General features: G+C 43.7%; 2 protein-coding genes and 1 long non-coding RNA gene across 4 annotated transcripts; all 3 read left to right on the top strand.

The window, feature by feature from the left end:
- Positions 1-12,852: 12,852 nt before the first annotated feature.
- LOC132080680 (uncharacterized) lies at positions 12,853-15,852 on the top strand. Of its 2 annotated transcripts, none has more exons than XR_009419591.1 (3): positions 12,853-12,919; positions 13,005-13,224; positions 15,222-15,852. It is a non-coding gene; the product is annotated as an uncharacterized LOC132080680 (long non-coding RNA). The 2 variants fall into 2 exon arrangements; XR_009419590.1 differs by lacking the exon at positions 15,222-15,852 and adding an exon at positions 14,401-14,873.
- A 20,715-nt stretch (positions 15,853-36,567) lies between these two features.
- Positions 36,568-51,692, top strand: VDAC1 (voltage dependent anion channel 1). The gene is made up of 9 exons (XM_059483535.1): positions 36,568-36,683; positions 42,747-42,816; positions 43,375-43,424; positions 43,626-43,778; positions 43,869-43,921; positions 46,072-46,299; positions 49,244-49,394; positions 49,866-49,923; positions 50,754-51,692. The coding sequence occupies exons 2-9, from the start codon at positions 42,750-42,752 to the stop codon at positions 50,843-50,845; spliced, it is 852 nt and encodes a 283-aa protein (XP_059339518.1). The 5' UTR covers positions 36,568-36,683; positions 42,747-42,749; the 3' UTR covers positions 50,846-51,692.
- Positions 51,693-53,219: 1,527 nt separating this feature from the next.
- C16H5orf15 (chromosome 16 C5orf15 homolog) lies at positions 53,220-59,349 on the top strand. The gene is made up of 3 exons (XM_059483515.1): positions 53,220-53,348; positions 56,190-56,761; positions 57,790-59,349. Exons 1-3 carry the CDS (start codon positions 53,246-53,248, stop codon positions 57,919-57,921), a joined length of 807 nt encoding a protein of 268 aa, XP_059339498.1. The 5' UTR covers positions 53,220-53,245; the 3' UTR covers positions 57,922-59,349.
- Positions 59,350-70,872: the final 11,523 nt, after the last annotated feature.

Genomic DNA, 70,872 nt, shown 5'->3' with positions numbered 1-70,872 from the left:
ACTGGATTTCTGTAAGAAAGCAAAGTTAGTCACTCATCATCTGGATTTTACTGGATTTGGTTATTCCACTTAATTTATTTTTGAAGTTTGATTGCAAAGAAATGTATATCTTCTTTGGAATTGTTCAAGTATTGGGATGAATATTTAACACAGGATTGCCAGGGACGGGGCTTTGAAACACAATGTCATAGCTATTAGAAAATAATGCATGGTTTCTTAAATATTTTTTTAATATCCTTTGCTTCCTTGCCAGTAAAAGGGAAAAGAAAGCTTAATAAAAAAAAGAGCAAATTGCTTTTCTGTTTGCTAGCAGCAGTTGATTTCTGTGGACACTTGAATGGCTCTTCCAGCACTGCTGGGGAACGAGCACGTGGATCTCATCAACTTCTGGATCAGTTCCTGTGGCTGAGCTGAATCCTGTGTGAGTTTGTGAGTTACCACAGCCCTGCTGAACCCCCAGGGCTTCCCCCATTCCCACCAGCTGATGATGGAGTCTCTTTCCCCCCCAGACATGCGCTCAGTGTTTTCTAATCTAGAGATAAAGCATTCCCTGGGTCAGAGGAGCGTCCCTGCAGGTCCAGCCAGGCTCTGGGTGCTGCACAAACCCCACCTGTGCTCTGGGCTGCCAAAGCCATGGGGACAGGCAGTGAGATGGGAATTGTACCACTGAATTCTGCTCAGGATCTGCTCTGGGTGCTGCACAAACCCCACCTGTGCTCTGGGCAGAGAAAGCCATGGGGACAGGCAGTGAGATGGGAATTGTACCACTGAATTCTGCTCAGGATCTTCCACGTTGCAACTGCTTCACTCAGGGGTTCTGAGGTCGTTTTTCTGCTAGAACGCCAAAGAAATCTTTGAATTAAAGGCAATTATTTCACTTTTATATGTTTGGTGCAGGTCAAAGCCAGGCCCAGAGCCCACAGCTGCACTCCCATCAGTGCTGGATGCTTTGGGATTGGCTGTAATTCATGGAAAGCACATTAAAAAAATTATTACTGAAGAGGTAAGAGAGAAATACAGAGCTGAGCACACTCAAACTATGAATTTTAAAAGTTTCCATTGTTTACTTATCTCATTATGAATCTATCTCCATGCAGGCACACAAGCAGCAGGTACAAATATATCTTGATGTCTATCTTTGTTCCACTGTATGTTTGCCTGCAGCTCTCTATAGATAGAAACATAAACTGTGTGTATATCCTGCTGCCTTTTGAAACGTGCAGAACATTACCAACAGTTTCTTTTCTCTAGTTTGCTCAAATGCTTGTGGTTAGATATTCTGAAAGTATAGAATTTAAAAAAAAAAATGAAAAAGACAAAAAGATTTTGGCACTTTGAAAATGAGCTGCTTTGTTAAAAATACGCTTTTAAATTTTTCTTTTATTTTTAATAAGCCAACAAATTATTTCATTTTTTCGGCCTCTGCATGTTGTATTCGATAACATAAAATCAGATAATATTGGTGAGGAATTAATTAATTCAGGGCTGGAGGCACTGAGAACTGGAATTTGAGTGATACAGGGGGATTTTCAGAGCAGGACTGTATTGTGTGTTTGTTACCAGTAAAATCTTAATTTAAAAATAAAGCTCAGAGTATGCAGAGTTCTTTTTGCACCTTATTGACTGTCTCAAAATCCAAAACAAAAGGAAATGTTGAAAAGAAGAAATTGAAGTAAGATGAAGAGGACTTTTGTAATTATTTTATTCAAATAAGAAAATGCTTGATAGCAGCATTTAAACATGACGAGTTAAAAAGGGAAAATTCTTTATCAAAAAGACACTAAAAGAACGTAATGAACAGAAATTATGTTTAACAACTGAATTAAGATTACCTATTGGGTAAATTTGATTATCTTCCTGATTTACCATTAATATTCAAAAGATACAAAGATTATGAGCATACCTGGCCTTATTATTTGATAAAACAAGACTGAGTAGATGGGAGCAGCACTTTGAAAGTAATAATTCACATCAGTACTTGGAGCCTCAAAGGAACAAAGACCTGTAATGTGTTATTTCAAAGAGTTTTACTTCAAAAGTTATCAAAAAAATTGCCAAGGATTAGTGTTTAAGAGAAACTCTTCACTCTTGTAAATTAATAATGCTGAAGTGCTGTAGATAAACTACCAGGGTTTCAATTTTTTAATATTTTTCACTGCCATCATGTAATACTGAATTAATTCAATGTTATTTCTAGTTAGGATTCTACAGACTTTTTCCTATTCTTGATAGAGTTAGGTTTCATCTTACGTACTTTTAATTATATAAGTCCATTTGTAATGACACTGGTACGAATTACTAGAAAATAATAAATGGTTTAATCCTGATATCATCAAATAAGTAGTAAATGGTCAATGATTTGTTGCCAGGAGGATTTATAGCTGTGGTTCATGAAAGCTGTTAATGCAGGTATTAAGTTAACCAGGGGAATTTCAGTGTGAGACCATTGGGAACATACAATGCTAATACTGCAGAACCAGCACTCAAAACCCAGCTGGCAAAATCTATTCAGGATCATGGGGAAAAACTCCTACTCTGCTAAGTTTACAAAAATTAGTGTAGAAAATCATCAGTTTATCTGACAGGGTTCTAGCTGGGAAATGGAGACAAACACAGTATCAGTATTTTAAGTGGATAATTACTTACTGAGTTTCTGATCCTCCACTTACGTACTCTGAGGGTTTGAGCCCTGCATCAGGCTTGCAAGGAATTTGTAGCTTTTTTCCTGCTTCAAGCTTATTAGAAGTTAGTGCAACTAGCTCAAGAAAGGCTTTTGCTAGCTAAGTGGATTTGTGGCTAGCCCAGATAAATCCCATTATTGAGCCACAACTGGCTAGAGTTGTTCTGCAGAATTGTTCTGTTCCTTGATTCAATGTTTTAATTTTCAATTTACTGCCATGTGTATGAAAGCCTGCTCTCTGTGAGCATTGACTGCAGTAGAAGCATCTCACACAGGTGAGCTGGAAAAAATGAAATGGGAATAAATCCTAGAATTGCTGAATGGTTTGGGTTGGAAGGGACGTGGTGGTTTCCTGGTGAGGGATGAAGGTGTTAATGTTCTCCCAAGTGGGTGTTCCTCCTGGAGAACCCTGTTCCCTTCCCCAGGGGTGTATGCAGAATTGCCTCTGGTTTTGTTGGGAGCTCCTGTGTGGGCTCAGTTCGGGCTACAAGAGCTCTGGTGCCATCAATTTGTGATTCACAGTTCTGAGGAGAGCTTTGCCTCAACAGAATGAGCTGAAGCAGCTCTAAAATACTCCTTAAGCTGGCAGGAGCTGTGAATGAGCTGTGTTTTCTGAGAGACCTGGGCTAGCAGGGCTCTGGGAGGCCTTTTAATAGAGGTTTTGAAAGAGGTGTTTTACATTAGAGTGCGGGGGGAAATTGAGGCTTAGTATTTTGTATATAAAGGCACAGTACTGGGGTGTTGGGGGGTCAAAAGGAGAAGGCATGGCAAGTGTTTGAGCACAGATATGAATGCTGACTTGGAGAGCTGCTTGTCACAAGGATGGGACCAAGCAGGGCCCTTTGAGCTCTTCACACCTGGAGTTGTTCTGCAGAATTGTTCTGCTCCTTGATTCAATGTTTTATTGCCCTCTAGTCCTGGGCTAGAGGGCAAGCTCCAGGGATGGCTGAGCTGCTGGCAAAGAGTCTGGTCAGCTGGTTAGACTTTGCCCAAAAGTGTGAAGAGACAGGAATGTTTAGGGGTTGAGTTTTGTCATGTGATGAAGCTTTGGCTTCATGTTTTGACATGGGATGAAGCTTTGGCTGTGCTGTGAAGGAGATGGGGCTTTGGCTGCAGTTTTGACTAATTGTTTGGGAAATCTCTTACAAATGGTACAATTCTCACCAGCCTCTCTCAGAGCTGGGCTGAGTCCTGTGGTCCAGCCCTGTCCTGTTGGCTCACCAAGAGCTCTGTCTGCATCCCCATCCAGGTCTATTCACCTTCCTTTCTGCTGGAGAATATTCTGTACCCCTCACACAGAATCTCCCCTGTCTGTCCTTGCTGCACGTTTCCCCTTCAGAAACCATTTGAGTAGTTCTATTAGTGAAAATCATAACCAGGGAAAGTTTTTAATTTCAACAGTCAGACAGACAGGCACACACAAAAAACCAAAGAATGATCTGGAAAAAAATCCCCCAAACTCCATTCGCCTGCCCCACAGTGACAAATGGAAAGAAGGGTGGCCACTGCCTGTACTCGACAACACTGCGACGTGGTATTTTTGGAGGTATCTCGGGAGCATCTACCACATTTACAGCATGTGAGGCATCTCATCTGGAGCCGTTTTGATCTCCTGTAACCTACTCACAAACGCACATATTTCATAACAGGCCCTGTACCCTGATAAGGATCTCTGAGTTTCTTCTGCGCGGTATCTGCAAACAATTCAAAGCTGTTCCACACAAACAAATGTGAGAACCCCCTGACCACAGACTGCCTTTAGAGCAGACCAAGATTTGATGTTACTCATATCTTCCAGTACCTGTCAGAGTTCAAACAGGAAACCTGGTTTTTCCTCTCATGTCAACAAGTTTTTTTTCTTCTTTTTTTTTCTTTCTATTTGAACAGGCATTCGGCAGCAGGCTCACGCTCGAGTGGTGGAAGTCCTCAATTTCTACAGGACAAACAAGTAAGTGCTCTGGTACGTCACTGCTGACATTAACAAGAACTGAATATGTGGTTTTCGGTGATCCTGTGGGTGCTTCTGTAGAAACGGACACATTGGCTTTGAGCAACCACACAAAAAAGGGATTCATTCATACAGGATATAGGTACTGCACAGCCCAGGGCTCACTGCGAGCACTGCTCTGCTTGGGAAACGTCAGAAAAACTGGCTGCTCTTTCTCCTGGGACCGCTGCATTTTGTGCTTACACAGTAACACTTTTTATCACTTCAGCCTGTTTGTCATTTATATGATATCCTGCTCACCAGGGCTCTAAAGAAAAGTTTAAACGGAATAATTATTCATATTCGCTGATTAGGAAGTTTCATTTGAACACCTAAACTAATTATCATGTTTCCAGAAAATATGAAAAAACCTCATGCCCAAATCAGGGATTTGGCCACAGCAACTCATTAATATTTTGGGACTGCTGGGAATAGAAATTAGGAATTACAGATGTGATGCATTCCCCCTTACACAGTACTTATTACTTAATGGTTCATAATGCAGATCAATAAATGTAGCAACTTTCACCAACTTTCAAAACTTTCCAGTCCAGGCTTGGAAATGCTTTAATAACATTTAACTTAACCTCTCTGTGAATGTGGGAAGTGGAAGTTCATAGTGGAGAACAATTCTTGACAAAAACTAATATTTGTGACAGAAAACACTGATTCTGTGAAGGAATGGATGACTTCTGAGGATCATTTTCCCACATTTGATTTATGCTTGACAGATGCAAAAAACCCCAATTCAAATACAGCTGTGTTAAGGAAAGAGCATACAGGCATTTCCAGGACTTTCATCTTGCTTTGTATTTATGTCACGATAAAACATGATTTTGTGGCTTGCATCATCAAGGAGCTGAACATCTGGAAAAGTCTTATAAATGAAAAGTGTCCATAAAATTAAACATGATTGTTCTCTTTTTTTTTTTTTTTTTTTTCCTTTTTATAAAACTCCCAAAGCAAACAGCTGGATAACACTATGAGTGGTAGTAATACTTACTGTGAGTGACACATGCTGGAATGATGGGTATAGGATCCCAAAGGAAGAGGCAAAGAGGTGTCATAGAATTTCTCACTGGTGAGCCATGGCAGAGGCATGTGTGGCAGTGGGTACCCCTGAGCTGCCCTGAGGAATACCAGGTTAAAAGGCAAAACAGCCTTTGGGAACCACCTGCCACCCTTGAAATCATACAGACCATTTCAGTAATTTGCATTGTTTTATCTTTTTCTCTTTATTTGTATAATTCCAATAGGATTTCTGCCCAGATGCTTGAATTTGATTCCATGTATTTTTCCAGTAGTTGTTTCAGGAAAGGCTGTCACCCCCTGCTCTCTCTATCCATCTCTGCTTTAAATGCCTGTAAACCAGTGAAAGAAGAAAGGAATCATTTGTGCTCAGTAAAGGAAATATTTGCATTCTAATTTTCTTTCTAACTCTCTATATATTTTAATATTTCATGAAGCCTCAGTGAAAAAAAATATTCCAGGCATGGGCTGCTTGGAAGCCTGATTCAGAGAAGAAACATGGGCATATGTTACATGGCTAAGGCCATGCTGTAGCAAACATCATGCTGAATAAATGACTACTCACAGTTCAAATCAGCAGCTCTTATCAGAAATGAGTATTAGAGCATTTACAAGCTTTTAATTATTTGCCTTCTGCTTTGAAAAATATCTTGACATGCCCACTTGGTTGGGCCCCGCATTATCCATGGGATCTGCATTCACTGCCCGTGGTCCCTGGGGCTGGTCCTGGATCACAGGGTGCTGGTGGTGAATGTGGATCTGCAGATGTGCCTGGCTGGGCTTCCCTTGTCTAGGGTGGCCAGAGAGGGGCTGATCCTGAGAGCCATCCAGTGTCACCAGAGTGACTGATGGAATGGATCAGCTCTTGCTGCTCACATTCCCCAAAGGCAACTCAATGCTCCATGTGCATCACCATGGCCAGAGGGTTCTTCATGAAAGTGCTGCTGATCCCTGCATAGACAGGGGTATGATGAGCTGAATTTGGGTAAATATATGTAATTACAACCAACTAATCTTCCAGGGCAAACTGGGCTTTACTCAGTAATTGTAGGTATTCCTGTTACCAGTGTGTGTACAGTGGTGCATATTTTTATTTTACTGGCAATTGACTGATAGATCATTGCTACTAATCTATGTATACAGGAGAAAGCAGATAAAATTGGTTCTTTTTGAAGAGTTCTGTTACAAATAGGAGATCTGATCACTTTGTAAAGTTAGAAGACAAATGGCTCACATTGCTAGAAATTAGCACATGCACTAGGAGCTTGTGTAACCCAGCATCCCCTGCAGTTCTGGTGAACATGTTCACTGGTATTTATGCAGGATTTTAAACTGATTGAATGGGCCTGTGGAGAACGCAACATCGTGCTCCAAAGAGCAGCTCCTGACTCCCTGCAATGTACCAGTAAATTTGGCTCCTACCAGCACAGCCAAGTTCTGGGAATCCAGTCATTGTAAAATCTGTTTGTTACTATATTTCATGTTTTCAGCAGGGCCATTGCATGCTGGATTTGCCTGGGCCCAGCCTGCCTGCCTGCCTGGGTGGTTCTCTCCCAGGTTAGTCCTGCGGGGTCTGATGTGAGTGCTAGCTCTGCTCCCTTCCCCTTTGGTCTGGCCAGAATTGCAGCAGGGCCAGCCCTGCCTGATGCTGCCTTTGTCAGAGAAGGAGCTAACCCGGTGCCCCAGACTTGTTTATATCAGCTGTTAGACAGAAATTCTTTTGGACTCTGGGTTGGATTTTATCTGTTTGAAATGGGAAACTCTGCAGCAATATCCTTTTATGTCTCATCCTATTGTATTTTACAGTACATAAGACAGAGGGAACAATGTGTTGAACTAAAGTGTTTTACAGATTCTGCTCCAGAACATTTGCTTGATTTCTTAGACTATATAAGGTAACAATATTGATTTCCTGGGGACACCTAAGCCTCCAACAGAGCTCAGAGAGAGGGATCGGGACTTGCCTCTGATGCTCTGGTGCCTGCCTGGGCAGCAGGGCAGGAGAGATACCTGTGAGAAACCACAGCCTGCCCTGTGCTGGGTCAGCTGCCTTAGGATACCCTTTTTAAGGGATGACTTGGGTCTTTTGGGAAGGTGCTTCATGTCTTCAAGGCCATAAATAACCTCCTGGATGTCAGGCTGGCATGTAGTGGGGAACAAGAAGGTCCTGCCTTCTTCTACTCCAGCCACCTGGCCAGGCTGGGTGCAACGTGTGAGGATTTCAGCAGGGAAAAACAAGCATCCCTGCTGCTGTGCAGAATCCTGTTCTGGGTAATACCACCACAGGAGTCACAAGCTCATCACTCAGGCCAGTGGCAATCTGCTGAAAACAAAGGGTTCCTTAATAGCCGAGATAAGCAGGTAAGGCAGTGCCGTGCTATTTAAAGCACAGTATTTATACCTGAATGAAGTTACTCCAATTTCGGAGCAGAGTGTTTGCTGGGAAAGCTGTATTTACATTCCACCCCGGGGACTGAAGCGCCCTTGCACACTTTCATGTATCTCCTTTCTTCAAAGTCAGATGTTTCACCTACAGCTTCATTCCTGCCTACAATTACACCAGGCAGCTCCCTTCAGTCCTTTTGTTGCTTTTTTTTTTTTTATTTTTTTTATTTTATTTTTGATAAACAGTGGTGGCAGGCACAGAGGTGGCTACGAGCTATGTCTGCACCTCATTACCTCACTCAAAAGAAATGCTGTGTGCTTTGGGACAGCCCTGTGAGTTAGGAAAATGGTGTTTTACAGATGGGGAAGAGAGACAAAGAGCGGGTGAGCGCCTTGCCCGGGATCCCACGGGATGCTGGCAGCAGGGAGTTGTATTTCTGTCTAGTGCCCTAACCACTGATCCATCCTGTCTCCTGCTTTCGGGTGAGAGACTCTGAAAATGCCATTGATTTGCACTTTTTAGTTCTGGGGAAGAAAGGTAGGGCTGACTAGACTATACAGGGAGACATGCAAAAATAAACAGCATGATGTAAATTAGCTTTGTAAAACTTTAATAATCTAAGATGCTATTTAGAACACACAGGCTAGGAGATGTCTGTTAAAAAAGAAAAAAGAAAGATATGATTTTAACCAGATAAAATCCCTTTAATTAGTCTGAAATTCTTGCCTATGTTTTATAGCAACACACTTCCATATGCATGCCAGAAAGTCGGGGAAACATGGAAATCATTGTCAATTTGCAGCATTCACTGCTGGGATGCAGCAGATTATTTCAATGAAGGCTAGATAAACTGTGTCTGTAGAAAACATTTATTTGGTGGTCTCTTTGCTTTGTCATCTTCCACTGCACATCTGGTTTGGGAAGGAATAAAAGAGCCTGTGCTTGAGAATCAGGTTGCTTATATGATGCAATATTTAAATGATTTTTGTTTTTCATAAGTCTGGAAAAGTAATTGTCATTTTGGTGATGCTGGTTCTAACATTGAACCCCTCTTATTGTTGTGGGTGATCTTGGACCATGATGGAAAGCAGTATTCTCCAAACCAGAGATGTCTGCCCTCACTGATATGGGGACGAGGATTCTCTCACATCTGCTCAGCATCAAGGTGGTCCTGAAGGGAGTGTTGGAGTGTACCATGACATAGGCAATGTGGATTAATGGTTGGAATAAAAGTAATGAAATCTCATTGTTCATGGAGATGCACACAAATGGATGATGGGGAGTGCTGGCACCCAAAGGCGTGGGGCACAGGAGGAGCTCTGCACCAGCTGAGCTCCGGGCAAGTGTGCACTGGGGAAAAGAATGTTCTTGCATATTTTCCATTGCACTAACCACAGGCAGTTTGTTTTTATGCAGTTCTGTTACTGCACTGTGGCAGGAATGGGCTGTGTCCCTCCCATTGCTGTCCCCACCTGACACCTGAGGCACGTGGGGCTCTGGGGCTGAGAGCTCAGCTCTGGCTGGGGAACCAGGACGGGAGCTGCACATGCTGAGAGCACCTGCTAGCTCTTGCTGACACCCTGCCTTTAATCTTCAAACACTGGAGGTATTTTGCCCAGATCTCTGGTTGTCTCCATGAGGTGTTTGTTTGGCCCTGAGCTTGGCTGCCAAAGGGGGGACAGCAGCTCTTTCCCACCCCAAGAGGGATGGTGCAGCCTTGACCTCAATTAACCACCAGTAAATTAGTACTAATGACATTTTCCCATCAGGTTTTAAAGCCACTGGTGCTGGCTGTGACAGTGGACAAGTTTGGGTGCCACCTCCAGCAGTCAATGATTTGTCAAGGTCATCTTTCTGCTGTGCAGAAGCAGAGCAGTGAGAAGAGGGGGTGGATCCAGAGAATCCCATAGTTTGGGATGCATGTTGGCTCTCAGCCCACAGCTGGCACAAAGGGGGAACACAAAAGCTGTATCATAGCAGGGAACCCCCTGCCTTCCCTGCCAATGTCCCATGATGGGAACATGGAAAGCAATTTCCTTTTCTGTCTCAAGTTCTCTGCTGCCTTTGTTTCCAGGTGGCTCCATACATGAGTGGTCTTGTGGTCTCCAGTTTTCACAAAAATGCCTGTATAGCTGAGAAAAAAAATCAGAGCACAGTTTTGAAAAAAAATATTTTTTATTTACACCTTCTAGCATAGTATTTTTTCATAGCCATACTCTCCACAGCCCAGAGGAACTGTTGGCAGCTGAGGACACCCCCATCCGGGGGGACTTACCTGGACCACCTCATATCCCTGTGCATGGATGCACCCATGTCAGGTGTCCCCTTGGTAGCTGTTCCCATCCCATTCCAGAGAAGGAACCCAGGGCTAAGCTGGGATATTGGCAATGTCTTCTGTAAGGGGTTACATGGCTTTGGAAGAAGCAAACCCTTGATTTTCCAGTCACTTACCAGCTTGGGTAAGAGAAGAGCTGTGCAAATAAATGCAGTGTTTAATAAAAGTGAAAACAGACAGAATTGGGTATTTCACACTCACTGTAAAATTGAAACCTGATTTTTTTTTTGGTTAAAAAATTCACTGGCCTTTTTTGCTTTTTTTTCCATTTAGAAATGAGTGATTTTTCAATAAGGAGAGGAGACTTTGTTTCGAAATGAGTAAAATTGGTGCTATCATTAAGCAAAGGGGATTTGCAGTGGGAATATCTCAGTTTGTGCTGACATCTGTGTGTGTGTTCCCATGTGAGAACCTGGCTTGACAAACACACATTTGGGGCTAAGCACTAAGTAATCTGTCTGAGTATCACTCATGAAGACAAGGTGAAAATGCTCTGCAGATGCACTTGACAGCTGTTTGCCAAGTCAGAGAAGATTTCTTTTCCTTTCTACACTCTTGAATCGTGGTTTTGTAAATGTTTTTTTGTTAGGGGCAGTAGGGCGCCTAACTACAAGAAAGACATTTGTAGAATAAGTTGCAGACAACTTTCATGAAAAATCCTTTCCTTAGGATTTTTCCTCCTGAGAAGCTGAGAGGCCTCAGGAACAGAATGTAAACAATGGTTATCTGCTGCTGTGGAATGCAACAGGTGCATCTGTGATTGGTCTCATGTGGTTGTTTCTAATTAATGGCCAATAACAGTCAGCTGGCTTGGACTCTCTGAGACAGAAGCTTTTGTTATCATTCCATTCCTTTCTATTCTTAGCTAGCCTTCTGATGAAACCTTTTCTTCTATTCTTTTAGTATAGTTTTAATGTAATATATATCATAAAATAATAAATCAGCCTTCTGAAACATGGAGTCAACATTCTCGTCTCTTCCCTCATCCAAGAATCCCTGTGAACACCATCACATAAGAATTGCTAAGGTTGGAAAATACCACATTTAAGATCACCAAATTCAACAATGAGAGGTTGGAGCATGTCCAGAGAAGGGCAGTGGAGCTGGGGAGGGGTCTGGAGCACAAGGCTGATGAGGAGCAGCTGAGGGGGCTGGAGAGCTCAGCCTGCAGAAAAGGGAGGCTCCAAGGGCACCTTCTCACTCCCACAGCTCCCTGAAGGGAGGCTGGAGCCAGGCAGGGTCAGTCTCTCTCCCAGGGAATGAGCAATGGGACAAGAGGAAGTGGCCTCAAATTGTTCAAGGAGAAGCATTAGATTGGATATTAAAGAAAATTTCTTCACTGAAAGGGTGGCCAAGCCATGGCAGGGGCAGTGGTGAAGTCACCATCTGTGGAGGGATTATAAAGGTGTTTGTGTGGCACTTGGGGACATGGTTTAGTGGTGAGCTTGGCGGTGTTGGGTTAATGGTTGGGTTTGATGATCTTAGAAAGCCTTTCCAACCTGAGCAATTCTGTGATTCTGAGACTGCTCCATCACTGCAGGAACACTTGCCACGCTCCCTGCGCATCCCATTCTGCTGTGAGTACTGGGTGTGGTTTATGGTGGTGGTCTGAACGATGGGATTTGCTCTGATTTGCACTGATCTGAGCTCAGCACAGACCACCTGCACTCCCTTGTCTCCTTGAGTGCAGAGCCCTGGCCTGCAGTGCACATGGCCTGACTGATGGGGCTGCACCTTGGGACAGAGCAGAACATTTTCCTGGATTAAGAAGGAGCTAAACAAAGCCCCAAATCGGACATTAATTACATATCAGTAACCTTCCTCTTTGCCAGAACTATCCACAGGGTTTTTTTTGTCTTTCCATCTCTGAAATAGCATTACTCTTCCTGTAATTTTGCAAATATTATCACTGTTTCTCTAAGTTCTCTGTCCTTTCCAGACATCTCCCTCTTCTCATCATGCCATGGATATATTTAACAGAAGAAAACCCAGTGGATTTGTTGTCTGCTCTGTGGTAATGATGGGATCACTTTAGCTTTGCTAAATGCTGCTCGGAAGCAAGTCAAGAGGGAGCACAAATTTAATAAAGAGCAGGTCACAACATGCACAAGGATTTTTTAAGAATCTGGGTATTATAGGGTTTTTTCAAGTTGGGCTCCTTCTCATGTTTGAGACAAGAGCACTACAGTAACAAGACAACCAGATGTAAATGAGCTCTTGATTTCATTTTGAGATGACAAAGATAATTAAATGCCAGGAAAAAAGCTTCTCCTCTGCTGCCAGTTATTGAAAAAAAATTACATTTTCTTGAATGCATCCTTTAGATGATGAATAAAAAATGAAAGCCAAATCCAGTATCTGATGATGTGTCACACTTCTAGATGAAATAGGTAAGGGAACCTGTTCATTCTCATTCACCTCTGATTTCAGGAAAGTGGCAGAGAAGCCTTTTGCAGGATAAAACATCACTTACACAAGTATTTGCACAGGAAACAAACCAAGGTAACCAGGTACAATCCAATTCCTGCTTATCAGTGCTTATAGATTTTGTGGTTATCTGTAACCACCCATTTTTACTGAATTCCAGGTTATTTAGTGGACTGCCATAAAGCTGCTGAGGTGTTGCTTTGAATGTGCTGTAAAAAAGGGCTTGGCTCCTCCTGTGCTGGCACAAGGGGCAGAGAAACTGAAGCCACTCCATGGAAGAGTAATTACATGGAAGTACGATCAGCTCCACCTGGGAATGTCAGGGGGCTCCCACAGCCCAGATTATATTGGTCCCAGCCTGAGGGCACAGGGAAATGAAGGTAAAGTTTATCTACTTCTATTGGTACTGCAGAAACAGCTTGTTTCACACTCACACCAAGCAGGAGAATTCATTCACTTTTCTGTTTGTCAGTAGTGGTGGTCTTGCCCACAACACCAACCACATTAGTTCCCATTCCTTACAAACAAGAAGCACAAACCATTTATTCCAACCCACGTTCCCGGGGCCCTGGCACTGAGATAGGATCTCTCCTGGGTACTTTGATTTTTCTGCGGGCACTGTCACCACCTAGTGGCATCTCCCTCCTGCTCTGCGGGGGCAGCTGCTGCCTTCTCCTCCCGCAGGCTTCGCCCCGTGGTCATTCATTTCTCCCTTATCACCATGGCTTTGCCAATTGGCAAGTTCAAAGCTGGTTGAACCAGACTGAGCTGCTCCCAAGCAGGAGCAGAGGGAAAATCTGCAGCATAAGCTGCCACCCCACCTGAAAGCTTTTGGCTGGAGGGTTGTGTTTAAAGGTGTTTGAGAGCAGGAGGAAAAGAGATCCTGTTGTGGGAGACTTTTGTGCTCTTGAACACTCAGGCTCTTGCAAAGTGGAGATGTTGTGAGTTGTGACTAGATCAAATACAATCACTGGTAATAACACATCAGGGGTGTGTGTGGATGTTAATCATGCAGCCATGGTTATGTTAGTTAGTGTTTTGATTCAGTTCACAAATCAAACACTGAGTGAAGACATGCCCTGCTCACTGCTCAGGTCTCCGTGCTATCCCCCCACGTGTGAGACATTTGCCTGTCAGGATCAAAGCTGAGCTCTTGCTTTTCTGTCTAATGCTAAAAAAGTGAAGATGAGCAATATTGTGTGTTTATCCTGGATTTCCCTCCCTTGCTCCATCCTTGAAGCCCTTGGTGGGTTCAGCAGGGGGCTGGTGTGTTCAGAGTTGCTCCCATGCAGGAGCTGGAGGGTGACCCCACTTGTTGTGTGATGATGCCTTGATTTTAGAGGGGTTGTTTCCATGCAGAAAAACAAGCCATGGAGCCATTAATCAAAGCAGAAATTCCCCATTACCGGGGCTGAGAAGGCACAATAGGCAGGAAGAGGGCTATGGCACTCTGCCTGGCATTGTGGGCTTCTCGGAAATGATTTTCAGCACTACAGAACCACTCATTATACATAATAATGAAAATTTAAGGGTTTTTTATTTTCCCTCATGTGCAGCTTTGGTTTGAGTTTTCCTTGGTTGTGAGTCACTGGTGGGCCACAGTGTGTGCACCATCAAGGAGTCCATCCATGAGTTCCATTGTGAAAGCCAAGCCTGAGCTGGTGGATCCATCTGTCTCTGCCTTTCCCACAGACACCCTGCAAAGCCCTGAGGAACTGAGCTGCTTGCAAGGCACTCTCTTGCTTAAGAGAGGAAGGAGTCACAAAAATAGTGAGGAAAAAGGCAAAATTGGACTCTTGTTTGTAGTTTGGGTTACCTGGCAGCCTCAGCAGAGCCCCTGCAGCAGCCCTGGATGTGCATCCTTGGGTGTGCAGCTCCAGGTAGGAGACACCTTCAGAAAATGGAAAGGCACTTGGGCTTCGCTCTGTAACATTTCCTCCCACCAACACCAGTGCAACTGCAGGGCTGGAAGGTCTTGGCTTTATGCAAGCAAAGCTGATGTGAGTGGATCACCCTGGGAAAAGCCTCATCCCCCCATGGAATGCCATCAGGGCCTGCCCTGGTTTGGTTTAGGGCAGCCCTGCAACCTCAAATAATGCCACTGCTCATGTCTCATCCATAGCACAGAATGTGATTTTTCAGTTTTGTATCTTTTAATTTAAAAGAGGCTTTTCCCTATCCCACTGCCTCTCCAGTTCACAGGAGCTCTGTGAGCAGGGGAGAGAGAAAATGAGGAGTTGGTCTAAGAAAAATGAAGGCAACCACATCAGAAAACACAGGAGCATAAACCTCACAAAGAACAGAAAATGAAAATGACTGCTTTTCAACCAATTAAGCTAGCGGTTGGGTTTTTTTGTTGTTTTGCTCTTGGCTGCAGCTTGGAGCTAATGAAGCACAGTGAAACAGCAGATAGCTTCTTTGGAGACACCTCCTGCTCCTTCTGTGATCATTTGATACAAACTACTGTAAGAATTGTGTGAGTTCTGGTCAAAATTTGAATTAAGGTATAAAAGCTGAACTATTATGAATTTATGGCTATATCATATATATGACTTACAGGGCCAGATCTTTCATAGTGTTGCTGATGTCATCCTGGAGCCAGGGCTGGATATGTTGTTGGAAGATTATTCTAAGAATGGCCCAAACCAGTGAATGCCACTTCTTCTTACTAGAATATACATTAATTTCTTTGTCAGCTGCAGTGGAATGGGTGCAAATATAGGAAGAGTCTTGGTGTTAACTAACTTCGCATTGTGCTGTTAGTGCTGAGGTTTTGCAGTATGTTAGGTGGAACTACAGGCTGGTGGAAGTCTGTGGTAAAGCTGTTGGCTGCCCTGGGGCACCTCCTGTCTCCTGTGTGGGGAAGGGATGAGACTGTGCTTGGGGAAGGTGTGGGGACCTTGAAAATGGCCTTTTAAAAATTATGTTGCTATGGTATTTGGGAGGAATGTGTCTTAACAGCATTGATAGCACATTCATATTTATTCACCTCGAAATCTCAGCTTCAAAGGAACAACTCAGTGTTCATTTTCCCTTTATTGACACGCTTTAAAAAAAGAAAGTGACTGTATTCAGGAAACCTACTTCTGGGGTATTGCCAGTCAAAATATTTGGTGAGCCCAGTCCTGATTAAAAGGCAGCAAACGGAGGCCAGTTTATCTACAGGAGTGATCCCAAGTGCTGCTGTGCTGTGCAGAAGGGGAGCTCATGCTCACCCTGAAATTAAGGCACGTCCCCCCTCCATTGCAGCTTTGTTCCTGGGAGGGCCAAATCTACCTACAGGTTGCCTTAAATACCTAAATTGCTGACAATCATCTAATAAATTCTGATCCCTGCCCCTTGCACCATTCCTCACTGAAAGCCAAGTGCAGTGAGGGTGAGGTTTGTTAGGGCTCTCTGGAGCCAGCACCAGAGATTTCCTTGGTTGGTTCACACAGTGCTCAAAGCCAAAATGTAATTAGCGATTGGTAGTTGACCAGGATTCTGTGGTCAGCTCTTGTGAGAGGTCATGAGGTCTCCACTGACCACAGGAACATGGTTTTGCATCCCATGACAGGTATGATATACCTCCAGCTAATGTCTCTGTATAATGTTTGGGCTTTGATCTCTCTGCAGCCACCCTTTAAGCTCAGTGTAATAAACCATGTCTGGGGCACAGGGAAAGATCCACTAACTCCTTCTGCTGACTTTGCCCAAAAGAACAATTGGACACCTACTCTGGTACTTGCTTCTGAGTTGTGAGTCTTCCAACCGGTGCATTATGAATTCATCTGTAGAGAAACAAAGATTTAAATTTTGCCTTCACGCCCCATGAGAAAAGCAGCGCAAAAGGGGGCATAATGTTTTACACAGGTGTTCTGTAGAATCTGGTTTTGCATCTTTTGTGAAAGGAAGTTTGGGGCTTTGGCTCAGTTTCAGCTGAGCTGTTATTACCACAGAGCCAGGGCACCTCTCTGGGAGAGCTGGAGCACCAAGGGCTTGGTCAGGACTTGCACAAACGGGTAATGGACCTCAACCATTAAATGCAAGTTCTGACAGCATGGGTCAAACTTTGGGTTCCTCCTTTCTCATTCTCCTAATTGGGCTCATTTTCTGTTTAAAAATAATTGGCAGACCTTTATTATGTGAAAACAAAAATAAGGTGACTCCTGCTGAGATCTGTGAAGGCAAAATGTTTTCATGTGCTTTGGAGTTCACATAACAAACCTTTCTGTCAAAAGATGTGTTAAGAGATGCATTTTGCTGTGACATGCTTTCAGCTGGGTGTTGAAAGGGGCTGCTTTCTGGGACTGGCAGAAACAGGACTTCCAAGTTTGGGTCACAGAAAATGGTGTGTGGAGTGGTGGTCTGTAGATCAGTCAGGACTGAGGGAAAAAACCCAAAACAACAAAAAAAACCCCCAAAACCCAAGGAGGAAAACCACAATTTATTCTCCCCATTGATGTCTGAATACTCAAAAATAAGGAAAAACAGGCAAAACATTTTTCTTGTCATATTCTGGAGGTTGAAATGCTGGACATGACCAGAAAATGTGCCTTTTCAGCCCGGAAAGGCAACAGTACCCTGGGTTGTATCAAAACCTTGAGCAGCAGGTTGAGGAAGGTGATTCTGCCCCTTCACTCTGTTCCCCTCAGACCCCACCTGCAGTGCTGTTTCCAGCTTTGGGACCCCAGCATCAGAAGGATATGTGGATCTGTGAGACCAGGGGGGGACACAAAGGTGCTTCAAGGGCTTCAGCATCTCTTCTCTGGAGACAGGCTGGAAAAGCTGGGGTTGCTCAGTCTGGAGAAGAGAAGGCTTCAGGGAGACCTTAGAGCACCATCCAATGCCTGAAGGGGCTCCAAGAGAGTTGGAGAGGGGCTTAGGACAAGGGCATGGAGTGACAGAACAAACTGGAATGGCTTCAGACTGGCAGAGGGCAGAGTTAGATTGGGAAGAAATTCTTCCTCTTGAGGGTGGTGAGGCCCTGGCACAGGTTGTCCAGGGGAGATGTGGATCCACAAGGTGAGGCTGGATGGGCATTGGAGCAACTGGAAGGTGTCCCTGCCTATGGCAGGGAGCTGAATGAGATAATATTTAAAGTACCTTCCAAAACAAACTATTCTATGATTTTAGAAAGTTTTCTTGTCACAGTATTTGTGAAATGAAGGAGAAAAAAAATCATCTCTCAACACTTGGAGATAGGATTTCATACTGATCAAATCCTGGCTTACTAATTAAACTGCAGCCCAGCTTTTTTGCCAATTGTTTGCATAAAAACCTGTATGGATTTGATGTATTTTAAAGACTTCTCAGCAATTCACTGGGAAATTAAAAAGGAGGAGGGAGGAAAGCTAGTGGGCTGATTGGACAGCAGCAATCCTGGACAGGATCACAACTCAGGGGCTGCAAGACTGGGCACAGCCCTGCAGTGCCTGACCCTGTGCTGGGGCAGGGCTTGGGCATGTCTGTGCTCACACTGAAACCTGCCTGGAAATGGGCAGCTGCCTCCTCTCCTTGCTCCAAGGAAGGAGCAGGCAGTGCCACAGCTGTGTGTGGTCCAGCAGGGTCCAGCATGCCCGGTGCTGAGGTGCCATGGCCAGGAAATGCTGCCCTGGCTGGCAGACCCACGCTGTGCTCTCCATCTCTAGGGCAAGGCTCCTGCCCGTGCCCAGCTAAGGTCCTTGCAGTTATTTGCAGCGTATTCCTTATTCCAGACCGTCCCCTGAATCAGTTCTGTGAATTATTTATTTCTGAGCAGTTTGTGGGTGTCTCTGGACTGTAAATTCCTGTTGTTCCCACTGGATGTGTGTTGCACAATGTGCTTCTGCTCCCTCTTCAGGAGCAGGCATTTCTTGGTTTCAGTGTCTGGTGTAAAGCTCAACTTTATCAGCTGGGAAATGTGCATTTTGCTTTGATCCTGGAATATGAAATTACACTTTGTTCTCTTGGTGACTATTCCCAGTGGTGGCTTTATACATTTAGGCTTGGCATTTCATGGGGTCTTAATAAAGGAAACTCCCCATAATGAAAATATTCCTTGTACACATCCCTTCTAGAATGAGTCCAAGGGATAAGGCTGACAAGCTCCTTGAGGGTCCTCTAGAAACTCCAACCAAAATAGATGGACAAAACCAACATAAGTGGTTGTGTAACTGATGGAAAGCCATTAGATAAGCAATGGAAATATCGTTTCACAGTTTGGGAGAAGACAGGAAATATTTCCCAGTTATTCCAGGAGCTGGTCTAGGTGATATATTGTACATGCCTTAGCTGATGGTTTTACTTTTGTCAGAGTGAAATTTGCTGCTTTGCCAAAGTCACAAGAAATACCCTTTCACAGTTTGAGGGGCATTTAATTGAAATGCAGCCCTTGTGTTGACTGTCTGATAGTGAGTTTCACTCCAAGTTAGCCCTTAGGGATAAAGACTTATATCATGTGAAAAGAGGCATCCAGAGATTTTAGCTGCTCTTAACATACACTGCAACCCCTGAGAGTCCCTCTGACATCCAAGTACTGGGGGAATGGTAGAAAATTAATATGGCTATAAAGAATCTGCTGGCTTTATAACCATTGCATGAATAAGGCTCTTACAGAATTCTATAGGAGAGAATATAAACAAAACTCTGAGCACTTTATATATAAACTTTGTAATGTTTTTATAGGTTTGCATTGCTTTCATCCCCATAGCATGAGAGTTTCCTACAAGCAGTGCTTTGACCTGGAGGAGCTGAGTAGCTGATGAATGAGTTTATGGAGGTGTTACCCCTCTGCCTGCATCCTGTTGCAGTTGCCCATGAATTTGAACTCTCTTCTCAGATTCTGGTTGCTGAAGGAACTGCTGTAGCTGCTGCAATGGAATTTTAGCTGAGAAAGAGGAGAAAAGGTTGTGGAATATTTTGTCAGGTCTAGATCCAGCCTCAAACTGCAAAAGCCTTGATGATGTCTTGGCACTGCTATTGCTGTGCACAGATATTGCAGCTGCCAGATTTGTTTTTATCATATGAGGAAACAAACTTGTTAATGAATGAAAACAGATGCACAAGATTGTGTTGAAAGTCACTTTGTAAAGAATACAAGGCAGAAACATTGGAAAAGGCACCGAAAATATTCACGGAATTTATTCTTGGCAATGAAAGGTAAATACACATTATGCAGATATTCTCTTTTAACTGCTCTGTGCTCCTTCCTTGCACTTCCACACAATCCATGTGGAGCAGGACTTCATGTAGAACCCAGCATGGTTCCTCATCATCCTTATCATCGTGGTACACTGGCTATGGGAGTGAGTTCCCCAGGTAATTTGTTCACAGAACAGAAAGACCCAGAAACGTAAGCAGTTGAGAAGATCTGGTCCTCTGACAGGAAGTAGGGCAAATGTGAGTTACATCTTGAAAAGAGCCAGGCCCATATAAAAGCTTGGACTAACAGCTGGTTTCAGTTTGGATAATTCCCACTGACCTGAGTGGTTTCTCCAACAGGACCTACACAAATTAGTCAGTACAGACTACCTGCCATCCACACGGTACCCAGCACATGTTGCAACCTGTTATTCCATGAAACAAGCTGGTTAAAACTCTCTGAGAGCTGCTGAAGTGCTCCTAAACAAAAAAAATAAAATACCTGGTTAAAATTGGATTGAACCAGAAGATGCCTTGCAACTTTGCTGCCCAAATCACTTTAAACTTCTTTGATGCTCATTTTACTAATACAGAATCAGATGAGAACCCACTGTAACTTGGGTGAGAGGCTGGTTTGGGGTTTTAAATCTCTGAAATTAATGATTAACTTTTCCCAAGGGATTTATTTTCACAAGGGATTTATTTTCACATTAATACTGTCAGGAACTGCTATTAGAATATGTTGCATTGACAGCCTTGACTGTTGGTCAAGGTGTGGTGCCACCAGCCCACATTTGCAAATGGACAGCAATGACATCTGGGATGGACCAAGGATGGGTGAACACGGCTGATGCCATTCCCAGGGGGGATCAGCACAATAATATGGGAGAGCCAGAGTTTTCCAGGTGAATCTGAAATGAAATTAAATAATTTGTGTTTGTTTAATATAGGGATGTCTGATATTATCTGCCTACAGCATTAGTCTGTGCTGCTGTCTTTGAAGCTAATAATTGGCATTAGGGTGGTGTGTTAGTTTCCATGTTAGGCATGAATTTGGAATGAATCTCAGTTATCCAGACAAATGGGCATTTTCATGGTATTACCCACTACCACATGATGTTACATATTCCTCATCAGTGGCTGTGCTCAGGTTTGGGCATCATTGGGGTTTGGAGCTTTTCCTCAGCTAATTAAGCCTTGTGAGAAGGGCAGAAATATTTGGGGTGTTGGAGAAGAAAGGTTAAACCAGCAAAATATGTTAAACTCAGCCAAGAAATGCTTAAGGCGATCATGGCTTGTGATGATGGTGGGACTCAGCACTGGACATGTCACCATTTATTAGTGCAGTGTGTGGAGTGGCAGTTAAGGGTGGGGAGAAGCAAAATGCAGATGAAACATCAGGATGTGCCCTTCAAACAAGATCTTTAAAGCCCAGGTTAGTTTGTTGAAAGCTACATTGCTACAAATCCCAGGGAGTTTTGGGAGAGCACAATCTCAGTGGGAGAAAGGCAGGCTGGAGGAGCCCAGGAGCTATTCACAGGCTTTGGGTCTTTGGTTTTGGGTGTAGCTGTTGACTCCATTGCAATGGGCTCACATTAAGGATGAGTTGGATCTGTTTTGTGCAATGGCCTGAGTTTTTTGGATTGCAAGTTCTTAGATGATGCCCACAATGGAATTTTAATTAGGAAACTAAGAAAGGTTCTTCTGGGAGACGGGTAAACCACAATAATTATTGGCAGTGAGAAAGTCAGCAAAGAGCAAGTAACCAGGGGATTTATAGAGATCTTATTGAGAACTACCTAAATTCCAGTTTGAAGGATACCTGTGAAATAATCTTTTATAAGCAAAATTGCTTAAAACTATAGCAATTCCACTCCTCTGCTTTATCCAGTGTTCAGCTGTACCTACAAGCTTTACTGAGCACATGGATGAGGACCAAACTGGCTGTGTGGCCACTGAATCTGTGATCACCACAATGTCAGAATCTCCAGAACTTCCTAAAGAATGCTGATTCTATACTAATGACCACGGAAACTCCTATGCTCTGGCAAGGTGATCAAGATGCACAAAGAAGTCAGTCTGTTTTTCTGGCTAACAGGACCAGAATTCTCTCACAAAACAGCAAATTGCAAAGTATAAAAATAATTCTGAAGAGTTTGTATTTCCAAGTGCATCATCTCTCTTGAAAAAAGACTATTGAAACATCAAAAAAAAATTTATATTTTTCTTTAAGAAACAGTTTGTAGATTTGCTCTCCTGTCCAAGATTCTGAATACTAAGTAACCTGACAAGGAGTTAATCACCAAACCAACATCCTTTGCTCTGTGCTTTGAGTTGAAACTAACATCATCAATTTCACATGAAAATGTTCTTGGCATAGCAAAGTGCTTGCTTGGCTGAATCCAACCTCCTGCTTCTGTCTGCAGAACCAGCGGCACAAATTCCCCTCTGCCACTTCTGTGTATGAGAGGAGGGTCCAAAAGTGTCACTGGGGATAAAACCTCACCTTTTCCTCACGGCTGGTCAGCTGATGGGAGGGCAGAGTTGCCATGCACACAGCTGAAGGCTGCTGTGAACATGGGATGCCTTCACTGGACAGGCAGTGACACCCACTGCTTGGCCTGGAGACGTGTCTGGGCTGGGCACTGCCCACACCTACGATCTTCTCATGGGAATCCTTCTCCCATCGCAGGCAAAGCTCTTCATGGCTTTGTGGTATCGGGAGTTTCAATCTTGTGGAAGTAGCTTGGGAGGAATACCTAAAAAGATCATGCCCTTCTTGTTCTAAATCCCTCCTCTGTCCCTGGCTGAGCTTTGAGTCACACTGGGCAGTGGAAATGGGTTGGGCATCTCAGGTGTACTCAGAAGACCAAATCTCATTTTCTCAGACTCTGTGGCCCTGCTCTGCCACCTGCTAAGGTCACCTCTCTGTGTATCAGCAAATGGGGCTGCTACTGGGGTCACAGGAGGTTTGTGTCTGTAAGAACAAACCCAGAATTTGCAGCAAATGTCTTTCTGAAAGGACCCTGGCTCTGACCCTGAACTGCACAGCCCCACGCAAACTGCTTGGGGCCAGACTGCCAAGGTGTTTAGGTGTTGGTCACCTTTTAAGGGCTGGGCTTTACCTTCTTGATCTGGTATTCATAATGAAACAGGAAGGACAGCAGGAACTTGCACCTTCTGATGTGGATTTTACTAATTAGCCCAAATGCTGCTATAACACTTAATGGCTGTTTTAGGCCATGCATGCCATTAGTGCAAACTGCTTACTTGTAACGGAGCAAACAGCACTGGGAGCCACGGGGTGGGCACCAGCAGGCTCCTGGCTGGGAGTCTGCCACAAGCTGCTTCTTGTGGGAAGCAGGATTTGCCATGGTGCAGCTGTGTGTTCTGCTGATGGGCAGTGGCTGGCAAAAGCAGCAGGGCTGGGTGATCATCACAGACAACATCCCACACTGCTGCTGCAGCTGGAGGGGTGTCCAATGCCCCACTTGGAGCTGCAAACCTTGCTCCTCCCTGGCTTGTTGGGTGTTTTTGGGAAAGAGGGGAGAAGGGACAGCCCAGGAGCTTCTGGTAAATGGGTACCTGGTACCACTCTTGTCCAGGGGAGAGATGTGATGAAACATGTGTCCAGCTCTGCTTAAATATTTCTTCATCAAATCGAATGGAATCTGCTCATTAGCTTCTACAGCCTGCAGAGACCGTGTAAGTGTCAATTAACCTCTCCAGTGACTAGTGCAGTATAGAAGGACTCACCAATCCATGAACTACTCTATAGGGAAAGGAAGGTTTTCTTTATAAATAAGGTGTGTGGCAGATGTCACAGGCTGAACACAGGACTGATCTATGAGGATTTTCTCCATATCATTACAGTCTGTATTATAGCTAAGCACAGAAAAAAAATAACCCCCTTAAGTTTTTAATTTGAATGTACAGAAGTTAAAGGAAGAATAGGAGGAAGATGTAGGTCAAGTGCTTCAGGAAGATGCCAAGCAAATGCTCAAAAAACCACAAGGCTGGTTTTAACCAGTGTCAGAGGTAGCTGCATGTAGTTTGGCTGATGGTATGGAATTAATTTTGCTCCTATTAGAAGAAAAAAAAAAAAAAGTAACAGCATGTGGTGCTGCTGGGCAATGTGGGGGCACTTTTTTGGTGTCCCTGCTTTGGAAAGCCCTCATGGTGCTGTACTCATAGGCTGGAATGTGCTGCTGTCAGTACTGTCCTCCAGAGCCCTCTCCATCCCTGCCCACTCAACCAGTCACTATTCCTGCTCAGAGGAGCATTAATAGCTGAGGCCAGCAAGGGGCTGGAGGCAGAAATTGCTGCCCCTTCCTTTTTAATACTGTGAAGGAGTAGGATTTTATGACTGAATCCCCTGAATTTAAAGGTATTAGAGGATGTTTGTGAGTCTGTAGGACACTGGGGAAATTCAGGAGACTGGGCAAAATCTGCCACCAAGTCATTTTTTGATGAGAGGCTGAACTAAAGGGCCTTTAAATCTGTAGGACCATCAGACTAACCCAGAAAAAAAAAATCCCAACCCTAACAGCAAGGGTACTGGGCAGCAGTGTTCCAGCTCTACTGTCAGACCTCCTCTGGCCCTGCTGGCACCAATCTGCCTGCTTTGCCCCAGTCCAGGGGTTTGGATCCAGGTTAGTCACACCATGCCTCTGCCAGCCAGCTCATGTGGTTAGGGCTGGCAGGATTAGCCTGAGGAAACTCCACCAATGCAATAACATTATCTGGGGGCTGGAGAGACCTGACATTCATCAGTGATCTCTGCACAGACACTGCTGCCTTTGATCAGGAAACCCACTAAACAGCCATCATTAAAACAAATTATTTTTTCTTAGCCTGACTTAAAAAAAACCAAAATCCAATTCCCCAAACACCCCAACTCCTTTCCATAAATCTAAAAGGTTTTAGCCCCTTTGTTTTCACATGACTCCATTTCTGAAAGAGGTTGTGAATGTGACTTTGCACAGCAGGCTGCAAGAGCTGCCTCTCCTGCATGTTCCTTGCCACATAGAGAGCACATGATTCTTCTCTCATGGAGGGGAAAACCTTGTGTCACGTCTCCTGTGCCCTACTTGGGGGCAAGAGCCCCTGTGCCGATCAGTGCTCTGCACCTTGGCTTTCATGCTCTGCTGGTTGCATGGCTTGGAGACGTTCTGGGGAATTTTTGTGTGGCTCTTGCCAGCCCTTCAGCTGCTCAGTCTCAGGGTTGTGCTCATGGCATGGGCTCTGCTCAAACACTGCTGTGTGCTGGCTGAGTGTGGGCAGGGAGTGAAGGGTGCAGATGTGGCAGAGTTCAAAAGCTTCCCCTGTACACTGAGTCTTTGAGCTGGACAGAAAGGGTGTCTGGGTGGGAGGAAACCTCTGAGCTGCTGTGCCGCTCCAGATGAGCTTGTTTGTGCCAAAGGAACTAAAAGAAAGAGCAAAACAGACCTAGATAAGGTTAAACTTGGATTCAAAGGACCAAGTGTTAATGATCACACAGCACGTGTGTGATCTGTGCAGGGTTCACAATCTGTTTCCATTTTGGGGTTCAGAGAATGATGTGGGTGCAGTGCCTGTGTTCATGGCCATGCTGCTGCCACAGGGAGCCTGTGAGCAGGCACCTTCCAGGGAGGCTGGGGCTTGAGGGCTGATGTTGGTATCCACCTCCAAAAACAGCCTCAGAAAGTAAGATAGCAATAACAGAGTAAATTAAGTTTTTTCTTTTATTCTGCTTTCTTCCCCTGCACACTGCACACTCAAAGAAGGAAGAGTTTGCAACCTGGGAAAAACCATCCATGGCTTTGGAAGTGATGAATGGGAGTTTTACTCTTTGAGGAATTTCTAAGTTGTAATCTCTGAATTGCAAAATTAAATTTAGAGCAGCTACTGGGATATCCATCAAATGTATACTGCTGGTGGCACAAATCTTACTGGTCTTGAAATGGGAATGATTTAATTTCTTTAACTCATGTCTCTCTCTAGTAAGAACTACTAGAAAGGAGAGTTATGCAGCCAATCTCCCCAAGGGAGGCAGGAAAGCTAAAGCTGAGTGATGGTTTCTCCTGAGAGCATAAGAAGCTGATAATTGGGAAGATACATGGTGCTGGCCATAACTTTGGAGGGCTTTGCTCATTTTTGTGGCTGCTCTTAGTCCCATTCCTGACCTTCAAAGTCTAAATCTTATTGCTGAAGTCCTGAAATTTATTTAAAAGAGGACAAGACCTAATGAAATCAGCTGCTAATCCAAGTTTTTTGAAGTCATTCCATTCATCCCTTTTCACCCTCCAGCAGAGATCTGATTTTGCCTGCTTTAAAGCATTTCCTATCACTCAGCAATAAAGGCAGACTGAGCCCTTGTCTCTCATGACATATCCCAGGCTGGAACATGTGAGAGGTGGAAAACTGGGAGAGGAAAGATCTTAGGTCAAAGGGGGGGAAAAGGACCAGGCTCTGCTGAAGCCGAGATGTGGTCTCCAGCTGAAGACATCCAAGCAATGCTGCTCTTGCTGGGTGTTTGTGGACACAGAGCCAGGCTCTAACGCATTTGGTGCTTTTAAAACCTTGCAGTTAACTCAGAGTGGAGCTGAATGTCCCTGCAGCTGCTGGAGGAACACAAGGACTGCTGGAGACCAGGAGCAGCCTTTCATAGCAGTGTGCAGAATGAAAGAGGAACAATCTTTGAATTTGCAGGTTGCCAAAACCTCCACGGTCTTCTCCAGGAGATGAGATTTTTGAAAGTGAAGAAGAGAGGTTGAAGTCCAAGTGGAGGAATATCCTTTGTTGCTGCACTAAATGGACAACTGCCACAGGTGGAATAACCCATGATGGAAAGAGGAAAGTTGTGATCCCAGCTTGGGTGAAGGAACACAGCCTGGGCCGAGGGGATGCAGACAGGGAGAGACATCATTGCAGCAGAGATGGAGGGACTATCAAAATATGAATGCAAATGGGGTATTATTTATGTTGGCATTTGATGAACACCTTAATGTCTTGCCAGAAACAATGCTCTTAATGTTAAAAGAAAAGCTGCAGGCCATGAAAAGTGAGCATGAAAATCTCGGGGCTTTCAGGGATAAACTTAAAGAAATATGGGAGTAGGTGTATAGGGAAATGAGAGATAAAATCAGCAGTTATTTCAGGGAAAAGGGCAATCACTGGGGGGTTGAAAGTGAGCTGAACCATTCATCTTACTAACGAAGAAGCAGGGGAACAAACAGTTTGGGAAGGATCTTGGGTGTCTTTTCATATTGCAGATCTGCACAATGCAGGACTTGAAGCAGCAAAGGGAAAAGTCAGGTCACATCCCTGAGATTCAATATCCCTGAAAGCCAAACCCTTGGAGAGGCAGGTGTGAGAGAGCAGATTTCCAATGGGGGACTGCCTGCAGGGAAGGCAAGCATTGACCCCTTCTCTCCCTGCATCTCATGCTTTGAAAAGGAATTTCTTGGAGTAGGAGGTGGCTACAACCATCCTGGGTGAGATGTAACTGCCTTGAAAAAGGTTGAAAATATTCTGCAATCAAGGAGGGTAAATGGAAGCATGAAAAACGGAGATGTTATGGGAAATATGGAAACTTGGGACAGGCTGGACACCAAACACTCATGTCACAGCTTTAATGAGTGTTTGGGATCAGCAGAGCCTGGGCTGTCAATCCCTGTGCCCTCAGTGTGTTACTGCTCTGACAGCACCAGTCCAGCCATGGAGAAAGCAGCTGGATTGGCAGCCTTCGGTCACTCTCCATCCTGCCCTTCTCACCTCATTTTCTCTGCTGGAGCTGCTCTGGAGCTGCTCTGAAGCTGCTCTTGAGGAAGAGCTTCTTCACCAGCCCTGAGCAGTGAGTGAGGTTCTCCAGCCCTCACCAATGTGCCATGAAATGGCCTCAACTGGCATGGGAGAGGCTCTTGGCTCTGGGGCATCTCTGGGCCCATCTCCTCCCCACCTCAGATGGGAAACTCCACACAACTTGTTCTTCATGCCAGTGACAAATGCAGCAGTAAGCTTGTTGGAAAAAGGCATTTCCATTTTTAATGGAATGGTTATTCCCACATCCTCCTTCAGTCAGTGCCCTTCAAACCCACTTCCTTTAATTAAAATGGTAAATGTCTGCCCTTCATTTGCTGCCTCTGGTACTTTGTCCTTATAAATCCTACGCAGTGCCAAGGCTTTGATCTGCCCATCTGCTCTGATCATGATCCCAGGACATCTTCAATTAACATGCTTTAAAAATCTTGGTTTTTCTTCAGATTTAAGCATTGGTGCCTTCTACTGGCGCCTTCTGCTGGTGCTACTTAGTTCCAAGTTATTAGTTAATCTAGTTACAGAGTAATTATTATTTAGTTCTTGGTTATTTAGTTATACTGCTTTTACCAAGTGTATTTTTTGTACATGTGCACAAAAGAATATGTGAATGTGAACACAAGCCTTGCTACTATATTTGGGAAATTTGATTTGGGTGGTTTTTTGGCTCTGGGCTCTGCTGGCGCCACCCTCGGGGCTGTCCTGGGCCCTCCAGTCTTGCTGAACATTTTTGGTATTGCCTGGAGAGCTCCCAGTGTATGAAATAGCAGCATCACTAGATGGCACATGTGAGCTGTTCTTGTCTGACTAGCAGAGGATAAGCCTAGCAGTAAGGTTTCTTCTCTGAATGTTATATATTTTTTATACTTCTGTGGCTGCTTCAGGCAGCAGGATGCATCCAATGCAGCCAGCCCTGCCCTCTGAGGAATATTCCTTCACAGATAAGCCATCTTCTTTTGCCTTTTTCCAGAAAAAACAACCCCTCTTTACCAGAGCAGCCCCCAGCTTCCATCACAGCCAGCAATTTGTGCCAATGCAGCCCTCCCTTTCCTGCCAGGGGTGGGATTACAAGTGCACTCGATACCCAGCTTTAATCTGATGCCAGGACTTGCTTGTGGAGCTGTGAAAGACCTCTCCTATTGCAGGCTCCTGACCATGTTGTCCTTCCTCTCAGATTTCTGCTATCACATCCCTACTGTTCTTGTCAGTCAATTGTTGGCCTGATATTTCTGACTTTTTTTTTGAAGAAGAAAACCCATGTGTTTTGGAATGGAGATGAGAACCCTGGCTATTCCTCTTTAATGCCAAGGATGGGTCTGAACCCTCCATGAGGTGGGAAGGACCCACTGGCCCCTCTCCATAGGGGCTTTGCTTCTGTGCAGGACTGAGGGGAATGCAGCTCATTGGCAAGGGCTGCTCTTCCCTGAACCAGAGATTCCCCTGGCTCCCATGGGAAGAAGAAGCTCAAAGGAAAAAGCTGTAGGGCTGTATCTATCCTGTTGAGGATAGACACAGCCCTAGAGTCCAGTGATTTAATGGACTCTATTTATTACACTACATAAATGGGTAAAATTATTCTATTTTCCAAGGCCAGTGCTGATTTCCACTGTCTCCTGCAGTGCTAATCCCAGCTGTATCCACTCAGCAACAGCAGAAACAAGTTGTCACAATGCTTAGAGAAGGTCTCTGTACACTCAGTTTTAGCTGGAGGAATTTAAAGAACTGTAGTCTAAACCCACATGTCCTATTTCATTGGGTACTGCAGCTACAGCTGCATTTCAGGCTGAGGTGCTCACACATAGCCCAACCACATTTAGATTTGATCTCATGCCTTCGGTTTAACTGCACAGAATAAATACTGCAGCTGAAGAACAGATGCTCTTAGTTTTGTTTTTAAAAAAAAAACAACAGTGTTACACATCTGTATTTGCAAGATTATTTGATCAGGCAACCTAAATATGCCCTGATTAAATAATCATTTAATAGAGCTGAACCATTCCCCTCCGCTTTTATTTATTTTTTTTTTGCAAATATGAATCCAACACAAATATTTTGCTGCCAAGTCTCTGTTTGTTTCTAGAAGTGTTCCAGTACTAAAACTCCATTGCTGAAGATGACAGAAACAAGCAAACCCTCAGCTCCAGCAGTTCTTGTTTGCCAAGGTGAATTTTCCTTAACCGTTTTACATGACTATGAATCTTCCTGCCATGCTTATGCTGGAAGTCAGCAATGAGCCCTGGTAGCCTCTTCCTTCACTGAGTCCTCTTGCCTATCACTGCAGCTTCCACTGCTTCACCCTTACTCAATTAATTTTTTTCTGGTGATTCAATGACTTTTTTTTCCAATTCTATTTAGCAGTCTAGTCCTCGAAAAGTAAAAGATGTGTTAGACTATATAACAGCTAATAATTGTGTCTGCAGCTCTGTAACCACAACATAGAAGCTTATCTGCCAGATTAATACCAACGATTCCTGACTTTAAATAGCCTACAAATGATATTTTGCTTGGCATGCATTTATCACTTATTTATCTGACATACTGTATCTTCACTGCTTCTCTAGTGTTACTTGCAAGACAAGATTGTAGGGGGATAGAATATAAGAAAATAGTGTAGAAAGTAATCTTACCCCTAAGGAGTTGCAGCTGGGCCAATTATCAAAGATTAGGAGCAGGCCTGACTTTAACAGGCCACAGATGTAAGCAATGAGAATCAGAGTGCTATAAAAGAATGGGGGTGGGTGGGAAGGGAACTGGGGTCAGTGGCTGCTCTGTGAAGGAGAAAGGGTCAGTGCTGTGAGGAGCTGCTTATGAGAAGCACCAAGAAGGTGTGGAACTTTTGTGATAAGGAGACAACAGCATGGAACCCCTGCAAAAAGATGACAACGCAAGATAATCATGGTATTTAAATTGTGGCCTGTGATAATTTTGAGTTTGATTTTTTTTTTCTGAGATGTGAAGAGGGTTTACACATTCTTCAATATATGCAGAAAAATGTATGCTAGGAGGTCATGACTTCAGCTTCTTTCTGCTCTTTCTTCTTTCTTTCTCTGAAGAAGAATTTGTGGAAGTGCTGGGTTAAGTGCAGTTGGACTTGATGATCTTAAGGGTCTTTTCCAACCTAGATGGTTCTCGGATTTTGAGATCTCTTCAGTACCTGCAGGCACAGCTCCTTGCACTGATGGCACAGTTGATGCCTCTGTGTCCCTCACCACTTCCCTGTGGTTACAGATGTCATAAAATTGTGGAATGGTTTGGATTGGAAGAGCTCTTAATGGCTTTACATTCCCTGCCATGGGCAGGGACACCTTCCACTATCCCAGGGTGCTCCAAGCCCTGTCCAGCCTGGCCTTGGACACTCCCAGGGATGGGGCAGCCACAGCTGCTCTGGGTAACCTGTGCCAGGGCCTCACAGGGAAGAATTACTTCCTAACATCTAATCTAATGCTCTTCTCTTTTAGTTTAAAACCATTCTTCCTTGCCCCATCACTACCTGCCTGTGTAGATATTGTCCATGCTCTGGCCTCAAGGAGGCTTCTTCTCCAGCTTTATCTGATATATCGGATTTCCACCTCTCCCCAAACAACTCATGTTGTAAAAGCCATGACATCTGTTTTGACAAGCTGCACCCTATGAGGAGGGTGTGTATCACTTTCCCTCTCCCCTGCCTGGGTGGGGCTTTTTTGCCCCTGCAGTGTGAAGATGAGGTTACTGAGACCATGGGAGCTGCTGCTCCTGCAAACAGCTCTGTTTGAAGCAGACCAGTGGACCAGGACAGGCATGAGAGAAAGTGTTGCAGCCTTTGCAACTTTTGTTTGGAGTGAAAAGGAAAATACACAGCGATGGAGGGGCTCTTGGCTTTGATCATTACTGGTTCAGGGAAATAAAAACATAACCCAGAGGGAGAGAGTGAGGACTGTAATAATGTCAGGTCAATCTTTGTTATTTTCCAACATCAAAAGGAGCTGCGGGAGTTTAGCTTTTATTGCCTTCCCCCTTTGTTTTCTACTTTTCAGCTTTCTCCCTCAAAAATCAATCCAGCCCTCCCTGGACTTCTCCCACCCATGTGCCCCCACTCCTGCCAGTGCCCAGCCCACTGCAGGCTGTGTGGCGCAGAAATGGTACTGCACACGGGCCAGGGGTGCCCATCACTGCTCAGCCTGCTGGGTCTACTTTAGAAAATGGTAATAATGGTAATAATCCTTGTAAAAATCCTTTCTTCAGTGTTTTGAGCCAGGGTTTACTCTCTTGGCAGAGCTCACCCCACCGTGCTGGTGATGGATGTCTGGGTGCAGACAGGACAGAAGCCTGAGCATGGCTTCCTCACCCCAGAAATTTGCTGGTCAGCATCCATCCATTAATAATCTCTTTTTCCTTCAGCACCATCTCTAGCGTTTTTTTCAGCATCACGAAGGACTGAGCTTGCTGTGCTGGGGAAAACCAGGCTCTGGGCTGGTTTACCTGGCTAGGGCAGAACACAACCTTCTGTGGGGCCACATCTTGATTAAGTAGCTTAACAATGCCTGGAAACTCCAGGCAGGTGGTAAAATGGACAGATGGGAATAGGAACAACCAACAGCCTTTCTGAGCTGAGCCCACATTTTGAACCAGCTCATCCTTCCCCTGTGTGAAGCTGCAGCTGGGCTGGCTGCCATGGCCACTCCTGGCTGCTTGGCCCAGAGGTCATGGATCCTCAAGGATAACTTGCATGATTACTTGGTCCATATTGTGTTTTGTGAAAATAATCAGTTAAAAACTACACAACTATTTTAATAATTAAAATTTATTTATTAAAAACAGAGTTTTAAGGTATTTGTGTCCCATTGAGAGAAGGGGAAGGAGGAAGCGGTGACATTGAGGGGTGTGAGAGGGCTGTGCTGATGGTGGTGCTAAACAGCTGCTAGTGCTCATCTGAGGAGACCAGCAGCAGCCCACTTACACTGGCCCAGATAAAGATTTATTCTGACAGAGAGGTGCTCTGTGGAGCATCAGAGCTGTGTAAGCATCCCCAGTGCAGGTTTTTCTGCAGTGGAAACAACCTGTGTCTGACATGGGCACAGCAGACAGCAAGGGCTTGGCTCCGAGCAGCACAGCCTGGCTTGAGTTTATCAGTGTAAGAGGCATGAAGATATGTTTACACAGTGTGATACCCAGCAGTGAGGCATCCTTGCTTATTTTATGATTCCATCAGCATGTTCTTGACTGATTATGAAGGGATTCCTTGCAGGTTAACATGCTGAAAACATTTTTGTTATTAAAGAGAGCCAAATCAAACTTTATTGAACAAATACATCTTGGATCTCTGGCTAATGAATTTTTCTGCTGTTCAAGCATGTTATGTGATGGGAATGAAATTGCAGTTGAATTAGACTTCGCTGTTCACGTAGAATTCACAAGCTGCATTTTTTTCTTCACAGGCAGGTAACTTATTTTTGGAGGAAATGGTAGTGTTGCACAGTTTGGCTATTAAAAGTGATTATTGAAAATAGTATTTACTGGTCCCATTTTATGAAGAAATTGAATCAGAAGCATACTTAGAAATGCAGAAGGGCTGATCCTTCCATGTCTCCCATCACTAACTCCTGAATAAAACACTTGTTTTGTGGTTTGCTTTGTAAAGCTGTGCCCTGTCAGGGGGCACAGGGCAGAGCTGCTGCAAGCCCAGCCCCAGGATTGTCACCAGAGCTGAGTGGAGCCCAGGTTTTGGTACTTGCAGTGACTCTACTGACTTTGATTTATTCCCAGCTAACTTGGTATGAATAGTATCAGAACCAGGGTCATGTCTGTATCCATTAGTGATGCAGAACGGAGCTTAAAAATAATCCTCTGACTGACATGCAGATTTATATAATGAAAGATGGGGCAATTCCAGATTTCTCCAGCAAATTGGTGTTAAACTGCTCTAGTGCTCAAGACCTAAAGCCTGTGATGGAAAAAGAACATTTAGACAGAGTCTGTATGTGAACTATTTGTGGAATTGTTAGTCAAATCTATTATGATGTGTTCCCTTATGTTCTATTTTCGCCTGTTAAAATAAATTAAGCTGAAGCATTACTAAAAAGTAAGAACTGCCAAAATAAAAGAGGGAACTGACATTTAGAGCATTTTGGATATTTCTTATACTGTAGAAGGAATTTGTAAAATTTAAACTGTAGTCACAAGCACAGGTTTTCTCCATTGAGAACATCTAGTGTAATCCTCCTGTTCTTCTGGCACCCTCCAGGATAATCTACAGTTCATAACCTGTAGGAAAAATAGAGCCCAAGAGAGCAGATGACACTGATGCCCAACTCCATATGAGGAGATTTGCTGCCATCTTTTGGTAGATGTGTGTTCTAGAAATTAATGAAAAATTCTGTCTCACAGATACTAAACATTTTGTCCCTCTGTTCATTCTAAGCTCACCTGTAGCGCCAGCCCTTGGAGGGATTTAAAATTGTGTAAACGTGGCATTTGGGAACATGGTTTAGTGGTGGACTTGGCAGTGCTGGGTGAACAGTTGGACTTGATGATCTTCAAGATGTTTTCCAATCTAAACAATTCCAGGATTCCATGATTCTGGGCACTCAGCCTCTACTGCAGGGGCAGCCTGTGAAAATTAATCTCAGCCAATGATGCTCCAAGGAGCTCCCAAAATCCCTGTGGGGCTGGAGGGGTTCAATGTGAGGCACAGGCTGGGCTGGTTTCTTCATGGTCTGGCTACTCAGAGAAAAGCTGTAGGGAACAGGCTGCAATCTCTCTCTGCAAGTAATAAAATACTTCTTTATGCTCAGAGGTAATAAAAGAATATATCTGATAATCTGGGGCAGCAGTAGGATGACGCATGGGGAGAGAGCAAGGCTGGGAGAGAGTGCTCCACAAATCACACTCACTATATCAGATTTATCTTTGCAGAGGGCAAAGAGCTGAGGCTGCACTTTGGCAGGGGCAGGTTGAGGAGCTGCTGCTCAGAGTGAAAGTGCACCCTTGTGACTGGACCAAAGGGATGTTGGGGAACATCCTGTGCCCCTGCTCCCCTCTGGGGCCCTGCCTCTGCCACAGCAACCTCCTCGCTTCCCTTGCTCCTCTGACTCCTGGAGGAGGAGATTCATACACCCCAGCAGAAAGCTGCCCACTGTTTTTTTTGCTGGGCTACTTTTTTTCATGGGACAGTGAGTGAAATCCAGGACAGGCTTTGACAGGCCCCAGGGTGCAGGAAAAGAGGGAAGGTACCAGCTGCTGCCAGAGGGAGAACAGAGAGGGTGTTGAGAGCTGACACTTCACCCTGACTGCAACTCTGCACTCTGGTTACAACACCCACACTTGTGGTGGTGCCTGGATCAACAAAATGACTGTGGTCAGAAGAACTTTCCAAATTTGAAAGAGACCTCTTGTTTCTGTGGGTTCCTACCCTGGTGGCAGGCTGCACGCTTTATTTTAATGTGGATTTGATATTCAGCACAGTTCCTTCAGCCTTTGCTGCCTCAGCTGCCTTTCTAAGGTCAATATGTGGCTACACACAATCTTTTTCCCTCTACCACCCTGTCACGACAAGAAATTCCTCAGATCCCACTGAATTCCACAAGCCACTTCATTTATACACTTCAGTTCAACATTAAGTTCCTTGCAGGGTTATTTAGTTTGAACCCTGACCAAAGTTCCCCAGTGCTGTGTGTGTGCTCAGCTGCATGACTCCAACCTTGCTCCTGGGCTGTGCCAGGGCAGGCACCACTCACATGATGGGGTACAGCCCTGCCACGGCTGTGGGAGCAGTGTCCTTCAGAGAAATGCTGTTGGGAAAACAAAGGTATGAGCCAGGTGAGAGCACAAGCAGGGAAACTGCCTCCTCTCACCATCCATTGCCACGGTGCAAGGGAGAAAGAGCGGGAAAGAAATAATTAAAAAACCAAACCAAAATAAACCAAAGTTCCCATGAGTGGGATGTAAACTCTCAGCAATGATTCTCTTTTTGACAGGCATCCCCTGTGTGGTGAGGGCAGAAGGGTGACCAGCCAGACCACCAGCAGTTTCCTGGCTGGGATGATTCCCCTGTCTATCTTGTGGGTGATGCTCTGAGTGTCCCAAGGACCTCCAACAGCACAGGACTGGGTTGATATCTCATCCTGAAAGTGGCCCAGCTCCACCTCTGTTCCCCTCTGATAGCAGAGCACTCCCTGCCTGAGTGCTTTGTCACCAGGAGAGTGTTGCTCTGGACCCAGTCCAGCTTCCCTGTAGGCTCTGAGGGCTGATTCGTGTCTGAGGGGGAGTTAGGAAAGCCATCAGCTCCCTAATTCGTGAGAGCCTCTTCACACCCCGCAGGCAGTCCCCACGAGGCGAGTCTTGCTGCCTCAATGACCCCTGGCTCCCTGACAGCTCCTTTGGACACTCACCAGATATCACACACAGCCTCACCTGCTCACAGATCCTTTCAAATCCTTCCGTCCTTCTTTCCCATTAGTCTTGCCTCAACCAGGATATGGGGAATTGAAATTGAACAACACGGAGAGTTAGAATTAAATTCTAAATTGAATTCTAGGCAATTTAGCTAATTCAGACTAAATGGGGACTTTCATCGAATCAGCGTAGTTTGGCTCGGAAGGGCCCTTTAAAAGTCACCTGGTCTCGTTTCCCGCAGAGCCGGGCATTCTGGTACCCAGGCGCTGCAGGTGCCCGGGGCCGTACCGGGGCTGGCCCCGGCGCATCCCGCGGATGCCGGGGCGCGCTGCGGTGCCTTGGCCGGGCGCGGCCGGGGCTCGGAGGGTGCCCGGCTGAGCCCCGTGCCCGGGAGCGGCTCCGCAGCGCAGCCCGGGCCGCCCCGCCCGCCGCGGCCGCCCCGCCCCGCCGGTCCCGCCCGCCGTCACGCACCGCCGCCGTCGCAGAGCCCGGGGAGGCACCGGGCAAGGGCAGCCGCCGCCGGAGGAGGCCGAGGCGGAGCGGAGCGCAGCTGCCGCCGCGGCGGGGGCAGGTAGGGCCGTCCCGGGCTGGGTGCCGGGCCGCGGTGCGGGGCGATGCGATGCGGGCGGCGGGACCGGGCGCGGGGCATGCGTGGGAGCGGGGGCAGCCCGCAGCTCCCCGGGCGGGTTTGCCCACCCCGGCCCGGCGGAACGGGGATAAAACCGTGTCCTTACGTAATGCCGGGCATTGCGACGCGGGGGCCCGCTGGGGAGGCGCGGGTGGCCGGGACAGCGCGGCTGGCGGGACAGCGGGCGCGGCGGGGTCCCGGCGCCGCATCCCGGGATGCGCCGGCCGCGGCGGAGGCCGAGCTCGGCGGAGCGAGCGCTGGCCCCGTGACGGGAGGAGAAAGGTCACTGGGCCACGGCGGCTCCTGCCGAGCGCTCCAGCATGCGGGACCGTTCTGCTCCTCCCCGGGAGGCAAAGGTCGAAGGTGGCCGTACCTGCCCGCGTTCAGCACCGTCTTGGCTCTGACATCCCTTCCACCTCGCTCCTCTGCGCCCCTGGCATCCTTCTTGCGGGTTGGCAAATTCATTCTGATATGTACCAAAGCCCCAAGCCTCAAGCCAAGCAGGAAAACCGATTTCTTCTTTCATTTCATTCTGCTTATTCTCAGAATATAGGTTTGTACTTGTGGGGAATAATGTCAGTTTAAAAATCCCCATGTCTCTGCTTTCCGCTCCCATAATGAGCACTGTGGGGCTGCAGCAGCAGCTGCCTCGATTCTGCCTTGTCACAGCCCTTGCTGGGAACAACTCTTGCTGGAGGGGGGAAAACTCTTTGACTCATTCAGTCTTCAGGTATTTGAAAAATAATAAAAAAAAAGGTAACAAAATTTTCAGAAAATGGAGTGGAGCTGACTCATCATCAGTGACCAATGCAGGGTTGTGTCTCTGGGGAATATTTATAGTGATTCCAGCAGAAACAGATCCCAGCTTGTTTCTCAGATGACTTAGTAAGAATAGAGGTGTGTTGCAGTTTGTTTTGTTGGGTACAGTGGATGGTTGAATAATCGCATTTCTCGTGGCATTTCACCTATGAATTTTTGTCAGAAATGGGCTTTTGCACTACTGTAATGACATTCCAGAATAATGGCTCCCCCGGTAATCTCCATCAAAGGTTTGCACTGATCCACTGTTTCTTCCTGCCCACAATTTGGGGTGTGTGTATGGGGGTGTGAAGGTGTGGGGGACATCACTGCTGGCTGCTGTAGCAGCAGGAGGATGTTCCCAGCCCTGGCACTGTTAGGATGGAGGCAGCTCAGGCCCTCCTGGCCTTGGCATTTGCTGCAGGTAGAGAAAAACACATCCACTGGTGTAGCAGATGCTCCTTTCCTGCGTGAGCTGTCACATCGTGCTGGAAGACAAAATTCCATTTTAATTACTCATCCCCACTGATGTGGTGCTGGGTGTTCCTGATGGGGCTGGGAGCGAGGGACATGTCCCTTCCTGAGCGCGCTGCCGGGCGTGCGCTGGCCTGGGCCCTGCCATGCTGGTGCCACGGGGTGGGACAGCAGCCCTGCTCTCCTCCTCCTCTGCAGGTATTCAACAGAAACAGCTGAATTTACCATGTGGGGATGTGGTTCTGTGTTCTTCCCTTGCAGTTTAGTAACTACAGTAGCTACAGCAAGCTGTGACTTCCCCCCAAGTGAATTTAATCGATAGTTCTATGTGATAGTTTAATAAGGGGCTGCCATACAACACTGCAGTTCCTAATGTGTACCCTTATGATTAAGAGCAGGCTGTCTCTTTCTTTAATTCCATAATTGGTATAGCCTAAATAATAATATTTACATTTGCTTTTAAGGGGTTTATTTCCTTTATGCTGCTCTGTTTATTGGGCTACAGAGTTACTGCATAAACCCTTGTTTAAATGTGCTCCATCATGCATGCAGTTCCGGAGCAAAGCTCCAGCAGGAGGGCTGGGATCCTGCGAGTGACACAGGGAAGCTGCGTGGCTTTATAATGTCTGCAACAAAAGAAATTGTGGACTCCCCATCTTAAATTTTGAGTCATAATGCTGCATGGATTATATGATGTTGGCACAGTAGCAAGTTGGGACAAAAAGTGTTGTTAAGTATTGTGTGTAATAATGCTGAGTATTTACAAACCACGTGCTTTTACTGGCTTCTCAAAAGCCTCGTGAATGTGCCTAACTTGATGTTTGACCTCTGTGTGACTGTGCATGTATTTAGGGGTAAGTGTGCTCTTAAATCTCTGCACAATGAGGCTGCTGAACCTGATCTGAAGTAGACTGTGGGCATGGCTTGAAGGAATTTGGGATCTGGACCATAAAACCCAACGTGTGGAGCCAGCACTGAGGTCCCCTGGGATGTTGTAGAGGGACACTGGTGCCAAGTGGAGCTGGTGCCTCCAGGCAGCCATGGGACGTGGAGGGAGCTGGGCCCTGCTCTGTCTGAGAGCAAAGCCCCGTCCTCTGTGATGCACTGACACAACAGAAATTGGCTGGGAAATGATGCTGCCCAGGCTGGGGGTCCAGAAAGGCACCTAAAAGCTGCTTCATTCCAAGGAATAATTTTTCCTTTAATGAAGGAGATAAATGAAAAATAAATCAGTATTCTTTTTAACCTTGAGGCAAAAGAGCCTCGTGGGTTTTTCCCCATGCAGACAGACTGTAACTAGTCACATAACCCAATGCTGTCTGTCCCACCCAGCTGCTCCTAGCAGCTGTAATGTGTCCACCCAGCAAAGTAGCACCTTTTGGTACTTGCAAAAGTAGCAAGTACTGTGCTACTTTCATGCTTTTGGAGACAGGGAGCTGCAATGTTCAGAACTATGGGTACCATCAAGAAATGGTACATGAGTTCAGATTTATTGGAATAAAATGTGGCTGCATAAGGATAAATCCAACTTTGCCATCTGTGACACTGGAAAATACTCAAATTTGGCCTGCTGTAATGAAATCTTCACTGGGGCTGCCTCTTGGGTCCTGCAGCTCCAAAGAGAACTCCTGTTTTCTCCCCGTGGCAATTATAAATCAGGTATTCCTGGAGGTATGCTCACAGCAGCACTTGGAGCTTACGCCTCAGTTCAGGTTTTCTTGAGTCATCACTCGTGCTATGGTGTTTCTTACTCAAGAAACAAAAATATTTTCCCCCTTAGAACACATTACAGATATTCTGCTTGGCCTGCTCTGTTGAGGTCCGCAGTCACGCTGAGCTATTTGCACAGTTGGACAAGGATAAAAGCAGTGAATTCATTTCAGTCCAAACCTAATCTGAGTTAATGTGCAGGGATCCCACTGGTGAAAAGCAAGGGCACTTGGCCACGGCCATTCCTTGATCCTTTAAGAGTTTGAATCCCTGCTAAGCATGCTTGTCTTACAACCTGTACTCGCACAGGATGTAATCAGGTTTGTTTTCCATCTGTTAAACAAGAGCCTTCTTATTAGCCAGTGCAAACAGAAATTTTGGTTTTGTTCTTGCTGACAATGGCAAGGTTAGCCACCAAGTACACAGCTCCTAGCGTTTTCCACACTCAGCAGTTTTAAACACCTTGCTCTGTGTGTGTTTAATGATTTACCTTACAACCAGCAGGGATTTGGCTTTCAGTATTGTCCCCTAATTATAGTAATTGTCTAAGTGGAGCTCTCATGTCTCCCACTGTTCTGGGCCCAGACTGTAGCAGTGGAGCAGCCTGGCATAGCTCATGCACCTGATGAGCCTGGCCACAGCCAGAGGGGATACACAGGCATCGGGGAACAAAACTTGGCTTCATGGGTGTGGAGAAGGGAAAAACATGACTGATAAAATCCAGCCCAAAAGCATACAGCATTCATTTATAAAGAAAATATTTTGATTTTATGAAGTGACTCAAAGGGACTGTTGATAAAATAGGTCTGATAGATTCTGAGATGCAGCTGGCAGAGCAGTGCATTATCTTTCAAAGCAATGCTTATTTGATTTTTCAAGTGTAGAGATTTGTAATATTTTTAATTTTTGATGATGCTAAATGGCAGTATCCATCAGAGGGTTCTCATGGGGCTGGGCTGCTCTGGCAAGGCAGAAGCATTTGCTGTACACAGACAGCTCTTAGTGACTCCTGCCAAACCTCTCCTGAGTGCTGCCTGACTTTGGGGGGTGATTTCCAAGCAGGGTATTGTATCTGCTTCTAGTGACTTCAGTGAGGAGCAGAGGAATTACACAAATTACGGTAATACTTTCTTAAGGGTTTTTTCTGCTTATGTTTTTGGGTTTTTTTTTCCCTTTTTCTTCCTCCTTTTTAAGGCTAATTTTGTGTACAAAAATTAAATCCCTGTTTTTATATTTTCACAAAACAAACCCAAGCAGAGAAATTTAAGCAGCTAAATATAAGCAGCTAAAACTGCTTTGGAATATGAATTAAAAAAAAATTAACTCTTTAGCTGGTTGTGTATTTGAGGATGCATTTTAATAGTGGATATAGCTGGGAAGAAATGACATGCACCCAACTAGTCTGCAACTGAAGTTACACCATACTATGTGCCCTTGTATCCTACTTCATGTTCTGAAAAGACTGTTTGCCTTTATTTAGCCACCAGATCTGTTTTGTTCCCTCTAGGATAGGGATTCTTCCTTTATGCAATAGCAATATCCTGCTTTAACAGGCCCCAGCTTGTTGTCTGGAGTGCTCGAGGCACTGAGTGACTGCAGAAAGTCCCTATCTGATCTCCATGGGGTGGTGAGCTTGCCTGAGAGCTGCATCCCAGGCTGCAGCCAGGGAGATATTAAGGCACCCTCGTGTTTGGAGCTAGTGGGTTTGTGTGGGATTTAAAGGAGCTGTTTTCTGCTAACATTGAATACTCTGGAGTAAGTGTGAGGCAGCTTTTTAAGCATTTGCATGTATATGTAGTAAACTGCTTATTACTTTTGAATAGCCAAAAAGTTAGTGAATATGGAATTTTAGTGCAACATCTGGTATCAAGAGGATTAGCTTTATAAGTATAATTTATCTCCTTGGCTGTGTAGAATTCGGAAATCTTGTCTACAAAGACAGAAGATGTGCACCATTTCAGATAGCTTGACTTTGTCTCCCCTAAAGAAATGACTTTATCTGAATAAGACAGAAAAAATTATTGTACTTGGACAAAAAAGGAGATTCACTTGGTTTGTTCCTCTCAGAATCCTATTTTCTCCTCTGTATATGGTGAGACAATTTTCCCAGTGGCAGAGAAAATGGGATGCATTTATGTCTTTTGCAGGAGGCCACTGAACTAAGAATGTCAGGGCCTGCTGAAGATGGGAAAGTGAGGAACTCCATGGCAGTGTGGGCATCCCTCAGACACAAAGCACAGTGGAGGAAGCTGCCCCTGCAGTGTCCCCAGCCCTGGGCTGTGCCTTTGCAGGCGCTCCAGTCTGCATTTTGCTGCTGAAGCAGGGTTGTGGCTGCCCTCCCGATGGCCTGGCCTCACAGGGCAGCCTCTCTGCAGGCTGAATTTTTCTCAGCAAGGTCATTTTTTTCTCAGGTGCACAGAAAAACACCGAAAGGTCAAAGTCTAGGGAGAGACATTAACCCATTAATAGTGATAGTAAAGTCAAAGAAAACTGAAGCATAAGAATGTCTGTTTATTGATTTTGCTGACATAGATGTTATCCATTTGCTGTTCTGAATTATGGGAAGAGAAATGTTCCTGATGGTAGATGCTTGTTACATTTCCTTAGTGAATGAGTTGGGGTCCTAATGCTTTACATCAGAATGCAGAGATCCATTGTGAGAAACAGGAGAAACATTTCCGAGAAATGGTCTGAAAAAAACAGAAGTTGTTTCATGAGTTACTCTGATAAGAAAACAACAGTTAACTCTTTGGAAAGGCATAGACACTTCCTTTTAATTAGCTCTGCAGCCTGTTTCACATCCTTAGTGGCAAGTACATGGTCATGGCTGCTGCTGGCTCCCCAGCAAAATGAAATCACACTGTTTGCAATAGCTGCTTTCTTCAGGGTGTATTTGAGTGGTGGGTGGGGGATACAAAATGAAAGGGGCTGAAATGGGCTTAAGTTTCTTGTTGCTTAAATGAATTAAGTAAATTTCTGACCGCTGTAGTTCCCTTTTTTCATTTCTTAAATTTTCCTTTCCAGAAAATGGCTGTTCCACCTGCATATGCTGACCTGGGCAAATCTGCCAGAGATATTTTCACCAAGGGATATGGTAAATAAAGCCAAAATAAGTTTGGGCATTTGCTGTCTACCTGACTCCTGAAACTCTTAGGATTTTATTACTTTCCCCTGAGAAGTACTCCAATTATTTCCATTAGAATCCATAGAATCACAGGTTCACATTGCCCTTGCTGTTTAGAAAGGGAGGGTAACATACTTTTCTTTTGATAAAATTCTTCCTGTTCCCCATAGAAGTGTTGTTGGTTTTGTGAGAAAATTGTGTGCTGTATTTTGGCTGTGCCCTTGTGTTGATGAACAGGATCACTGATGGCAGTAGTTTGCTTATGAACAGAATGCTGCTCACTGGGAATAAAAGTATTATTACCTAATTTGGTCCCAATTATATTGCTGAGGTCAATAGGATTCATCAGTCAAGTGCTATCTGAAGTGGGTACAAGCTGCTTCTTAGAAACACATGGTTTGATAACTGTGCCCTTGGTTTAACTATTTAATAGTTCACAGGTGATTTAGAAGATAGTTTTAAGAAATAAATCAGCAATGCTTTTGAAATCAACATATATATGATTCATATTTTTTACTCACTCTCTAGGTTTTGGGTTAATAAAGCTTGATTTGAAAACAAGATCTGAAAATGGACTGGTGAGTTTGAAATCCAAAACATTGCGGTGGTTTTGTGATTACTGTATATTTCCTTTAAAAATCAATATATTTGTATTTATATGAACTAATATTTAACAAATTATAATGACTGATATGTTTTACAAGTATAAGCATTTGCTTGATTGTATATGTGTATATATTGACAAATACATATATGTATAAATTATTTTTTTCTTTCAGGAATTTACAAGCTCAGGTTCAGCAAACTCAGAAACAAACAAAGTCAGTGGTAGTTTGGAAACAAAATATAGGTGGGTGGAATATGGATTGATGTTCACAGAAAAGTGGAACACTGACAACACACTAGGCACTGAGATTACTCTTGAAGATCAGGTAATTTTTGGCTCCAGTAAAGCAATTTACAAATTCACATATGCCAATGTCTAATTAGAAATCAAATCACTGAATTTCTTTTCTGTTCAGCTTGCACGGGGCCTGAAGCTGACCTTTGATTCCACCTTCTCTCCTAACACTGGGTAAGAAATGAGTAAGCTGAAGTGACAAAAAAGGCATTTTAAAGTATTTGTCCTGAGATATCAAGACAGGTAATAATCAGCCTGTGTATGATGAAATCATGTCCATGTCATTTACACCTTAGTGTTAATAATCCCTTTATAATCCTTAACTATAGCAAGCAAACTTAAACACAGTAGCTTGAAAATTATAGTTAGAATTAGAGAGTGAAGAAAAAGTTGTGGTTTTGCTCCATTGTGTATTTCTGGCCATGTCAGAGGATGAGCTGCTGCCTCAATAAAAGCACCAAACAAGTCAGCTGTAACGCAAAGCTTAATGAGCTCCAGGGGCCAGTTGGCCACAGCTCTGATAGGCTGACACAGAACTGGGCTCTTGTCCCAAGCCGAATTTATCATCTGAATTCTTGCAGGCCACAGTGTGCCTGGGTGGTGGATGGGTATTCCTGACATGGTGATTGGATGCCGTGTTTTATGTGGGCCAGAGGGATTAAGCAGCAGCTGTAGTTCTAGATGTTAGTTTATTTTTTTTTTCCCTGATTATCTGTGCAAGCAGTGCTGCCAGTGAGTCAAAAGATTCTGCACATCAGCTTCCCAGAGCAGCAGACTGCACTGCAGGCTCTCAGGGTAATAGTCCCAGGGGAGCTTTCACCCTGTCTTTTAGATTTAGTGTTCTGCATTGTCAGCTGCTTTCAGTCCACTCCTAATTCTAGATTAACAAGATACTTTTGTTAATCAGAAAAATCTCAAGTAGGTTTTAATAATTATTTCTTAATTGGTAGGATTCTTAGAGAAAATAAAAGGAAAAACCTTGTTCAAGAATGATGTTACAGGTCTAGAACTATTTCTTGAGCACTTCACAGACACTGTAGTTATGATTGCCTCGAGAGAACTGTTAAATGTGGTTAAATGGGGTGAGATTCAATCCTGGTGTGACCTGGCTTAGTTTGACAGTGATGCACCATGTCTGAATATGAGATTTCTTCTCCCCTCCTTATTACTTACTGACTGTGACAAATCTTTCAGCAGGTAAAGTCATTTTTTGGAGCACTCTGTGTTCTTACCTCTGTCCCTGTGACATTGGTGGGAGAGGTACTGCTGGCTTTTACAGAAGTTGCAGATGAGTGCTTTTGGCACTCCTGCACTTCATTTCTGATTTGCAAAACACAAGAAATTCCTGAGTCTGAGCTAATAATAATAAAAAGAGATCAGTCTCTCTGTGGGTCTGATACAGCACTGAAACTGTTCTTGGAGGTTGTTTTTGTTAGCTGACGTGAAAGGTTGATTTGAAATTTCAAATTGACTTTTCAGAAAGATTTCAATAAAGATTTGGTCAAAGACAGAAGACACTTGTAAAAAGAGAAGAAAAAAATCTTAAATTAAGAGTCACTGAATATATTAGACATAACTCTCTTGCCTTGTGAAAGTCAGCACCCTTGATGTAAATCAACCTAAGAACACATGAGAAAATACTGTTCTGGCCAATAGTATAAAAATAAACAAGTGACTCAGGAAAGTTTATTTCTGCCTTAACCTGGCAGCTTTCTGGTGGCTGTAAATGGCTGTAGCCATTAAAGTTCACAAAGTACCATAAGGAGAAATGGGGATGTCAGAGCCACTGAAGCAGCCTGCTCACAGCAGAGATTTTCACAAAGTAGTGATTTCCTAATGTCTGTCACAGTGAATAAAATTACCCAATTCACCAGGATTGTCTAAAAATTGTTTACCCGGGATTGCCAAGATTTTTGCTTGGGACAGGCAAGCAAGTTAAAGACTGTGGACTTCTGGTGGCAAACCTGTAAACTTCTACAGTTTCCATTCCTTCTCTGTATGTATCAAACTTCCAAAACCGTTTGGTTGGAGATGAGGATATGGTTTTGTTAATTACCATCTGTGTGTGGCTGCTTTTCAGAAGACAGTCCAGAAGTGCTTTGGGGGCACCACAGCACATTTTATAGCTCATTTGCAAAGAATTCACTGTAGCTGACTTAGGATTTTGAAAAGATGAACATGAGAAGGTGACGTATCATGTGGCTCTCTAGGGATGCACATGTTGTCTTCAGGAACTATTACACTGAGTTAAATAAGTGATATGATGGAATTGCTACCTACAGGTGTACCTTTGCAAAGATATGATATCTGTCTTTTCTCTTTAGGAAAAAGAGTGCTAAAATTAAGTCGGGGTACAAAAGGGAGCACATCAACATCGGCTGTGACATGGATTTTGATATTGCGGGTCCTTCAATACGTGGAGCTCTCGTGCTCGGCTACGAGGGGTGGCTGGCAGGCTACCAAATGACTTTTGAGACAGCAAAGTCTAGAGTAACCCAGAGCAACTTCGCTGTTGGCTATAAGACTGATGAATTCCAGCTTCATACTAATGTGTAAGTATTGGCAGACAGGCACTAAAAAGGAATTTGGAAGGATTTTGCTGCTTGCTAAACAATGAAAGGGTCAGTGGTTCAGCAATGGTGCACAAGGAAATGGTGAATTGGAAATTAATTCTTCATTAAAGATGTCAAGCTGTATTTTTTCAGCTGCATTACCTTTTCTTTGGGTTGTGTGGGTGAGGGAGTGCATGATGGAAGGAACTGGAGCTCACTGAGCACCCAAGGGTCCAGTGTCTGTCTAACAGATAAGGACTGTTAGAATTCATTAGTGATATAATAAAAAAAGTAAGTTATAAAAATACTCTTTGTGAAAGCTGAAATAAAAGCAATGCTTTCCTTTTACACCTGTCAACATCAAGCAGAATGGTTGTTTGATGTGTAGATGAAAGAGTTAATCAGAGAGTGAACAAGAACAGGCAAAAGGGAGTGGCTGGAAGAGACAGGGACTGGGTTTGTTCTAGTACTGGAACGGATATAGTGTAGAAGTTTATTTGGTATTGCAACTTCTAATAATATATTTACACAAGTACTTGTCCTTTCTGAATGTATCAACAGTGGGAAACCAGGATCAAATTCCATGAAAACTTAAATTTCTCTGTCTGCTGTTCCTCTTAAAAAGGCAATTTATGCCTTTGCTTTGGGAAGACAGTTTTTTAAGATAAGGCAATCCCTAATCCATTCTCCTGGCCCCCCCTTTCTGTGCCCTTGGGTAATTGGATATTTTGCATGTAGCAGAGCTATTCCAGGCTGTTTCCATCTGGGGGCTGAACAAGTGTTCTGCCTTCCGAGAGCTACTCCTTCAAAGGCCTTCTGTTCCGTTTCACGCTGTTTTGCAGCGAGCTGGTTGAGGAAGCTCCCGCTGCCTTACAGAACAATCGAACCCCCACAGCCCAGACAGTGTGTTTGAAGGATTGCCAAAGCACAGAACTGTGGACAGAAAACTTCCATCAAAACAATATGTGGGGTCCCCTTCCACTCAGGATTTAGAAGTTGCTCCTTCAAGTGTAATGACTTTCAGCTTAGTTGTGCTGTAGCAGTTCAAAACATTGTATTATTGGCTTTTGCTATAAAATGCTGTGGTTATTATTACTGTTAATTAAAGCAACAGCAGAAACTCATGGCAGCAATGGGGGCTCAGATATTTTCTTGTATTCCTGAGGGTCTGCTTCTCAGGTTGCTGTTATAGTACAAAACTACAGATGTATGATACAAATAGAAATCTTATTTATTTTTAATAATAGATTAGTTAGGTGGTTGATGTATTTCAGCTTTGAAAACATGTCAGAGCTTTTGTATGATCCCAGAAAGAGTTGTGTATGGAACTTCCCTCACTAGGCTGCTTGGTTTTTACCAAATCTACACAGGTCAGTGTTTCACTGGGATGCTGTGGCAGAGCAGATAATGGAACTAGATGGGGCATGAAGCATGTTTTTTTTTGTTCCACAAACCAGATGGGGACTCTAGAAAGTTACTTGCCTTCAGGGTGCCCTAATATATTAAATTTCATAGGGGGCTAGTGTTATTTTTTTACTATAACTACATTAAAAGTGCTATTATTGGCATAGAAAGTGCTATTATTACTATTAGAGTTAAAAAAGAAGTTGAAAGTATTATTATTATTCTTTAATAATAAAAACAAGGGAGGTAGGGCTGGATAATTTCTAGTTTTATATATGACTTTCCTCATTTTTTAAGCATAGCTCAGACCGCCCCCCCCCCCCACTAATGTTGCAGGTCAAGACAGAGCTGTGTGGGAACCTTGCACAAAATCTGCCTGTATAACCAGCTCTCCTCAGTCCTTTTTAATCCCTCCTTTTCTTGAGAGCCAAGCACATGCAGTTAATGTGAGCTTCAGTCTTATCTGAAGTAAGTATTGTAGTGTTTTTCTGGAAGAATTGCTCTAACAATTTAAGAGGCTGTTGCTATTGCTTGAACTTCTAAATAGGCATATCACTGCTGTTTGTGCAACTGTCATGAACTAAAGAATATCAGACCCAAGGGGTAAAAGATCCTAAATCCACCCCTTTTGTAATCACTAAAGGTCTGGTGTACTCTAGTAATTGGAACCAGATTATTTCACAGTTTAGAAGAACCCTGGATATTCCTGGGGTTTGAAGCCTGTTTTCTACAATATGTGTCCTCTCTTTAAGAAGATAAGCAAAAGTGGAAATTCAGATGCTCACTGGTTTATGAGTGCAAGGCCTTTTAGAAGTCTTTTGGTCTTGTTTTTATGATCTGCATGCTCTAACATTTTGCCTTTTATACCACACTTTATTCCTGTGTGACAATGGGGCAGTAGTAATTGGAAGTTGTGCTACTCATCATTCAGCTGTGGGCCAGTGCTCTCTGCAAAGCAAAATTAGTTCAATTTCTGTTTCTAGTCCATAGACCTTAGCACAGATGTACCATAAGGACTGTTGCAAATGGAACTCATTTGCAAAAGCCTGTAGACTTGCCCATTAAATTGGCATCTTCCCCTGTGATACAGTTCCTCTGTGTCTGGTAAAAGCATGCTGACATGGCAGTTTTGGGATGACTCAGGCTCTGTGACTGGGGCACAGCCCTCTCAGGGCACAAGGAAACATTTGCCAGGGAAAATAATTATTTCAGAGTCACACAGGGAAAAATAAATCTCTCTGCTACAAAGATTTCCATCTACAGGAAAGGGAAAATTAGAAGCTGTCATCGTTGGTCTAATTTTTGATAGTTTGTAATTTTTTTTTCCATTTTAGAAGTTGTGGATATATAATAATCTACAATGAATTGAAGCATCTAAAAATAGCTTCATAACCAATCTGGCCTAATGTCTCTATCTTAGTTGTTATAGGGATATTTAATGAGGTGTAAGTGGATGTTGTGCAAATACAGCTCTTACTGGAAAAATAAAAGATGATTGTTTGGGGTGCTGTTTAAAACGACACTAATGCATTCCTTCCAGGAATGATGGAACAGAGTTTGGCGGTTCCATTTACCAGAAGGTGAATGATCAACTGGAAACTGCTGTGAATCTGGCCTGGACAGCTGGAAATAGCAACACTCGCTTCGGAATAGCAGCCAAGTATCAGATTGACCCAGATGCCTCTTTTTCTGTGAGTCCTGTGCATGTACATTTCTATGCATTTGAAAATAAGTGCTTGTAATGGAAAAGGAAAGCAGCCTTTCCATCAGCAGAGTCTTGATGCAGTTCTGTGCTGTGGAGTTGGATCTGTGTGGTTTGGTTTTGGCAGCCTGAGAGCACAGCTATTGGATTTTCCTTAAAGGAGACACAGAATGTTTTATTGTATTACTGGGCACTATTTTGAGACTGTTTTTTGTGTCAGTCTGGAAAAAATTAAAAATTATGTTAATAAACCTATTATTTTCTACAGTGACTATAGATTCTTTGAGATTGGGATTTAAGTTGTAGAAAAATTAACTCTAGATTTATTTGGGATTTAAAACTTGAAATCCCTACATGCTTAAAAGCTATTGCATGATTCTCAGGAATGGAGAACATTGAAGAAAGATACTTAATTATTTACTATTTATTACTAAATAATGCTTTATTGTTTCCCTTTAAGGCTAAAGTGAACAACTCCAGTCTGATCGGGTTAGGATACACTCAGACTTTAAAGCCAGGTAAGTCTATGCAGAAAAAAGTCTGAATCAATAAAGTGATACCTCAATCTTGAAATATCAGAAGTTTTTTGGTGATAAAGTATGATGGGTTGTAAGATTGCTCTTCATGCTTGGCAAGCCAGTGATGAACTTTTCTAGGGACTGTTCTGTTAATTTTGGATATCTGTTGGAAGCAGAATTATTAGAGACCATTGTCCACTGACCAGTCAAAAAGTCTCTCATGTTGACATAAAATATGTGTATAATTTTTTGTGTCACAGATCAGTAACTAAATTTTTACTATTTCAGAGGCTTCCTATTACAGAGTTTATTCTTCTTAAAAATGTGACTTTCTCAAGGTCCCCTGGCCCAGGAAGAGGACAATCTTTCTGCTGCAAAATTGGTTTTAATGTAGTGTAATAAATCTGCTGCCAGAATACTGAGCAGATTGACATGAGATATTACAGCAGATGGGGCTTGGGCTTTTTCATATCCAGATTTTACAGTGGTTTAGAAAGGTGAGTATGTATTAAGGTTCCAGGTTTTTATAATCCTGGACTCTGAAATTAGATTAATCAGTAGACCAGCAGCAGTGAATTGGCTCAGAGCTTTAATTACTCGAAGTGATAAAAAGCAGAATCTATCATCATGGTTTATTATAAATTTCATAATTCAGAAAGATTTCTTATCTGTAAATTGTTTTAAAATGCCCAGTCCTTCCAAGGCCAGCTGTCAAATCCCATTAACTTGGCTACCCAATAAATTAAAGCAGTAACAGACATGGCACTTTCTGAACATAAAGCTCATTCCAAGTTTTAAGTTGACTTTTCTCTCCCTTTTCTCTTTTGCAGGTATCAAACTGACGTTGTCAGCTTTGTTGGATGGCAAGAATATCAATGCAGGGGGTCACAAACTTGGTCTAGGATTGGAATTTGAAGCATAAGGAGTGATTTCATAATTGCTAATCTGAAAATACAGCATAGCTACCTTCAGAAAATAGTGTACCTTTCAATGTTTTGTCTGGGGTGCAAGTGTTGCTACGTATCTGTCCTGCTAGTCCTGGTTAAAGACAGCTAAGCTTTAAAAATGACGTTAAAGAAGTGGAGACAAAATCATGAATAAAAAATCCTTGCTTTTTTTCTTTATGTAATTGCTCATCACATCTGTCAGCTGCCACATGATAAGAAGAAGGAAGGTGTTGATTACCTCTACTAATATAATGATGGCACAAGGAATGTGATAATGTGTTATAAACCTGGGAATTGCAGACCACTATATTGTACTGTTCATTGTGTAAGCAAAATGTTCTGACACCTAAGGTTTCAGTCAGTGAGGGAATGTGCAAAATTGTCTGAAAAAGGGATTTTAAAATTTATTTTTTTAGATATGTGTTTCATCCATGGTTTGTCTTACTTGGTTATCCCACACCTACTGCTGTCTCCAGAATGCTTTAGGTTTGTCTACCTTGTCCAAGTCCTTGTGGAGGAGGTTTGATGTGATTCAGCCAATACTGCCTGTCCTGTGTTGTGGTTCCTTCCCCTTGCACTGATGAAAAAGCTTGTAAAATGGACATAATCAGGGAAGAGTCTTTGCAACTGCAATGACATAGTTGCATCACTAATTCTAAAACAGAGTTTTCTTTTATTACCACTTTTTTTTAGCAACTAAATGGGTACATTTTTAGAGAGTCTTCCATTTTGTGTGGAACTAGACCCCAAAATGCTGTACTTGACACTACTAAAAATGGATAAAAAACCCAAACCTGACTTGAATAAAATATTGAAATGTCATCTTTTACTCTGTGTTTGTATTAATTGTGAAAACAATTTCATCCACATTTGTGGCTCCAGCAGAAGACTGGCAACATTTCGGTGCATGTTTTGTACCACACAAACCAAAAATACTTAGTAAAATTAAATTCCAGATGTGGCACTGTTCTTCGTGCTGCCTAAGCTCTGACAACTGCACATTACACGTGTTTATCTCATGGCTAAAACAAGATAACATGACTTATTTGTCCTTTATTACAGAATTCACTAAGTTAATTACCTCTCTATAAACAAGTGTGGGCAATGAACAGCTTGGATCAACTTCAACAGTGTGGCTGTTGATTAGTATTTGTATTTTTCACGAGGAGGCCATGGCCGTGGGTGGCTGCAGATGGCAAGAGCTGCGGTGCAGGATGTGCCCGATGAGGCAATGTCCTTGCGACAGCGACACATTGCAGAGCCACCACCTCAGGGACAGCCCACAGCTTGGGCAAGGCTGGCATCCCCTCAACGGGACACTGCAGAGCCGCCTCAGGGACAGCCCACAGCTTGGGCAAGGCTGGCATCCCCCTCACAGGGACACTGCAGAGCCACCACCTCAGGGGCAGCCCACAGTTGGGCAAGACTGGCATCCCCTCACTGGGACATCGCAGAGCCACGAGGGCAAGGCTGGCATCCCCCTCACAGGGACACTGCAGAGCCACCTCAGGGACAGCCCACAGCTTGGGCAAGGCTGGCATCCCCCTCACAGGGACATTGCAGAGCCACGAGGGCAAGGCTGGCATCCCCCTCACAGGGACACTGCAGAGCCACCACCTCAGAGAGAGCCCACAGGTTGGGCAAAGCTGGCTTCCCCTCACGGGGACACTGCAGAGCCATCAGGGCAAGGCTGGCTTCGTCTCACCGGGACACTGCAGAGCCACCTCACAGTTGGGCAAGGCTGGCTTCCCCTAACTGGACACTGCAGAGCCACCACCTCAGGGACAGCCCACAGCTTGGGCAAGGCTGCCCTTCCCTCACCGGGAGCCATTACTAAGTATTTCCCGTCTCAGACATTTAACGCAGCGCTCCTGGGAGAAGTTGAGCCCTTCCAGACATCACCGGTCCAAAAGAACCGTGTGCTGTCAGCTCCCAGGAGCATGGCAGAGGAGCAGAACTAGCTAAAGCTGAGATTGGAGCATTAAGATCAGATATTCAGGAAAACCTCTTCATTGTCGGGGTGGCCGGGCGTTGGAGCGGCTGGCCAGGGAGGCGGTGGAGCCACCAGCCCTGGAGGGGTTTCAGAGGCGCCGGCATGCGGCGCTGGGTGATGTGGTTTAGGGTAACGGTGGCGGTGGCAGTGCCGTTGGAGGGTTGGTCTGGACGGTCTAACAGGTTTCCCAGCCCCGCTGGTTCCATGCTGTGCGATTCCAGCACTCCGTGACCGCACGCTTCCATCGCCACCATCCCACCGTTCCCCGCTCCTGCGACACCTCCCTCGGCCCCTGCGCGCGCCCCGCGCCTTCCCGCCCGCGCGCGTGCGCGGCCGCCTCACGAGGGGCGGCGCCATCGCCACGTCCGCGGAGGGGGCCAAGATGGCGGCGGCCGGCGGCGAGCGGCGGGGCCCGGTGGGCCGCGCCCTGTGCTTGCTGCTGCTCTGCGGCTGGGCCCTGGCGGCCCGCGGGCAGGAATCCCCCGGTGAGCGCCGCGGGGCCGGGCGGGGGGGCTGGCTGCGGGCTGTGGGCGCAGCGCGGTGGCCCCGCCGGTCTCTCTCACCGGTCTCTCAGGTTAGGGCCTGGAGCGCTGTGCGGCCTCGGCCGGCGCGGGTCGTGCCCGTGAGGTGACCGGGCCTGGCCCCGGGGCTCGCCCCGGTCTCTGGTCGGTTCGGGCCGGGCTGGGGGCAGCGGGCGCTGGGCTGTGCGCGGGGGAAGGGCAGCGGGGGGCGGGAGGCCGCCTGCCAGGTGTGCAGAGCTTTTGTTGCTGTGCAGAGCAGTTTCGCTGGTCACTTCATTCATCAGATTTGGGATTCTTTTTCTAAATGCTCTGTCTGCGTGCCTGGTTTTAGTCTTCCCTCCCGTAGAAATTAAGCTTAATGTTATTCTGCAAGTTGACTCCTAGTTAAGTGTTTTCTTTCTCCCCCTTAAAACTACAGACGGCTGTAACCAAAGGCTGGTAAGAAATGTGTGTTTCAGGGGCAGTGAGTTTCTCTTTGTTTTGGATGGAGTACTGGCTGGGCAGTAAAGAGAAAGGAATTAGTGAAGGAAAAAAGGGAACTGTTTGATCCATAGTTCCTTCCGTGCTTGTCAGTCAGTATGTATCTGCACACCAGCTGTATTTGTATTGCTCCCCATCTGCTTTAATGGATAGGCAGTAAGAATTTAGGACAGAAATCTTAAGGAAATGAAGAGTTTTTAACTTCAGGAGTCATGAAACAACTTGCTTTCTAAAAGCAGTTTTCCTGGAAATGAATTTTAGCCATGACATGTTTTTTTTATGTGCAGTGTTTGTGTTGCTAATTCTGTCACCGTAAATGAACATTAGTATCTGTTTCTGAAGCTGAGGCATCTCTGGATCTAAAATAATCTGACAGTGTTGTGTAATTGTAAACAGTGCAACCACCGTTTATAATGCCAAATAGTTTGGGGTAAATACCATAAATCAGTCGTGGTTTAGCTGCTAAACTTCCAGCTGCTATTAAAACAAAAACCCAGGCATATTTTAGGAATAATAGGAAATTGCTCTTTCTCAGTCTGAAGGTGCAGCAACAGCCTTGCATTTAAGCATATATTCTTCTAAAACTTCAGTGTTATAATGAATTCAAGATTAACTTGAAGTGTAAGGCCAGATGCAATATAGGTTTGTAGGCAAAATATGCTTGTTTGTATTTCAGACAGTTTAGCCGTTACTCTCTAATAGGTTTTGTCTGTTTGGGGAGGGTAGCAGTAAGGTTGACCTCACTCACAATATGCCAGCTCCCCAAAATAGGAAATTACCTTGCAACTGCCTTTCCTCATATTTATCTCTGCATATGCAACTAGCTGGCTTAAACCTGAGGAGAGATCAGAATTCCCTAAACTTGTCCTGGATAAGAACTGAACAAGTTAATGTTGATATAATAATTCAGATGAGTAGTTTTTCAACAATAAAAAGTGTGTTAGCTGTGAAATGGTTGACTTTGAATTTCAGCAGAGAGACACTGTGGTGTCTGCTTCACGTGGGATGAGTTGAGTCTCCTGTGTGTTACAGTTGGGTTAAAGAGTAATTCATCCTGCAGACGTGTGCCATGTAAACAAGAGCTCTGTTGTACCTGAACCTCAGCAAATATCCAGGTTCCATGAATAACATGATTCAGTGTCCCCTCTGTAATATTTTACTTACACGTAACCTGACACGAGCAGTTGCTTGAATACTTCATTTCTAGAGTCTGCAACTTTCCTGTGAGCCTTGAAAATGTTTAATGAAAGTATTGCTGCTTTTGTAAAATGAAAAATTAGTTTGGCATATCAAAATTAAAGGCAAGAATGGTTTCCCATTTTAAATGAAAATGCAGGCTGAAAGTCTAAAATTTGTTCTACGTTTTTTAGGGTGCCTCTGGGTTTGAATCTGGTAGTGATGTGCTGCTAACATGAATAGATTGTTAATTTTTAGGCTTTAAAAAATTGGCTATTAAATTCTGTCTGCATCTTTTTTTTTTACTGGCCTTTGGATAAAGAAAAGGGACACTGGGCTCTGTGTCAGAATTTAATGCTCACCTTGTTTTTTATGTAGTTCTGCAAAGCCCTCCCAGCATTGGAGAGAGTGTGAATTTGCCTGAGGGTGCACTGTTACTGTGCTATTTCTGACTTAATTCAGTACAATAATTGCTGCCAACAAAAGGCTTTCCTCCAGGAGCATGGGCAGTGTTTGTGTTTAACCCGTGGTTCAGTAGTTTCATTTGAGGTAATGGAAGGTTGGAAATCTGTTTCAGTGTCTACAAATTCAATGAAAATCAGTGCCTGGGAAGAGGAGCTGCTCTCTTGTGTCCTGACTGAGGGGTCTTGGCAGTGTTTTCTCATTCTTTGTTGGTAAAACATGCAATGGTGAAAGATGAAAAACTTAACTGGAGGAAAAGCTTTCCTGAGAACAGCCTCCTTTGTAGACCTCAGCTCATTCAGAGGGAGGAAGAATGTGATGATGGAGAAAATGCTAATCGTGTATGAGTCTACAAGATGTCAGGGATGCACAAAGGGTGACATCTCTTTGAAGTTCCTATGTCTGGAAAACAGGCGTGCTGAGTTTTTCAGGGACACTTTCCCACACTAATCTGGAAGGCATGTGCTTCCAAACTTGAGTTCCTGTCCGCTCAGGACTTTTCTTTGGAAGTTGCCAAAGTGGAGGAGTATCTGTTTCTGCATCTGAATGCTAAAAAGTTTGCGGTGTCACATATGCTGTGTTCTTCATGTGATTTCTTGTCTGTGAAGGAAATTTGTGGCAGTAGTTTTCTGTCAGAGAAGTCAGTGCCTTGTGCATAGTGCTGATTGTTTCTCATCCTTTTCTCAGGTTTTGTGAAAGAGGAAGTTCTTACAAGAAATATTTCTTCTGCAAGTGAGAATGAAACACTGAGTAGATCCCAGAATTTGACAGACAGCTTGCAGAGTTTAACCTCAGCGAGAAAGGAGGCCAGAATCAATTCTGTGACTGCAGGAAAGCCACCTACAGCAAACGGTGACTCTTTGTCACCTGTTGTCCCTGCTAGTCCAGTGTCACAGGTGGATGTTGATGCTTCTGAAGCTACTAAAATTGAGGAAGAAGATCTTCTAACAGATTTGAAAGGCACAATAAATAGTTCCCCACCCATCATCAAAGAAACTATGGAGTCAGATGGAGATGACTATGCTTATGAAATGACACCAAATTCCAGATACAGTCCAGACCTCCTAGAGATTTCAGAAGATGACAACTCTGACACCATCAGTAATTACAATGAGGAGATCAAGACCCTTGATGAGAAGATTAAAGCTGTTTCTGTCTCAGGGTTGGATGAAGAAGAAGACAGCCATTTCTTTTTTCATCTGGTTGTAGTTGCCTTCTTAGTAGCTGTTGTTTATGTCACCTATCACAATAAGAGGAAGGTAGGTGTGCTCTGAAAGGTTGAGAGAAACAGCTGGAGTGTTTAAAATAAAGTTGCATTCCCTTGTACATGTTTTTAAGAAGAGGGACTTAGCTTTTTGAAGAATTAAATCTTTGACCACTTAGTCTTGTGGTGATACTAATGTGCAGATCATTAGTGTGATTTTTATCTGCATAATGAAAACTTGAATCAAATATTTACAATAAGAAAATGAATTAATTGGTGACATCAGTAATTAATCAGTACAGTAATGGACACAAGCAGTGCACAACATGAGTTCTATAAAGGAGACCTGAGCCAAGTCAACTAATTGTTTTTCTGCACAGGAAGACAAGAAATGAAGGGAGATTTAACTGCAAATGGTGTGGGAATGTTCTTGTTGTGATAATCCTTCTAATAGTCACTTTGATATGGTCTTTATATCATAGACATTCTGAGGGTGTAACTACAGACTTTTAGAAAATGTTTAATGCTGCTTCCAGTTTTACATAGAGAAGCTACTAAGTTACTATTTTCAGGTAAATGTTTCTTCAGTACAAACTAATTCTCTGTGTCTCAAAAATAGTCAGATTGTTGTTATTCCAAAATATATTGCTAGCATTAAAATCTAACTTCAGCCCAACCAGGTACAACAGAGTTGCATGCACAAATTTGCATTAAACCATAGATTACTTATTAGATACGAGGAAAGTTTAGTGTTTATCTTTGGGGGAGAACACTGCTCTGGGCGAGGATTTACAGGACTCTGGAAAAAAAGCAGCTAAAACCCCAAAACCTTCTTACTGTGGAGTGGCCTGTCTGTAATGTGCATTGCCAACTCTTTATAGGGGAAGATGATGAAGGCTGTTGCATTTTGAAAATTTATCTGAGAGCCGTTCAACTAAGTGATTAGAAAATGTGTTGTCTTTGCTGCAGTAATGCCCTTGCCAGCACGGGGGGTAGAACCATGGTGTCAGTGCCACTGTGAAGCTCTGTCAAACTCAGAATGTTTCTGCACAGCATCTCCAAGTTGTCCTGTTTATCTTTCAGATCTTCCTGCTGGTGCAGAGCCGAAGATGGAGGGATGGCCTGTGCTCCAGGACAGTGGAATATCATCGTTTAGACCAGAACGTTAACGAAGCCATGCCTTCCCTGAAAATAACCAATGACTACGTGTTCTGAACGCACTGGGATTGAGTTTGCTGAACTTAGCACTCTTTGCCTGCCCAGTCATGTAATGATATTCAGGTATTCTAAATAAGCTGCTTGTACAGAAATGAGATGTACTCTCTTTGACCTGGATGTTTTGGAGATTAAATCTCATGGAAGATCAAGGGCATGATCCATCTGTTTGCTACTTTGGTCGGGTTTTATATCAACTGTGAAGATAGACAATTTAATAAATTAGTGCTCTTTCCATTCATTAAGCATCATTCCCTTCTGTCTGGAGCAGTCTTAATAGTCATACTACAAAAAAATAAGCATAAAATATTTTAGGTCTAATAAATTAATGACTTTGGCATCACTAAATCAAATTAATGATCTCTTTGCTAATCACTTACATGGCTCATAAATTCCACTATATTGCAAACTTAAAATATAATTACTTTTTTCTGTGCTTAAATTCTGATGCTGCAGGTCTTTCATTTAGTTTTTTCTGATTCTGTTTTCTTGGTGCATAATTTGATCCTATTTTGGCAAAATAGCTAGAATTGCAGTTTAATAATTTATATATGTGTTCATGCCATAAATAATTTTATAACAATTATGTATAACACATTTTATTTCAGAAGTTCTGTACCATATATTTCCTAAAATGTTTAAGGTGTTTGTGAAGGTATGCACCTTCTTGACTCTCCTTTTTTTTATCTCTGCTATTTATGACTTCATTGTCATTGTAATTAATGAGTGGAAAACAAGCCTTGTTGAAAAATTTTACTAAAATGTAGATAGCTGACAGGCTTTCAATACATCAGAGCTTTCTGTTGAATTTTAAGACAGTTGGGAAATGGCTGTGTGATTTGTTATATTATAAATGGGAGAAACTGTAAGAATAATTTATTTGGTTCTTTTTCTGACCCAGGTAACAGGTGAAAATAAGTGCCAGTCAGTGGACAGTGCACTCTCATTTTTGACAAACATTTATGCATTAGTGTAAATCAAGTTACTGCTACAGTAGTTTTTTTGGATTTTTTTTTTAATTTTGTCTTTTGTACTTCCATTATTTATGTTTTCATGAGTTGTAAAATATAAAATTTTAGTTTTCTGTACATTCTGTTTGTGATTTAGTTTTCAGACTGATATGTTTGTAAATAATGGTGAATCAGAACCCCATAATTAATAACTTGGTATTCAAGTAGTTATGTAACATTTGGAAACAAATCAATTTCACGCCTGTTGGCATGAGGAGTCTGAAGGCATGATACTGTTTTAGGAATGAAATGCTAAAAGTTCTATATCCTACTGTTAAATGCATTCTTTTCATAACCACAGGAAGTAAAGCACAAACAAAATATCCCAAAACTCTTTTCTTGCAGTAATTTTTATTGTATTTGGACTTGTATCACTTAATATTTTGAATAAGGTTTTTAAAATAAATGACAATAATAAGCCTGTGTTTCTTACCTTAACTATTTCACTGCTTTTATACAGTAACTTACCATAAAGAACTTGCTTATGCTTGGAATTGGAAACCATTTCAAAACCATCTTCTCTGTTGCCCATACTGGATGTGTGAATCTGTTGAATGCTCTGTAGGGTAGATAGCAAGGTTTAAATTAGATATTTTAAGCTGTGGGAATTAATACATTCTTTAACAAGATTTCTGTAGCTTAAGTTGTTTAGTCTGTAATTCTTGTGGAAGATATTTGAAATTCTTACCTAAACATACTTACTTGGAAGTGTAACACTGCTATGCTCAAGATCTAAAGGGAAAGGTTACTTCTCAAATTTCCTTTAGGATGTTTAAATATGGGAATTTGAGGAGGTGGCTAATGCTTTTGCACCCAAGAAATTCAGTGACTTAGTCCTTAAAAAAAGTTACTGATTATAAAGTGTAGTGATTTTGACAGTAGAAAATAGTACATTCACCCTGGGCAGAAGCATGTGTTCCTTTCAGCTTGGTCCCACAGGCCTTTCACAGGACCCACAGTGAGCAACCTGCCTGTGCAGAAGTGCAGTGATGCCCACCTGAGAAGTTTCATTTTCTCTTCAGCCCACACTGTGAATTAGGCCAAAGAGACAAATGTTACATTTTCAGCCACTTCCCTCACTATAATACTGTTAAATACAGTAATTGACAATACTGTTAAAAACAGTAATTGACAAAAATGAATATCAGTCGGAATCAGTTGAAATAAGGCACATTGTGTTACTTTCTGGAGTTCATAGATATGAACTTCATCCATGTTGGCTGTCTTCCAGAGCTCTTGAAGCACAGTTCAACTGGCAGAGTAAAACCAATGTAAATGTGTTCTTTCAGCTTTCTGAACAACTAACAGTGTCTTCTTAAGGACTATGTTTGAGGAATAATCTTGTATTTCCTTGCCCGGCTTCCACCAAATTGTCTTTGTGGATAGGCTGTCTCTAAGAAGAGATATTTATTAATCTTTACAGCTTTTAAGCTGCTCCTTACAGCAAACCCACTGACTTCTGGAGGAGGAATGCACACAGCATGATTGACAGCTTTCGCTAAAAAGCTCCCAGAAGCAAAGGCCTGGTTTAGTCAGTTGGCAAACCAGGTTGTTTTGCAGTCAGCACATTTTAAAATGCTTGTGGGTTTATCTGTGCCATGACAATACCTGCCCCACAGATGTGGGATGTTCATTAGGTAATTGGGCCTAATGACCCCTGGGCTGGACTGCAAGTGTTAAATCCATCCTAGGCTGAACTGCCCATGTAGTTCCTCTCTGAAAATGCTCTTCTTGAGGTTACCTTAGAGGAGAAAATCACATTATCATGAGCCTTTTGCTCATGAAGCCATACCAGGACTGAAACTTTTTGAGTTGGGTAAGTGATGTTTGAGGTCATGGAGTGATGGTTTGCACGTGTGTCTTTAGTGGAGTACAGATTTGCCTCACTCAAGTACTACAAGCACTTAAGAAGAGCAGTTTTTCTTTGCTTGCTCTACTGTAGTGCACATCCTCTACCACAGAAGTAAAAACTTTTTAAAAATAGAAATATTTAAAAGAATATGTTCTCCACTAATTATAATAAGGGCAGCTTATAAGAATAATTTTAAATTCAAAGGGAATTTATATGAATTTGAAATCCTTGAAGTTCTTTAAACAGTGGGTTTAGTTTGGGGAATTACCTAAACAGATGTGCTTTTTGGATACTAATTTATTTTAAGGACTTGTGAGTCTGTCAGGCTGGCAGTAACTGCAGAAGGTTGCCTCAGGAGATGGTCTGGTCACAGCAAAGTTTGTGGATGCATCACAGCAAATTATACTGTCATGATAATATCAGTGTTGTTGAAACCTGTGCACTGCTGATGGCCAGTGTTCAGCAACAGGGGCTGCAGTGCCAGTGAGCAGTGGTGGTTGGTATCCCAGAGGAGGCACCAGTGGTTGGTATCCCAAAAGGGGCACCAGTGCTTGGTATCCCAAAAGGGGCACCGGTGGTTGGTATCCCAAAAGGGGCACCGGTGGTTGGTATCCCAAAAGGGGCACCGGTGGTTGGTATCCCAAGAGGGGCACCGGTGGTTGGTATCCCAAGAGGGGCACCGGTGGTTGGTATCCCAAAAGGGGCACCGGTGCCATCCAGGCCCTGCAGTGTAAGAGTGCAGCTCCTTTGTATCAAGGTGATCCCGGCCCCAGGCTGGCAGTGGCGGTGTCCCAGCCCCACCCTGCCCCGCGGCCGTGCCCAGTTGTTTCTCGGGCTCAGTCATGTGTCATTCTCCGGGGAGAAGGGACCTCGCCCTTGTGAAAGGTTTGACACGCACACAATGACTGACTTTTTTACTCCAAGGGCGTTTTTTCATTCTCAATAGCCCTTGGACTATTGCCTGAGCAAGGGAAGTGCTGCTGAATTGGCTTGGGCGGTCAATAGCTGTTGCCTAATAGCACCAATAAAGAGGGAAAGGTTTTTCCTGATCCGGTTTTACAAGGGCTCCAGCAGCACCAGGAGAGTGTGGCATATGTCATCCACTGTGCAATAAAAGAGCCATTTGCTGATGGGGCAATCAGGGTTGAACTACTGGGTTTTAATTTCTTTAATTGAATTTGCTTGTGGAAAATTAAGAGCAGGCAATCAAAAATTCATAAAGTGCTGAGATCAAACAGAGGAAAAAGCAAGCGGATTTATATCACATCTCTCCAACAAGAAATGTCTTGATGAATTTCTTTAGTGAAGGAAGGAAACTTTCTCACATTAAGGTGAATTATGACTTCCATCAATATTCTGATAAAAGGAATAAAATATTCCTGAAGAGCTTTCAGATTAAACTTCCCAAGATGAAAGTTCAAGCTCTATTTATGTAGGTTCTTGTTAGTGGCTGGGTGTTAAGAAGTGAGGAAAGAAATAATGAATAGGATAGTTTAAACAAATGATACATTTCACTTTTACTATCCAGGAAATCAGGTATTTTAAAATATTAATGGTTTAATTTTCATTTAGCACCACTGCATATTATTCAGCTCTAAGTCAACTGTCCTTGGCTGCTGCTCAGTTGTGTACAAGGTGAAGAGAGAAGGGTTTATCTGAGCAGGGTGCTTTGAGTTACGGGAAATTAATTTGCAAGGTAGAGGTGAAAAATGTCCTATCTCTTAAATGAATTTCAAGGCTATAAAAATAATAGAAAGGGAAAAGAGAAGAGTTTTTTTGTCTCTTAACACAGACTCCTGTTAGTAAAAACATTGGTCAGGGTTTTTCCAAATTGTGGTCAGTTTAGGAAACCTGTGATGAGATACAGTGGGAGAGATTTTATTTGCTTTTATAGTTGGTAGAAACCTGGCATGCAGAGCAAAAAGAAACCTGGCTGGCAGCAGGTACTTGCTCAGGCTTCAATTTTCTGCCTAAAATTGGAGGCAGTGAAGCCTCCTGGGGTTGGGGGGATAGGAGGGACTTGTTATCTGGCAGCTGTTCTTGCTCTGGGAGGGAGGAGCAGGGTCTGCCAGCAGAGCTCCTCACCTGAGCTGCTGTCAGGGAGTGAAGGCTGTAGGCGTGTGTGGTGTGCTGGGAGGTGCTGTGGGCAGCACTGGCCAGGACCTGGGCACTGAGAGCCTGACAGCCCCAGGGAGGCTCTTGCTGTCCCTGCCTCACCATGCTGCCTGCTCTGCAAGGTAAGTGGGTTCCTAACCCAGTGAAAAATTCCACCTTCTTTTTGAATCTTATTTCTGGGCTGATTTTCAGTCATTTTAGGGTGCTGAGCTGGTTCACTGTGCAGCCAGACCAGTGCCAGAGGTGGCTCACGATTACAGTTAGTGACGGAGGTGTTGAGAGCAGAGGTGGGGCTGATCCCTGCTCAGTAGCAGCAAACTGTTTATTTTTGTTCCTTGTTACAGTTACATCATCATGACCACCATCAAGGTTTCTCATAACCTTGTGTTACCCCATGGCAGGGGAGGTTGGAGCTAGATGATCTTTAAGGTCCCCGTCAACCCAAACCATAGTGGGATTCTGTGGTTCTAGAGCTGTTTCTAAGTCATCTCAGCCAAGCCCAAAAAGAGCATTTACACTGTAGAGACAGGTGAGCCATGGTTGCTACAGTCTCAGCATCATTTTTGTTGCTGAGAGGCTGAGCCAGACCGAGGGTTTGGGGTCTCTTTGCATTGTTTCTTGCATTGATTCTTGCATTGTTTCTTGTGGAAATTTTCTTGTGGGGACATCCCTGAGCAGATTCTCTGGGAAGCTGAGGGCTGGTGCTGCCCCATGGCAGTGCTGGTGTGTGCATGGTGTGCAGCACCACAGCACCCCCTGTGCTGAGCAGCTTCCCTGGCCTGCCCCAAATCCAAACTGAAGCTGCATTTTGTGTTCCTACAAGGCTGAGTAGCTTTATGGGAGTGCTAAATCCTCATGTTAAGGCTGATAGAGCAGTAATCTTCAAGGCCATATATCCCAGCCTCCACAAAGCAGCAGAACTAACAACATCATTTTTGCACCTTTTTTTTTTTAACCATCAAGTGTCCTTTAAAGAGAAGTCCCTGTACTGGTTTTTGTTAAACTTTTCTGATACAGACTATATGAATGTCCTTGCTGTAATAAAAAATGGTTAATACACTAGAGCTTCTCAGCTTCACTGTTTCCAATATATCTACCTAGAAAGAGAAGAATGACATCTCTTCTGTAATTGATCCTTAAATCATTATCAAAACCATTTAGCAACCTTCTAAAATTTATTTTTCATTACAAGGTCTGTTGCCCTGTTATTAACACTGAAAATCACTAATCTATGAAATTTCCTATCTTGATTAAAAATAGAATATGTAGATTGTGTTATCCTTATTGAGGTGCACTCATTGAGGTTTTTTGAAAGATTAAGTGAAACCAGATTTAATCCTTTTGTACTATTCTGTAAACAATGTTGAAATGTTGGTATTTAAGAAAGTTGATGGGGTTAAGAACTGGAGTTGAGTTTCACAGGTGTACTCAGGCCACTGAAATATTTAAAATGGAGATAACATGAATTGGGGGATCCTTGTGTTATTTGATCACAAAGATGACCCTCATTATCAGCTGGCTCTGCAAGGCAGTAGCATTATGTTGTATATTTTTGTCAGCACCTCCAGCACCATCTTGCTGTGTCACATGGTGGCTTGTGAGGACTGATGGAAGTGCTTTTTGTCTCTCTGGGGAAAATGTTTGTGGTCTTTACATAACTGTTCTCCCTCTGAAAGTAAATTAAAACTTCAAAAGTACCCACACAGCATAGTTTTTCCATTGCAACAGGCCCTAATGACTCACTTCAAATGTATCCTTTCAGGTTAACTCATACTTATTGTTAATAGTTAAATTTCCAAATTGTAACAGGGTGAACATTCTTGAGTTGCAGTGACTGGGGTGAGGAACAGCAGATCATCCCTTATAAAGGTGCAAAGCTTTTTCAACATCTAAATGGCGCTTTTAGTATTAGCTGACAAATACTACCAGTTAATCTGGAATAGGTTTTCATTTCTAATGCATTCTGACTGTGAATCCTAACAGCTGGAGTGCCAGATGTTCAGAAAAGGAGAATTATATTCCACATTGTTTGGGGAGGAAAAGGATGGAGCAAAGGGCATAATGGCATCATGCAGAAATTAAGCCAAAATCTTCCAAGCTGCAATGTCGCATTTTCAGTATCATTCCTGGGAAAGATTCTCTGCATTGGAATAGGTGATCCCTAGAGAAGGAAAGCTGTCTTTGATCCTGAGTACAGAGGGTTTGGGCTGGATTGTACCACAAACTGACATATAATATCCTAGCAGTTTTGGGGCACTTTGAGAGCCAACCTTCTTTTGTGCAATTTGTTATAATTTTATCTTAACATAAGGTGTGCAGTGTATCCAGGGGCACTCCCAGGGAGCGGTTCAGGGGTTGGGGAGGAGGTGTCATTTGAAGTCCTCTGCAGTGGCTGAGTGGTTTGTGAGAAGGATGTCCTGTATCATACTTGGTCTGCACAGGACTGATCTGCAGAAAGAGCTTGTTAAAGAGAACCAGGACTGCAAACTGGGCAGTTTCTTTAGCTTCCAATCCCAGAAAAACCCTGTGCTGATCCTTTCTCATTTCAGTGTGATATTTTGGGTATCACAGCACAAACAAGATGTATTTTGCTGCTGGTGGGCAGTGGCTGTGAGAATAAAAGGATCCTTCTGTCGTCTCTAACACTTGCCTGGAGTGCTGCCTGCTCTTGCCTGGGCCTGGGCAAGCAGGCATTAAAACTATTAAATAAAACTTGTATTGCAAAAAGAACTCAGTGGTGAGGCAGAGGAAGGTATTTTATCTTGCAAGCAAGCTTACCTTGCTGGGGCTGTGAAACCATCATTGCTGAGGACAATTTTTTTCAAAATAATACCCAGGAGAAAAATAGTAATCACCTTAGATATAAAAATATTTTATTTTTCACAGCTTTCCCTGATGCTGGCCAGCCCTTGGAGCCGCCAGCAGGGGGGAGTGTGGCTGCACCATAGAAAGCACCTGGCAGGAAGCAAAGGGCTGGGAAAGTGCAAAATAAGTTCAAGAATGAGTGTTAGGATAAATTCCTTTGGACAAATCTGGCACTATCAGACAGGCATCATGAGCCCATAGAGCAACCAAGATGTGAAGGGGTGTTAAGGGGTGTTTATTTACTTAAAAAAACCCCCCCAATTAATTTTATTAAAAAAATATTAAAGAAACAAGAGTTTTTTACCTTGGAGTAATGACTTCAGTGATTTTACACTGTCTTTTCCAGTCTAAATGATTCTATCTTCTTCTTGCACTGCATTCCCAGACCTTTATTTTTTAGTTTTGTCCTGAAAAATGTGTGTCTCTAACATCAGAAGCTCTTATGTATTAATCCATCTCAGCTGTAATAGGTTTATAAGAATAAAAACTGTCTTTATTCCTGGGGGGCTCAGAAAAATGTCCTCCAGCTTTGAAATCACACAGTTCTTCTCTAACTCAGGGAACAATAAATTTGTTTCCTCAATCTAACATATATTTCTATTTTTGTGCAAGAGGAAAACATTGGAAAACAAAGACACCAATCTCCCTAAATGTTACTGCATGGGAGCAGAACTTATTAGAAAGAAAAAAAATGTTGCTATTTATAGGATTGTAATATGATGAATTTTACCTGACAGCACCTAACCTTTTCCAGGGCAATATACAAATGATTGCTATGTGCTTGAGTAAATACAGATTTAGAAATACTTCACCAAAACACCAGTTAATTGATCAATTACATGCACACTGCTAATACCTAGTTCTTGTTGAACTCGATGACTGAAAAGTGGTTTATTTTATGTCTGTAAATAGTTTGCCTGCCTAATTACTTGCTTAGCCATTTCTCCTTCCAATTACACACATGTGCAGCCATCATATGGGAATTGCTAATGCCTGTGGAGCTGCAATGTTGGGCAAAGATGTCTTAGAAACTCAGGAAAGAAATTTCTTCATTTGGGAGAAACATAAAAATTCTCGGCTCTACAGCAGCTGCTGTATCTGGGGGGATCTCCAGTAAAGGCCTCCTCCCTTCCCCAGTACTAGTTTCCAGTGCTGAAAAAGGCTCCAAACCAACAAACAACGCTGGGAATTGTGCATCATCTGCAGCATCCATTTGTCATCCTCCTTCTTGAAGTCTTGACCATTGGAGGGGTCCTGTGGAAGATGCACAGATGAGTTATTCCATGCCTAACAGCTGAGAGCAGGAGAGGGTGTCTGTGGGGGGATAGAATGTAAAAAAATAAAGGTAGTGCAGAAGATAATCTCACCCCTGAGGAGTTGCAGCTGTACTAATTACCAAAGATTAGGAACAGGCCTGCCCTTAATGGGCCACAGCTGTGTCCAATGAGGGTGAGGGCTATAAAAGGGTGGGTTAGCTGGATGTTGGAGGTTTTTTGGCTGTGCTGAGGAGCAGAAGGAGTCAGTGCTCTGAGGAACTGCCCATGAGAAGTCACTGAGAAGGTATGAGAGCTTTGCAATGAGCTAACAGGGTGTCCTATCCCTGTCCTCAGAAACCCCAGCCCCAGAGTAACTCAAGTCAGTCCTGTATTGCTGATTCATTTTCATGTTTACAGCAGCAATTAACTTCTGCTAAAATTGATTGTAACTCCCACCAGGGAGCACTCAGAGCAGAGTTCTGCTAACGTTCAGAGGACTCTGATGTGCCTCTGAAGCCTGGCAGTCCTTCGTGCTATTCCTTTTTATACTCTATCCAAAACATCAAATTAAACATAAGAGTCAAAACAGTCACTAAAATTGGTATAGCTATTAGCATGCCTCTTTACCCAAGATTAGGGTGATAGATTTCCTAACAAATGTTAATCAGAATTGCTAAAAGAAAAAGATTACTATCATGGTGGCACCCACCAAGCATTCAGGTTTACTTCTTGCTTTATTTCTCTGTAACTTGCCAGTTCTAGGACAAAAAACAAAATCCAGAGGTGAAAACAGCATCAGCAGAGATAATGATAAAAATTTTTTGTGTCTTTCTGTCCAGTTTCTTGTTGCCTTGAGTGCTGTTTAATTCCCTCCCTACAATGAATTGCAAACAGATGCTTATGTAATTGAGGGCTGAGGTTTAGAGAGGATGGTCCAGGCTCTGAAGCTGCTACTCAGGCTGGATTACACTTCCTTCAAAAGCAATCCCACCAGCTTTGGTACAATAAACAAAACAATACTGAAGGGAAAAAAAAAAGCCTAAAATAAACTGAGCACTGTGTTCTGTAAAGGAAAACTGTTCCTATTGAAATGCTTCTGACAGCTTGTGCTGAAGTTGCAGGAAGGACAAAGTGGTCTCTTAACAGGTTTGCTTCTTTTTGCCAGATGGTCTCAATCTTGTTTGGGTTTACAGAGCTCTTCCCCCCTCTGTCTGAATTGCTTCTGAGATTAATGTCAGTGGTTTCTGCAGGAGGCTCCTCAGAGAGTGAGGAGCAGAGGGGCAACGTTCTGAGTGAGGGAAGTAAAGAAAAGCAAATGCAGAAAATCATGGGGAGTTTTGGCTGATTTGCCTTGGGTTGAGAGCAGGGGGAATGTGATTTCTTCCCCCTCTCTCTGCTGACACCTTGGCTCGAGGAAGGATGCCCTGCTGGGGTATGGGTGGGAGCTGCCAACTGTGAAAGGAGGAAAATATGCCACTTCTCTAAAAGTAAACTCTCTTTTTCCATCATTTATGACACCTGCTGCAAAGCAAGTCTCAAAATGCCCTGCTGATAGAGGGAAGGAGTTGCCTACATTCCCTGTAAAATTAGGGAAGTCTTCTTGGGAAGGTGGAGCCACCTCAGTGTTTAGGGCTGGGGATGGGCAGGTAGATCTTGCATAAACACTCAACAAGAGTTTCTCTGCTGCACCAGCAAAGCTCCCCACGCTGCCATCAACCCCCTCAGCCTGGTTATGTTCTCCCCACTCCCAGGAATAGCTTGGGCTTGCTGAGCCTTAGTTTGCTCTGAGGAACCCAGCAGAGATGAGGGCATTCAAACCAAGCAGCCAGTTTTCTATTTCAGAAGAGGTTATCTTGAAATATTTACTATAGAGGGGCTGATGGAGCCAGCATGTTGATGTCAAAATATCTGACTGACATGTTGGTTTTCAAATAGCCCTTTGCTCTTGAGATACTTAAAAGATTTTCAAACATATTCTTCTGTCTCTGGGGATGTAATCTGCTTGTTGCATTTCTGGTCTGCTAAAGACTGTCTTTTTGCTTCAGGTGAGAGTATTTGAATGTCATAATTCCTTCTGCTTCCTAAGTGGGGCATTTACAGATTTTTATACCAGCAATTTGTTGTGGAAATTACTAGTTGGATAAAGGTCTTCACTACAGAAATTATTTACAAAATGCATCTCCTATTACTATCAATCTTCTTAAAAATAAAAGGAAAGAAAAGCCAAACCCTCAAATATTTTCTGCTTTTGAAAACACCAAAAGCCTGTTGCTTCTAGCAGAGCCTACTCATCCTCTTCTGTGTGACTGAAGCTTGGGCCATGGTTTAGATTTCATGTGCAGAATGTAACTGTCCCAAACTCAGAATTTCAGGAACATTTGGCATCTGAAAGGTGCAAAATGATGTATCTGACTCCCTTCCTCTCCACTTAGACTTTCACTATTTTAACACATTTTAGGGCTTACATTTAAAATTTTGCCTTTCCCTTTTTTTAAGACAGATTACCACTTTATAAATAAACATATGAGAATTATGAAAACTCTGGAGAAAGATGGGTTTTGTGGTGATAAATTATGCAGCAGCCCTGTCAGTGATGTGTGTTCATTAACAGCGTGATGCTACATGTATTTTATTTGATGGCAAGCTGCACAATGAGACTTCCCTTGCCTGTGCAGCTGATCCACACATCCTCATTAAGCAGCAGAATGCCAGCCCTGCACGTGCTGCAGCCTGGAGTGATCCCCAGGAGGGTCAGGGGCTGGACCACAGCTCCATCCTGGCAGTGCTGCTGCCTTCAGGGGCTGTTTCTGGTTCCTGTGCCCCAGCTGGGCTCAGGTATGCTGCCGTGTACCTACATCTCCTTGCAATAACACAGCAATAAAACTGCAAGATGCCTACAATCTGTTTGTAATCTCCAGAATATCACCACCTGCATCCTGTGACTAAAGGATGTAAATACTTCACTCTGAGCAGAGTGGCCAAAACTTTCCTGAGGCTCCACTGCCAAGTGAACAGTTTTAGTTTTGCAGAAGTTGTAAAGCCTTTTTTCCCCCAACAATGTAGCTTTTGTCCCCTTTTTTGTTTTGTTTGTTTTTGTTTTTCCCTTTTGCTCACTTTTCTTCCCAGGGAGCCTGTTGTTCAAAGCTCAGCCCCAGGATTTGCAGAGCCTTAGGCTGCTCCAGGTTACAGCTATCCTGGAGGCTCTAGATGAGATGCTTTGCAGAAAAATTGTGAACAGCACCTGGCTTGTTCTGTATTACAGAGGGAGAGAGGCTGTTTGATTAGGTGTGTGTTTTCCAGTCCACCCAGGTGTCTTTTCCAGCTGCAACACTCTCTTAATCTGAGGTAGGAAGCTGGTATGAGCTATGAACACATTTATTACTGAACAGCAGCAATGGGATATGTAGAATGTGCAGGCAATAAAAACATGGACACTTTCCAACTGCTCTTGGCAAAATGCTTGATTTGGTTGAGATTTATCATAACAAATCATCTCTGCTGGAGGTGGGCTTTCAAATACTCAGGAATGTGGGAGGGTGTACAAAGGTGTTTGTGGTGGAAGAGCAGCAGCCACAGCAGTGGGGCTGAAGCTGTGACAAACTCCAGCAGAGCTCATCCTTTCTGACACCTGCAAAGTGGCCATGTGCCTTTGCTGTTCTAGAATTTACTACAAATAACTTTCCTGCAGTGCTGTCCAAAGGCCCAAGCTCCACACAGAGCTGTGATGAACATGCTGCTGCACTGTAGAAAACCCCCAAAGTTAAACTGCTCTTAGCCCATTCATGTGATGCATCTCAAGTGCTCCAAGCCTATCCATGTTGTGCAGAATATTCAGCACTCTGCTCTCCTGCTC

The sequence above is a fragment of the Ammospiza nelsoni genome, chromosome 16, assembly GCF_027579445.1.
Source record: "Ammospiza nelsoni isolate bAmmNel1 chromosome 16, bAmmNel1.pri, whole genome shotgun sequence".
NCBI lineage: Eukaryota > Metazoa > Chordata > Aves > Passeriformes > Passerellidae > Ammospiza > Ammospiza nelsoni.
This window is presented reverse-complemented; position numbering and strand designations above follow the sequence as displayed.

Excerpts from the sequence above, each read along its gene's own strand:
- C16H5orf15 (XM_059483515.1), top strand. The coding sequence starts at position 53,246 with ATGGCGGCGGCCGGCGGCGAGCGGCGGGGCCCGGTGGGCCGCGCCCTG. Across the intron at positions 53,349-56,189 it reads CCGCGGGCAGGAATCCCCCG|GTTTTGTGAAAGAGGAAGTT; the intron begins GTGAGCGCCGCG and ends TCCTTTTCTCAG. Across the intron at positions 56,762-57,789 it reads CCTATCACAATAAGAGGAAG|ATCTTCCTGCTGGTGCAGAG; the intron begins GTAGGTGTGCTC and ends TTTATCTTTCAG.
- VDAC1 (XM_059483535.1), top strand. The coding sequence starts at position 42,750 with ATGGCTGTTCCACCTGCATATGCTGACCTGGGCAAATCTGCCAGAGAT. Across the intron at positions 43,922-46,071 it reads ACCTTCTCTCCTAACACTGG|GAAAAAGAGTGCTAAAATTA; the intron begins GTAAGAAATGAG and ends TTTTCTCTTTAG. Across the intron at positions 49,924-50,753 it reads CACTCAGACTTTAAAGCCAG|GTATCAAACTGACGTTGTCA; the intron begins GTAAGTCTATGC and ends TCTCTTTTGCAG.